This window comes from Nicotiana tabacum, chromosome 14, assembly GCF_000715075.1.
Source record: "Nicotiana tabacum cultivar K326 chromosome 14, ASM71507v2, whole genome shotgun sequence".
In the NCBI taxonomy this organism is placed as follows: domain Eukaryota; kingdom Viridiplantae; phylum Streptophyta; class Magnoliopsida; order Solanales; family Solanaceae; genus Nicotiana; species Nicotiana tabacum.
In genome coordinates this window covers 2,208,068-2,280,156 of record NC_134093.1, presented here as the reverse complement: position 1 = coordinate 2,280,156, position 72,089 = coordinate 2,208,068, and the positions used below count along the sequence as shown (strand labels likewise).

General features: G+C 41.7%; 1 long non-coding RNA gene across 2 annotated transcripts; it reads left to right on the top strand.

Moving 5' to 3' along the window:
- Positions 1-14,706: 14,706 nt before the first annotated feature.
- Positions 14,707-44,522, top strand: LOC107761697 (uncharacterized). Of its 2 annotated transcripts, XR_012698492.1 has the most exons (6): positions 14,707-14,893; positions 22,814-22,948; positions 23,043-23,118; positions 43,970-44,079; positions 44,160-44,245; positions 44,328-44,522. It is a non-coding gene; the product is annotated as an uncharacterized LOC107761697 (long non-coding RNA). The 2 variants fall into 2 exon arrangements; XR_012698491.1 differs by lacking the exon at positions 23,043-23,118.
- The last annotated feature ends 27,567 nt before the right edge of the window (positions 44,523-72,089 follow it).

The window sequence follows — 72,089 nt, the reverse complement described above, 5'->3', positions numbered from 1 at the left end:
CTGGTTTCCTCTTACGCATTCGCGAGAGGAGCCTCCCGTTCGCGAAGAGTATTTGTGAGCTGAGGAGAATTTATTTTTTGCGTTCGCGAAGAAGAGGACGCGAACGCGAAGGTGTGATCTGTGTGTGCATTGCAGACGCGGGGGTAGGGTCGCGTTCACGAAGAGGAGTGAGGTAGCTGAGGACCCCAATCCTTTTGTTCTACGCGTTCGCGAGGTGTTGGTCGCGTTCGTGAAGGTCAGAGTTGGTACAGCATCGCATTCGCGAGGAAAGGAACGCGTTCGCGATGAGTTAAGCTGGGAGGCAGTCAAGTTGGTCTACGCGAACGCGAGAGGGCGTTCGCGTTCACGAAGAAGGAAATATGGGCAAACAGTATTAATTTCAAAAATGAGGGTTTGAGCCCATTTTCATATTTTGAGCCAGAGAACATGGAATTGGTCGATTTTTTAAGGGATTTTCATGGAGTTGATCGGGGTAAGTGATTTCTACTTGGTTTTGGTTAAATTTCATGATTACATCTTTGATTTTATTATCTAAATTGTGAATTGGGGGGTGAGAAATTGGGGAAAAAGAGGAAGAACTCTTGAGTTAGAAATTTGAGGTTTTGAATGGGATTTTGTTATCGAATTGGAATAAATTTGGTATGGTTAGATTCGTAAGTGAATGATCTTTCGGGTTTTGTGACTTTTGTCGGATTTCGAGACATAGGTCCGGAGAGGCGGGTTGAGCTGATTTCAGGTTTTTGGCTATAATTTGGTATTTTTCTTATGGAATTTATTCCTTTAGCCCATATTGATCGTATTGTATTGTTTGTGGCTAGATTCGGGGTATTCAGAGGCCGGTTCGAGAGGAAAGGGCATTCCAGAGTAGGATTTCTACGCGGTTGAGGTAAGTAACAGTTTTAAATCTGGTCTTGAGGGTATGAAACCCAGAGTTTGGTATAATGTGATTGTTTAGAGGTGACACCCATGCTAAGTGACGGGCGTGTGAGTGTACACCGTGAGGGATTGTGACTCGCTCCGTCCCATGAAACTTAAAGTCTAATAGCCTTTTAATGCTTATATGTATTACTTGTCTACTAGAAATTTGACTGTCCTTCATGTTAGAAATCATGCTTAGGCTATGTACCTGCTTATAGTTGTTATACTCAGCCATAGTAATTCTTGCATATGTTTACCTCAGTCTCTGTTATTTCCCTGCTGATACACTATAGCATTCTGATTTGGGTTGTTTCCCTTTCTTTACTGAGGGTTGTGAGACTAGAGAGGTTCATGACTGAGTGAGGTTGAGGGTCTATTTGTGAGGTATTGTACCTTAGCACGTGAGTTGTCCGTACGGCACGTGAGTTATCCGTACGGATTCTGATATGATATTATAGCATGTGAGTTTTTCGTGCAGCACGTGAGTTGTCCGTGCAGATTATAGCGCTTGGGCTGTAGGAGCCCCTCCAGAGTCTGAACACCCCCAGTGAAGGCATGTACCTATTGAGCGTGTGTATTGAGGGGTGAGAGCCGAGTGTTGAGTTATTGAGACTTTGAGTGACAATACCCTGTGAGGTTGCATCTATTACCTTTGTTGCTGCATTTAGCTGATATTTGGTTTTACTTGAACTTGGTAAATATGCAACTGATTCGACTCATGTTACTAGCATTACTCATGTTTACTCTTAGACTTTGAAAATTATCAAATGAATTGTTCAGTATAGCTCGTCACTGCTTCTCAGTTCTTTATTTATTTCTGTTACTTGTTGAGTCGGTTGTACTCATACTACACCCTGCATTTCATGTGCAGATCCAGGTGTGTTTGAGCACGGAGACCGTTGAGTTCAGGCGTGATCGAGTTTCGGAGACTACGAGGTAGCTGCCAGCGTCCGCAGAGCCTTGTCTCTCCTTCTATATTTCTTTCTGCATTGTATTGATACTTAGACACTGGTTGTAGTAGTTTTGATATTTTGACGCTCATGACTTGGTGACACCCCGATGTTTGGGGCTAGTTTTTCGCACTTCGATTCAGTTTTGAGTTTAACTTTGGGTTTTATGAAAATTCATGATATGGAAAAGTTTTAAATTACTTTTATATTTGATTTCTGAAGTATTTTGGGTAAATCGACTTGCCTAGTACCATCGATATGCGTTATCACGACATGTTAGGTTTTGGATCGTGACATCTTCTTGCCCCCAATCTTTTTTTCCCCTCCATACTACTGTAAACAATGGATGAGCCTTCAAAGGCTTATTTTGGTTATTGTTGCTGTGTTTCGCTATTTGAATCTTTATTCGGATTTTGGAGAGGAGATTCAAAGGCTTGTTTGTTGAGAATTTTTGAAATTCCATTGCTGGTCTTGCGAAGAACGAATCTAGTGATTTGAAACCTAGTATTAAAACTCAGCTGGGTATTGAAATTTAGACTTGAAAATGCGATAAACATTTGTGTTTGAGGATCAAAACTAGAGGGAGAAGCAGATACGCCGTTAAAGCTCGCTTGAAGCTTCTGGGTATGTGTGGTTCGAAGATTTCAATTTTAAGGCTCTCTATGTTTCGGATTCCCCCTCTTTCGTCCATCTCTATAAGGCATCTCGTCGCCCTTATGGGATTGTGTCTAAAGCCCAATGCAGCTTAGTTGTGGATTGTAGATTTTCATTTACTCATGCCTTACCCGTGTTTCAGAATTTCACAATGAATTAGGGAGTGAAAAGGCTTGATCTTGGTGGGAAAGCTTTGAGCAATTTCATGAAGGAGTTAGTGAGTTACTGGAGCGTTAATTTGATGGACGAGAATTTCGTTATGGATGATGTAAAAGAGAAACTCTACTTTGTGTTGCCAGGGACTTGCAGATTGCTAGGGTTTTCTAGAAGATTCTATTTTTAAATAGTTTATTTTCCTATGTGACACTGGTAATGACGTGGCGTCCTGCGTGTAAGAGATTATATTACACGCACCGGTAACCTCATATCATAAGTGTTTATTATATACGATTTGAACTAGTGTAAGTGTTCAATTGACAAAATGATAAGTTTGAGGACTGACATGACAAAGTGGCACAAGTATAAGTGTCATTTAAGCTATTCTGCCTAATAAATATACAAGGTATTGTTTTAGGTATTTTTTTAACATATTTAATTGTCTCTAATTTCTATGTAATGTATTTTAAAAATCACTACTTTGCCGTTGGGCCCACTTAGCTCACTTAGCCGCGGGCCCGACCCGTTCAGTCCTGAACCATGAGTTCGTGGGCCCGGTCCCAAGTCGGCTCCTACAAAAAGATCGTTTAGTCCGGGACCGTTTAGCCCGTTTAAGGATCGGGACCGCCCTGGAATCGCGCCCACAAGACCGGCCCACTATGCTCGTGTAAGGTCCGGCCGGACCCACTTGCTACCCCTAATACCCTCTAGACGATCTTATCTCCAGGAAGTGACGTACATGTCCGTACTATGTGGATTTTTCTGTTGAAGTGGCATATTTTAAGGATATAATATTTTTTTACTTTTAAAATTAATTAATTTTTAAATTATCTTTTCGAATCAAATTTGTGAAACTTGTAAAACTCCAATATTTAGGTTAATTTTTTTTTATTTGGCTAAAGATAATTCTAATGTTTGCAGCAATGAGATTTGTGCACCTCAACATGTAGGTACTTTTGTCATTTGATCCACATGCGGAAGTAACATGCAACTCTCAGAATCATAAAGGAATAGTAATAAAAACATGTAAAACAAAATATTCGAATATACATAGGACGAAATGTTTTTCATTAGCTGATCATTGCAAAAGCTACTCGCGAGCTCTATCAGTACATCAAATAATGCAACCATTGTATTTAGAAGGCCATTGGGAATGTATAACAATTCCAATTAGCTGTATCTAGTGTAGTAAGGCGTCATTTGTTTGCACTTTAAGAATGTGTCGATCTTAATTATTCAGATCGCAAATATTCAGTGTGTTTATTTTTAAAATATGAATTTCATTCATTTAGATCTTTATCATTAAGTGTATTTGTTTATTTTAACTTCGCAACTAATTAATGAGTCTGAATAGGTCTATATGATTAAGATCTTTAACAAAGACTAATTAATTTTATTAAGATGCTATTATCCATATTAATTATTATCTGCTATTATCGCTTACCATTATCAACTACCACTACCATCATCGTACTCAACCACCATCATCATCCCTATCCTTAACTATAGCCGCCATCACTATCACCACCTGTCATCTCCGGCACCATCATCCTCAACCACAACTACACATTTCGTTAAATTTTAGTAACGATTAAGTTTTTGCTATTTAAATTTTAGAGTACTTTCACCCTTCAAAATGAACGGCTCTTCATTATGTATTAACTATTAACCCATATAAAATACTAGTATGTTTTCGCTGAGTTGGACAACTAGGTGAAAAAAAAAATAATCCCACCCCACCCTTCTTCCCTTCCCTACTCTATTTTTTTTTTCTTCTCCACCCCGTGGTTCCCTTGTCACTCTACTCCACAAATATCAGCCGGTAGTTTTTAAGGCAATTGTGATCCAATATTTAGACAATAAAGATTTAATTGGTGATAAAATTTAACAGAGCATAAAAGTGATCTATTTTGTATAGTTTAAAAGTACTAAATTTTGTCCTTTTCCGATTTAATATTTCAATAGATCTCGACAATCTGTTTTTCATTAATTATTAGGGAAGGCAAACCAGCTAACACTCTGCCTCATACGACATACAAAGTCTAATCACAATTTTATAAAAGTTACATTTGATTCATAGTGGCACTCTCTTGTCACACTGGACTCTTGATGCTAACTTTCATTTTATCCACCCCACCTCTATATGGTGTGTAAACGTCCTCATCAATCTCTTTGTCCCCATGGATAATCGACCGCATATACTTAAAACTACTTCTCTTGGAGATGACCCGTGCTCCAAGCCTCACGTCCATGCCCGCTTCCCCCGACTCGGCGCTGAACTTGCATTCCAGATATTCTTTCTTAGTCTTGCTCAACTTGAAACTCTTAGACTCAAGGGTGTGTCTCCAAACCTCCAGCCTGTCATTAACACGCGTATCATCAATCAGAACTATATTGTCCGCGAATAACATACACCATGGCACCTCCCGTTGAATATGGTGTGTCAGTGCGTCTATCACCATGTCAAATAAGAACGGACTGAGCGCAGATCCTTGATGTAACCCCATAGCAATCAGGAATTGCTCCGAATCGCCTCCCACTGTCCTGATCTAAGTCTTAGCTCCATCATACATGTCCAATTCTAGAATTATAACTCCGAAATAATTTAGTGCGCGTATCAAACGACCCCAATAAAGTGTTCTCCATTTGTTAATCATTGAAAAACGCAAACCATGAGCGGTAACAATAACAGTACTAGCGCGTTAAAAGAGTGCAACCATTGACTTTGAAGTCCAATGAGAATGGATACTGACCGAAATAATTTAACATCTTCGGTCTATTTGGAAAGCCACCGGGTAACTAAAATTGGTGTAATTACTAGGGTAGTAATTATACAGCCTAATAATTATATAGTTATGTAATTACGTCGACCTATTTATTTGTCATAGTGTAATTACAAATTTACTGTTTGGTTGCACAAGTGTAATTTCACAGTTAGATTAGATTTTAAAGGAAGTAATTATCAAAACTTAAAAGTTAATATAATTAATATATGCCTATAAATTTTTATAAATATAAATGATATTGTATTTGGTATTTAAGATGTATATTTTTCGTGAATATACATTAACTAGCAATCATATATTTATAACTAATAATTGTAAAAATAATTTTTATATATTTTTTAAATTAATAATATTTAGTTTAGATACTTACAAAGTTCAGATACTTATAAAAACTAAAAATATATGTTTTGTAAGAACATCATGGAATTTATGTTTGATAAAATAAATTAATATATATAAATATAATGTCATAACATTATTCAAATGTTTGACAAAATTAATCTATCAATTCTAACTAAAAAATGAATAACATGCAATGTGAGCCAATTCTACTAAAACAAGTAAATTGGAACCATGAATATAACACAACTAGTTAATCAATTCGCGCGAAGCGCGGTAAAACATCTCTTTTTATAAATTTAGGTACAAAAAAGAGTTCATAAAATGAAATAAATTACATATATAAGTCATATAACAATTATATCAGATTCAAGCAAGTCGAAGAAAGATACAAACAAAAACTACAAATCAAATGCCGAAGGAAAAAGTAAACAGCAGAGAGAATCTAATACAAAAAGCACTACATATGTTTTTGTAGTTTTATAAGACAAAGTTCTTTATCACTACAAAGTTGTGACCTTCACTTGGAAAAAAAAAACATGTTACACAAACTCTTGCATTTTCTTCCTAGTTAAATGTTGTTCATAAATCACATTAATTATTGTAAATAATAATACTTATCACTATAGTAATTAGATGTAAATGTTGATCATAATTAATCTTTTAATATTATAATTTGAATATTGCATTATTACTCCTATGTATTTATTAGTAACAGTAAGTAAACAAAAAAAAAGAGCAAAAAAAGATAAGAAAATAAATACAATAGATAAGTGTCATGCCACGTTTTATTCCATCATACTTTTTCCCTCTTGAGTTTTCTTAGTGATTATATTCTTAATTAGGTATTTCATTAGTCATTTCTTTTGGTTAACTGAATAGAACATCAATACAGAGATTTGATCGGTTGCAGAAAACTTCACGATACCCTTTGGCACCACGTTGGCGGAAAGTAATCACACAAAAAGTCGATTATTTTGCTACGTCAGCCTTCTAAAACATATCAAGAAGTCCATACAGCTTTTCATTAGTTAACACATAAGATTTATTTAATTTCCTACAAAATCTTATCTTACGTTGTTTTTTATTCTCAAGTGCTTTTCAGACACAACACTTAATTTAGTTTTTTTCTTAAGCGAAGAATTACCACATTTAGGCTTCTAATTCAACCTCCACTAACGACCATAGCTTTTTTTCACGACCCAAATTCTCCCTCCGTGAATTATCGTGACGGCACCTAGTCTCTACGACTAGGTAAGTGTAACGACCCGATCTGTCGTTTTGAGCATTTGCACTTCGCTCGGTAGTTTACGGGCATGAGTAGTTCCGTATGAGGTCTTTTGACTTCTGTGAATCGTCGTTTTTGGTTTTCAGGTTATTTGGAATAATTTTGGAAGAATGAATTTCATTGTTGAAGCTTTTAGTAGAAAGAGTTGACTAAGTTTGTTTTTTTGTGAATTTGACCCTAGAACAGAGTTTTGATGGTTCCGTTAGGTCCGGATGGTGATTTTGGACTTGGGCGTATGCCCAGATTTGCATTTGGATGTTTCTAGAAGGTTTCGGCTCAGGTTGGCAAAAAAATTGGAAATTTGAAGGTTTGGAAAGTTCATAAGTTTGACCGGAAGTTGACTTTGAGGATATCAGATTCGGGTTGTGGTTCCGAAAATTTGAATAGCTTCGTCATGTCATTTGGGACTTGTGTGCAAAATTTGGATTTATTTCGGGATGATTTGATATGTTTCGGCACGAGTTTTGGAAATTAAAAGTTCAAAGTTCATAGATTTCAATTTGAGGTGTGATTCGTCATTTCGATGTTGTTATGTGGGTTATGAGGCCTCGAGTAGGTCCGTGTTATGTTATGGGACTTGTCGATATATTTGGACGGGGTCCCGAGTGGCTCGGGTGAGTTTCGGACGAGGTTCAGATCATTTTCGTTTCATGTTACATTGCTGAAGGCTGCTGGTTCTGGTATTTCCGCATCTGCGGAAGAATGGACATAGATGCGAGTCCGCAGATACAGACAGTTAGTCGCAGGAGCGAGAAGAGGCTGGGTGAGGAAGACCGCATAAGCGAATTTTTGTAGTGCACCTGTGTGCGCGCAGATGCAAGATTTGGGAGCGCATGTGCGATATTCTTCGCAGAAGCGGGATTTGATATCCGCAGGTGCGGGGGTTGCTGAGCATGGTTATTTTTGCAGAAGCAAAACATTTACCGCAGAAGCGGTGGTCGAAGATGCGACGAATTGTCTGTAAATGCGGAAGTGCTGGGAAGAATGTTAAATACAAGGGTTCGCGATTTTGGCTTCATTTTACATTTCCAAACGCAGATTGAGGCGATTTTGGGATAATTTTCATCACAAGGATTGGGGCAAGTGTTCTACACTTGGTTTTGATTTTTCTCCATGAATCTATCTTCATTTTGGCAATTAAATTGTGGATTTAAAGAGTAAATTTGAAGTTTTGGCCTAAAGTTTCATAATATGAATTTTTGAGTTTTGAACATCGATTTGGAGTCGGAATTGAGTGAAATTAGTATGGTTGGACTCATAATCGAATTGGTTATTGGATTTTATGAGTTTTATCGGGTTCCGATGCATGGGCCCGGGTGTGATTTTTGGTCAGATTTGGGTTTTGATTAAGGATTCGATCTTTATCATTTGGAATTGTTTCCTTGGACTGTATTTGATGTATTTGAGTTGCTTTTGGCTAGTTTTGAGCCATTCATAGGTCGCTACGTGCGTGAGGGAATCTTTAGAGCATTGCTTGGCTTGCTCGGCACTGGTATTGGCTTGTTCGAGGTAAGTAACTCTTCTAAACTTAGTGGTGAGGGTATGAAACCCTGCAATACGTGTTATGTGATCGGTATTGAGGTGACGCACATGCTAGGTGACAAGTGTGTGGGCGTGCACCATGTGAATTGGGACTCTGTTGCTTCCATGGCACTGTATAGTGGCCCTAGTTTATTGATATTTGTGTTTTCACCATGCGATAAAGTAATTGAGCTGTCAATCATGCTAAAAATCACGTTTAGGCTTCATGTTGATGTTGTTAGGACCCATAGTGGTCGTTTCATGCTGTCATCTCACTGATTTCATTGATATTTCATACTCATTCATATTCATGCATTCATATCATATCTCAGTCTCAGTTGTTGTTATTGATACATCATATCATTGTTGTCGGGCTAGTTTTCATGATATTATGAGCCCGTGAGTGAGAATGGAGAGATGGATGACTGAGTGAGGCCGAGGGCCTGAGTGAGAGTGATATTTGGGATCGGGCTGCACGCCATAACATATTATATTATATCTTATGGGATCGCGCTGCACGCCGTAACAATATATTGATTATATTTTATGGGATCAGGTTGCACGCGCGCAATGATATATTGATAACATTTTATGGTATCGGGATGCACGCCGCAACAATATAGCGCTTGGGCTGAAAGAGCCCCTCCAGAATCTACACACCCCCAGTGAGCGCAGTCGACTATATATATATGTGGATCAGGTTACACGCCGTAACGATTATTGTACAGTGCTGAGTGATTGAGTGTGCTGAGCAGTGAGCATAGTGAGAGAGGATGCGAGACACTAAGATTGAGTACTCTGAGAGTGTGAGTACATAATTCATCTCTAAGATACATGGTATTTGCATGCACACATGCCATACATGCATAGAGATGTATTTTTCCTCATGCTATATAGTATCACCTCATTCATGACTTTTTACACACATTGATATGTGGGCATAGAGAAGTATTTTTCACTTGTTATTTGGAAAGAAAATGAAATATCTTATTTACTGTGGAAAGAATATTTGAAAAAATTACAGTTTTCAAACTTACTCGTATTTTTGGTATTTTTGGTAAAAGATTTGGGTTTTCACCGAGATACTTGAAAAGCATGCCCATTTTCTAGAACTGTGAACAAGCTGAGCATCTTACTTCTGAGATACCTCTTTATTACATGTATTATGCTGTTATGAACTATTGTGAAATATTGGTATTGTACCCGACCTTGTGTTAGCTCGTCACTACTTTCAACCTAAGGTTAGGTTTGTTACTTACTGAGTACATGGGGTCGGTTGTACTCATACTACACTTCTGCACCTTGCGTGCAGATGTTGGCTGCTGATGTTGCTGCGTTCGATGGTAGCTGGATTGAAGATGTACCTGCGTTCTGGTTGAAGCTGCCCCTTGTTCGTGATAGCTTTAGATCTATAAAACCCTGTTTATGTACTTTTCAAACAGACGATGTATTATTTCGTTTCAGCTTTGTAAATTTTATTCTTAGAAGCTCATGATTTGTACTACCAGTCCTCGGAAAATGTATAAAATTCAGAAAATTTACTATTGTTTATTTGTCTTGTTAATATCATTGGAATTGGATAGTTACGAGTGGGCTTACCTAGCGGGTTGGGTTAGGTACCATCACGACTAGTGGATTTGGGGTCATGACAGTAATCCTAACACTTTGCGGAATAAAATGAAAAACATAAAAATTAACAACTAACAGTGGCAGATATTTTTAAATAAGCAATTGAGATGCCCCTTGGCATATACAATAATCAACTCTCTAAATATATATTACACTCCCAAGATCCGAAACACCGTAAGTCACAAGCTTCTACGAAGTTCTAACTGCTCTATACATCAGTGTCTATAGAAATAAGAGAAGAATTAACATAGAGGGATAGAGGGGGACTCCGAGGATCTGCGGGCGCAGGCAGATATACCTTGAAGTCTCCGGAATAGCAGTAACTGCAACTAAGAACTAGGCTGGTAGAAGGAACATGAATCTGCACACGAAAAACATGTGCAGGAAAGGGCATGAGTACACCACAACGGTACCCAATAAGTTCCAAGCCTAACCTCGGTCGAGTAGTGACAAGGTCAGGTCAGGGCCCTACTGGTATATATATAATAAAAATAAGGCAGAGTGAAATATCGCAATAAAATAAAGACCAAAATTTAACAAGAATGAAATCATAGAAAGGTAACAGCTCAGTACACAGAAATCACAACAGGGGATCTCCCGAGATACCGTCTCGTAGTCCCAAACGTAAATGTGCAGGGGGATCTCCCGGAATACCGTTTCGTAGTCCCAAAGTAAATATGCAAGACAGGGGGATCTCCCGGAATACCGTTCCGTAGTCCCAAAGTAAATATGCAGGGCGATCTCCCGGAATACCGTTCCGTAGTCCCAAAAGTAAATACACAGCTCAAACAATAGAATTTAACAGCTACAACATGAAATCCTACAATTTAGACTAAGTACAAGTCAAAGAAAGAGCAGGAAATTCACTAAACATATTGCACGGAGTTCAAATAAACAATTAAGGCAAGTAGACATGCTATTCTAATCTAACAGGATACTACACATGCTGATATGACTCAAATGAGAAGGAAACAGGTTATTACTTAGCAGAAATCAGGTTTTTACAATAATTAGCCCGTGTACGTACTCGTCACCTCACGTACACGGCGCTCACAAATCAAAACAATACCAAAATCCTAAGGGGAGTTTCCCCCACACAAGGTTAGACAAGCCACTTACCTCGAACCGAGCTTAATCAATTCGTAACAATGCTCTTTTCATGAATATCCAACTCCGAATGGCCCAAATCTAGCCAAAATTAATTACATATCATAAATATAACTATAAGGAACTAATCTAGCTAATGAAATCAAAGCTAAAGCAAGAAATTGAAAAATCATATCAAAAAGCCTCCCGGGCCCACGTCTCGGAATCAGGTAAAAGTCATAAATTACAAACACCCATTCACTCACGAGTCTAACCATATAAGAATTACTCGAATTCGACTTCAAATCGCCTTCCAAAACTCGAAATTATAGCCTATGAAGTTTCTACCATTTCCCCTCAAATTTTCAACTCAAATCCCTAATTAGAAGTAAAAAATAACGATAGATTCATGAAATATAGCCCAATTCGAGTTAGAACCACTTACCCTAACAATTTTCTTGAAGAAGCCTCGAAATATCGTCTCCCACCGAACTCTCAAACTCCCAAAATCGAAATCGAAATTCCCATTTTCTGCCCAGTAAACCCGCTTTTGCGAGCCTTCAACCGCACCTGCGAAAAATCCATCGCAGGTGCGAAAACAACTTAAATTGGCTGGGACCGCATCTGGGAGTATTGGGCCGCACCTACGAGCCCGCTCCTACGGTTCGAGTTTCGCATCTGCGTCCCCTGCCCAGGCCGCCCATACCGCTCCTGCGACCATCATTCCGCATGTGCGAGTCCGCACCTGTGGTCTCCCTACCGCATGTGCGAAACACCAGAAACCAACAAACTTCAAAAATTGCATAAGTCCAATATTCCATCCGTTAAGCATCCGAAACACATCCGAGGCCCCCGGGACCTCAACCAAACATACCAATCAATCCTAAAACACCATACAAACTTAGTCGAGCCCTCGAATCTCACCAAGCAACGCTAAAAATACAATTCACCCTCCGATTCAAACTTAAAGAAGTTGAAACTTCAAATTTTCACAACCGATGCCCAAACCTATCAAACCACGTCCGATTGACCCCAAATTTTACACACAAGTCATATTCAACCTTATGGACCTACTCCAACTTCTGAAATCGGAATCCGACCCTAATATCAAAAAATTCACTACCGGTCAAAATCTCCAAAACTTCGACTTTCGCCATTTCAAGCCTAAATGAGCTTAAGACGTCCAAAACACAATCCGGATACGCCCCTAAGTCCAAAATCACCTAACGGAGCTAACAGAACTGACGGAACTCTATTCTAGAGTTGTCTTCATACAGTTTTAACTACGGTCCAAATCCTAAGGCTTAAACCTCCGTTTAGGGACTAAGTATCCCAAAACACTACAAAAACCAAAACGAAAACTTCGGGCAAGTCACAATAGCAGAAATAGATACGGAAGAAGCAGTTAATAGGGGATCAGAGCTATAACTCTCAAAACAAATGGTCGGGTCATTAAACTTTTCAAGTAAACAAACACGCATACACATATAGTGTTGCTGCATACTTAAACACCTATAGTGGGTAGTTACAGCCAGTGGGTGCTGAGTATTATTGGCCATCGGAACTATTTAAAATGGTGTGTAACAAGGAGTATATACTTCAACGACAAGTGTAAAAAAGAACGCGTATACGAAACCAAATGGATGTTGGTGATACCGTTTATGCACGTAAATGTGGCATATGCTCGCAAAAGGATACGACCGTCGTAAATATCCTTCAGCTGGTTAGGGTGGTGGTGGTAATTCAGATTCTGGTGGAAGTTCATCCAATGTGCCCAATTATCAAGGATACACGTAGTGTTTTGTTTCAATAATTTGTTGTAATAAGTGTATGTACTTGTTCATCTTGCAGAATGTATGAAATAAAATTATGTTTCCATTGCTGTTAAGTATTATTGATATTTAGCATTAATACTTCAGTACAACAAATTAGCATAAATCTATTAAAAAAAAACAATTGTCATTCACCATTATCATCTTTGTCTGGCACAATTTCAATGTCACTGTCTTCATCTTCTTCGTCAACATTGTGTACACACCCTTTGGGACAGAGGGCATCGTAATCCAGGCCCTAATTCACACACATTTCTCGTATATCATCGTTATCATAAATAAGACCACTTTCTTGATTTCTACAATAATATGGGACTCTAACGTCCAACGTCTGTGGTAGAAACTTAGGTAGTCCCTCTCACTCGATAACTATTGGGAAAATAGGATAATCATCGTCTCTATGCAATTTATCATTTTCTAACAAATCTCAGTACTGATTCTCCGTTCCTCTCAGGAAGTTAAGATCATCCATTACATGATGAACAACTAGTGCCTTTTCCATCTCTAGAATCTCCTTCATCAAATGTCGAATCTGTTTCGGTTCATCTTTGTGTGTGTTTGTTTGGAAGGTTGCAGACAGTGCTTGTGGCACAACAAGCCCATGCCAGCGACATAGTACTTTATAATCACACCATTTTGAGTAAAGGGTAACCCATTGTAGTTTTTTGCCCCAAATTCGCATACCTTCCGGCTTTGTAGAATGCACGCCGCTCTCAATAATGTGCCCTGCAACTTTGAGATCAGTATGTATATTGATAGGCTTATTTTCCAAGGGACGCAGAACACCAAACCACTTGTCATCAACCAAGTCAGTGTAGCAACCTAGCATATTTATTGTCAAGGTAGGGATCGATAGTGTTAAGACGTATTCCATGGGGATCTGTTGAACTACCTTCACCCTTTTGCCTCTTTTTGAACCACTGGTTAAATGTTAGTGGCATTTTTTTAAATGGATGTTCTAATGTTTATTCAAATGGTATTTGAAATACGGATGACTTAGTTCAGTTTAAGTAGATGTCTTATACCCAAAAGAATCATTTTCACACGAAGCATAGTGCGGTGAAATATCACGTTATATGTGTTGTCTTGTCGACTTGAAAAAGCTGTTGTTCTGCAAAAGCTATCTTATAAAAAAGTTGCATTGTACCCAAAAAAATCTTTAATACGCGAAGCATAGCGCGGCTACACTATCAGGATCATCCTCATCACTACAAGAAATTTAATTTTTAACGACCATTTCTTAACGAAGGGACATAAATCCGGTCGTTATAAGTGTATTTGTAGCAACCAAATTTTTTTTCAGTCGTTAAAACTAATTTTTAGCGCAATATTAACGAAGGGATAATATTAGGACGTTAAAATATAACACAGCCCGTCGTTAAATATTTATTAATTAATGAAAAAGTGGTGCTAACTTTTCCATCTTTTTTTCCCAACCCACATCTCCGTCAAATCTCCCACCCCCAACCTCCCCCCCCCCCCCCCAAAGGAAAAAGCCCTAAGACGTCGAGTTAAACAGTTTACAGTTGTATAAATTTAAAAAGACCGAAGACGTCGACTTCTCTAACAGTTCGATCGTAAACCTCTAATGAACGAATTAGCAGAGAACTGCTACGACAAAATCAAATAATTAGGAAAACTGCTCCATTCGTAAAATTCAGCGAATTAGCGAACGAAGCTGCTCGTCACCTCCATTGACAACATCTGCTCATCTTTGAGTTTCTTCTCATCAAGGTAAGGTTTAAAATTTTACCCTTTTCTATGTGAATTGAGTAATAATTTCGCTAGAAAAGGCATCTGAACTAGGAGCAGGGATGAGAGAGGCCAAAGCATAGATTGTGATTTGACTCCCCATCTGTTAAGCGATATCTGTTTTGAACGAGCAACTGCTATATCTCCTATCACGATTAAATCATCTTCTCTAATAGTTTATTCTGAATGTCAATTTCGTACTATCAGTTTCACTGAGTGTCAAGTATAACTATCGAAATATCGGTCCTCCTAAAATTAAAGTTGATAATTTTTAGCTGTTGTATAACTATAGGGTTGTGATCACACTTGTATGTATATGGATGTTAGTGTTCACTTTGGTTAAAGAATGACACAAAATACAAAAATTGTTTCTATCTATATATTGACTGATTCTACGGTCAGTTCTGCTGGTTAATTGCTTATTTCAATGTGATCTATTATTGATTTTCAATCTTGGCCTCTCATCCCTTTTATATACGATGTCCTGCTTGAATGTAATTTTTTTGTGAAACTTGTTTCTTGTTTTAAACTATACAAATTTGATCAGAGGTATGGGGTATGAGAATTGGCTAAGTTATTTGGTAGTATGTCTCTGTTTTCAATCTCAATTGTAGTGCAAAAGATCAGTATGAAAGAATGAGCAAGGGTATGTTAGATATGTTGCACTTACTGGAGAGGTGGCTTGTCCAGTTTTTGAACTTGTATCACAAAGTACTTGCTGCACATTCTTTACCTCCTCATTCATCACATGATCATGCTCATTGAGCAATGCTTCAAACGAGTTAGAAAACTTGATATTCTTTGATGTTATGACCTGGTCTTTCAGACCTGGAGATCTCCTATTTTTAGGTGATCGATGCGTCACTGCTTGCTACTGATTAGCAGGTGATCGAGCAACAACTGTCTAGTCCTCTCCAGCTATATTTTTTACTGTTCCATCTCCCATACCTATCTTCTTTGGCCCATATTAGAATTAGAGCTATTCCTCAAGCTAACTGTTGCAATTTGCTCCTGCCCGGATGGTACAAAAGAGTGTGCATTTGGGCTTAAACCTTTCTTGCTTGACGCACTATTAGTTGAGTTGGAAACCTGCTCGTTATTCACCTTTGCTGCCTCTTCATTGGATCTAGGACTCGATGGAAACTGATCTGCCTCATCATCACTATCATCTTGAAGACTATCTGCATAATCATCTTCATCCTCCTCTATTTGATCAGCCCAGGGCTTACGAGTAAAGACTTCACTTGTAACAGCCTGTTGTTCCTTAGGAAAGCCATCTTATTTGTAGAATTTGCTTGAGAGATGGAGGCCATACCTTTTTCTACTTGATGGTTATTTCCAGTTGACATCAACTGCTGCCCAGAGTCACCCTCTTGCTCGCCAAACGATTCCAGAATCTGTGAAGGAACCTCCCGTGCCGATGTGCTTAGCGTAACCATGAAAGGCTTGGTCGTTGGATTGGGATTCAACATCATGGCCTGCTGTGTTTCCTTTATGATTTTAGTTACCTTCGGGTTGGAAATATGAAGAATTGGTGTGCCTACAGTAGGTTCTTGAATTCCTTCTACATTGCACTCATCAACAGTAACAATTGCCTGTAGACGAGCACCAATGTTCTTGGAGGTTTGCTGCTGCTTTTCACCACTTGGAGTGCTGTTTTGTCCAGCTTTTGAGAATGCATCACGATCCACCTGTTGCAAAATCTTCCCATCTTCTTTCCTGACTTATTCATGATCATTGATTAATGCATTAAAAAAATTAGAAACATCAGTGTTCTTTGATGCTATAATCTGATTTTTAAGACCTGGAGAATTTCTTTTGCTAGGGGATCGAGTTACAACTGTCCAAGCTCGACCTTTTGACTGATCAGCTAAACTCTTTTGAGACTGTTTAGCTTGTTCAAACACTGCCTTAACACCTGTAACAGCTGCACTATCCATAGCATCAACTCCTTCACGTTCCTTCCCCTCGTCTTGTGTAACAGTAGCTAAAAAACCTACTGGGTTTTCAACTACATCAACAAGTGCAGCAGTAGATTTAGGATCCCCAACAGTAGGTCGATCACCAGTTGCATTCAATGCAACATTAGCCTCCAACTTCGAACCTATAGTAGCTGCTTCAATTCTAGCTTTTTCGACTGCCACTGCTACATGATTCTTAGTATTGTTTCCTCGATCATGCCCTGTAACAGCTGCACTACTCAAAGCATCTACATCTTCAAGACCTTGCCCTTCATCATGCACTGCAGTAGGTTTAATAACTGCTGGTTTTTCAACCATCTCAAGTGCAGCAGTATTAGCTTGATCACCCATCTTATGCAAACTTGTATGGTTTTGTAAAGTTGATCCCACAGCCTAGTAAATCCTTGCTAACGCTGTAGCAGCAGGGAGATCCGGGAACTAGAGCTCCTCTCTCGTTCCTCGGATTGTCAAGAGCTTTTAAATTATCCATGTCATGAGTTACAAGAGCTTGGAGGATGTTTGTAGGAGTCAAATTATATTGTGCAGCCACTCCACTTGTAATAGCTACATGTCCAGTGGATTTTTGGATCAAATTAAGCTTAGAAACCGTACCTGATAGTTGCTGTCCAGTAGGAACAAAAGCAGCAGCATTAGGACTTAGCTTTGTCTTGCTTTGCACATTAGGAGATGGACTCGCAACCTTCTCAACCACGGCTACTACCCCTTCCTTTGCTTTACCACCTTGTCGTGTTGACGAACCAGTTTCTTGAGTGTTTAGCTCCTGGGAATCACCAACATAATTTTCTTCACCTTCATCATACTCTTCTACTTGGTCAGCCCATGTCTTATGCTTAGAGCTAACTGCCTCCTGTAGCTCGTTTAAATTCTGGATAGGTTCATCATTCAACTCATCTTCACTTATCATGTCATCATGTTCTTCTCTTGTGCGGTCAGCCCCTCCTTTTGGTTGTTTTGTTGCTGACGACATCATGCATAAAGTTTGCTGGATGTTTGAAACTTGTAATATGTTGCCAGATCGATCAAATAAATCATTGGAAGGGATATCATGTTGGGATGTATTCAAACCAACCCCAACTATGCCATTGTTTTCTTTCACCTCTTGAAGAAATAGTTCTTTCGTTGGATTATGCAAAAACCAAGGCAGAACTTGCAAAGGATTCATGCTCTCCAGAATTTTAGCTCCAATTGTAGTAAGATAAACATTAGCAGGTGCAATAGAGTTACTGGAAGCTACCACAAGCTGCCCATTCTTATCTGTTGAATCCTTCTCTATGTTGGCACTTGTTAGCTGATCCTCCACAATCAGAACATCATAAGCATTTGTACTACAAAAATGCTTGTCACCACTCACCAGCAGATCGATTTGGAGAAAGAATTCCAGCTGATGCCTTCTTTTTGCGTGTTACTGAACTCCAGCCTTCCTCTCTATTCACATCCACTCCTTCCGTGCTACTAGAGTTTGCATCCTGTTCCAGTATCTCATTAGGATTAGTAGATGCATCATTAGCACAATCCTCCTGTATAGTTAAATTTCCAGTAGGTCTAGGAGATAGCACGGTTTGCCCAGATTTCACGGAAGCCTTGTACTCCTGCTTAGCAGATTCTAGCGTCCCATTTCCTGCATAAGAGCCATTTTTACACCAGCAGTGGCATGATCAGCTATAGATTTTTGTTGTTGATTACCATATGTAATTACTGCTTTAAAACCTTTAGGTGCTGCACTATCCAAAGCAACAACACCTTCAACATCTTGACTCTCATCATGCACACAAGTAGCTTTTAAAACTGCTGGTTTTTCAACTATTTCAATTGCACCAGTAGGTTGATCACACAGCCCAGTTTTCTTCTCCTGCACAACAGTTTTTTGATGATCATTACTCTGCTCCTGCCTAGTATTAATTTGCCCATCAACTGTAGTAGCAACCTTAGCTTGAACACGATCAACACCAGGGCCCTTAGCAATTTACTTTTCCCCCTCCAAGTCATGAGAAACATTCTTCACAGCTGTAGCCTCAGAACCTGCTGGTTTACAGCACTTACAGCACTCACTACACCTCGATCATTAATCGTTTGAACCTCAGGAGCATTCAGTGCAATATTATGATTTTGTAGAGCATAACCAACAGCCTGGTAAATCCTCGCTAAAGCAGTAGCAGCTGGAATGTCACGAGGGAGTTTAGAAACAGGTTTCTGTTGATCCATACTCAGTTGCCCAATTTCTATAGCATCAACCTTACCACTCCTACCTCCTTGATCAACCAGAGTAACCTCTTATTGTTCATTACCATATGTATCTCGAATCAAACCAGTACCATGACCAACAACATCAGCTGGGACAGTCTGCACAACAACAGCAGTCCCCGTCACACTAGGATTAGGATTGTCCTTCTCCATTGTTGAGCCTACCACAAAAACGCGTGAAGCCCTTCCTTGTTCAGCATCAACCAAGTTCCCTGTAAATTTAGCAAGCTCCAAATTTTGTTGTTTCTAACCATTCAAAAAGTCCCTAGCATCACCTTGCATTCAAATTTTGTTGTTTCTTTGCATTCAAAAAGTCCTTGGCATCACCTTGTTTCAGCATCAAGTCTGAAGCAGCCTTAAATTATGTTTTTTCTGACCAGACAACAACAACCCAATAAAATTACACCAGTAGGGTCTAGAGAAGGTAGAGTGTATGGAGACCTTATCTCTACCCAGAGGGGTAGAGAGGTTGTTTACGAATATGGCAAGTTTTCTTCTTTGGTTGATAAATCAAGTTCATTACTTTAATAATACCCCAAGATGGCGTCATAAGTATTTACAAAGTGAATGAGTCGCTAAACAACATTTATCAATAAGTTTTTACAATCATCTAGGCATGAAGGTGATCATAGCAGACTTGAAGTGCCAACATGTTGGTAAAGCATGACTTATTTAGTAATTAAGTTGTTCGATTTGACTATTCCATGTTTGATTTGTTGAATGAATATAAAACATGACTAGACATGACCCCTTTTTTTTAGTCATTTTTTTCTGCCCTGAAGTTTTCAATTTCTCTACCTGAATTTTTAGTTGTTCACTTAAAATTCTTTCACATTCTTTTCCTTGATTGGTTATTTTGTTTCCTGAAATAACATTATTTTCTTAATCAACAATCACACTATAAGAACATCAATACATAGAAGTTCTTTTTAGTTTCCCTGATTTGTAGCTTATTTATAAAATCATTACAAAAAAATATTCTCAATTTTCAAAAGTACTAAAAATTTAACATATTTATTCATCCTTTAATGTAAAAATTAAGGTTGATTATTCAAACGGATTATAAAAATAATCTTCGAAAGTAGATTGATTAATATTCCTTAGTAAAGGTGACTAATATGTTTTTATTCGCTTATGTTCATTTCTTGTTCATTACTATACTAATATTTTTTGGTTGACTATATATGTATATCAATTTTGTGTATGCACCAGATTGTGGCACCTGATAAGCAATGGATGAAACTTATTTATGATCGACTTGATAACGCTTACATACTTGGGGTGGAGAACTTTCTGGATTATGCTTTTAAAAGATTGGGAAAAACACGCGAAATACGTTGTCCATGCGTCAAATGTTGTAATGTAATTTCAGAAACACGTGAGATGGTTAGGTCACATTTAATAGTATACGGAATGATCCAAAATTATACCCTTTGGTATCACCATGGGGAGAGATTAGGTGAGTCTTCTTCAGATTATGAATTTGTAGATGATAAGATCAATGAAGAGGGTGATGGTGAGGATGAAATACATGAAATTTTAAGAGATTTATATCCCACTTTTGAAGGAGACAATATGAACAATGACGGTGATGTGCAGTTTGAGGAGGAACAAAATATTGAAGCAAAAAGATTCTATAGGATCTTAAAAGATTTTGAGCAACCATTGTACCAAGATTCAAAAGTTTCTAAACTTTCTACTTTGGTAAAGTTGATTGATATCAAAAGTATTGGCAATTAGAGCAACACGTCATTTACAATGTTGTTGAAGCTTTTGAAGGAAGATTTATTGCCGGATGGATCAAACTTGACAGATTCATATTACGAAGCAAAGAAGGTAATTCGGCACCTAGGGCTTTCTTACAAGAAGATTGATGCATGTAAAAGTGATTGTATGTTATACTGGAAGGATGATAAGTCTTTTGAGTCTTGCAAAGTTTGTGGTGCATCTAGATGGAAGGAGGATAAACTTAGCGGGAAAATTAAATTTAAAAGTGGGAAAAAGATACCTTACAAGATTTTACGTTATTTCATCTAAATCCAAGACTTCAAAGATTATTTATGTCCTCAAAAATATCTTCTTTGATGAGATGACACCATGACAAAAGAGTTGATGATGGAATAATGAGGCACCCAGCTGATTCAATAGCGTGTAAAACGTTTGATGAACTTTATCAATCCTTTGCATTCGAGCCTCGTAATGTTTGACTTGGACTTGCTAGCGATGGTTTTCAACCATTTAAAAATTCCAAAACTCCGTATAGCATTTGGCCTGTGGTATTTATTCCTTATAATTTACCACCTTGGCTATGCATGAAGAAAGAAAATTTTATTTTGTCGATGATTATTCCTGATCCTGAGAGTCCTGGAGATGCTATTGATGTTTATCTCCAGCCTTTGATACAGGAATTAAAGGAATTGTGGGAATCTGGAGTGGAGACCTTTGATGCGTCAACTAAACAAAACTTTATGTTACATGCATCTTTATTATGGACCATTAATGACTTTCCCGCCTATGCAAATTTATTTGTATGAAGTACAAAGGGAAAACTAGCGTGCCCATACTACAATAAAGAAACTCACTCAATTAGGTTACAAAATTATAAAAAAACAGTGCTATATGGGCCATAGATACTTTTTTCCTCTTAATCACAAATGGAAGAATGATAAAGCATCATTTGATGGAACTAAGGAGCGAAGATTACCACCAAAACAGTTGTCTGGTGAAGATATACTTGATCAAGTGACTGATATAGATGGGTTACAACTAACAAAGGATCCAAAGAAGAAGATTAAAATATCACATGAGAGTAGGGGTAATAATTAGAATAAGAAGAGTATTTTCTTTGATCTCCCATATTAAAAAAATCTTTTACTGTGGCATAACTTAGATGTAATGCACATTGAGAAAAATATATGTGATAATATTTTGGGGACAATCTTAAATATCAAAGAAAAAACCAAAGACACCATAAACACTCGGTTGGATTTGCAAGCAATGAACATTAGGAAAGAATTGCATCCAATAAAAATTGGGGATAAATATGACTTACCAACGACATGTTACACATTATCTCCTGAAGAGAAGCACAGGTTTTTCAGTTTCTTGAAGAACTTAAAGGTCCCAGATGGATTTTCATCAAATATTTCCCAGTGTGTCAACCTTAAAGATCGCAAAATATCAGGTTTAAAAAGTCATGATTGCCATGTTCTTCTACAAAATTTACTCTCACTTTCTCTACGGGGCATGCTATGCAAATCTGTATGTGAACCGCTTATTGAGTTGTCTTTGTTTTTCAACGTGCTTGGATCGAAATGTTTAGGTGTGGATGAATTAGAGCAGATAGATGCCCAAATCCCAATAACTGAGTGCAAGCTAGAAAAAGTCTTCCCTCCTACATTTTTTGATGTCATGGAGCACTTGCCAATTCATTTAGCTAATGAAGCTAAGATTGCTGGACCTTCTCAATATCGATGGATGTATCCAATGGAGCGATATATATAATTTATGAAACCATTTATGAAACCATTTATTCATAATAGGGCTTGCGCAGAAGGTTCTATTGCAGAGGGATATTTAGCAACTGAATGTATGACCTTATGTTCAAGATATATACATACAATGGAAATAGAGTTTAATCGCCTTGAACGAAATTATGATGGTGGTATTATAAAATCAGATGGAGGTTTAACAATTTTTGTCAATCCGAAAGAGCTTTAAGAGGTGGCAAACCACACAAACTTGATTCAAATGAACTGGAGCAGGCACATATTTATATTTTGAAGAATTATGATGAAATTCAACCATTTCTCGAGTAAGTAATGACTTGTTTCAATAATTTACTTTTATGTACCTTCTCTATTTTTTTTAATTAAAATGACATGTTATTATGCTTTAATTATTTGTAGAGAGGTTTCACTAACTCCAGTTGATACCTCTCAAGAAAATTCTGATAGGCAATCCATTGGTTGGTTAAAAGAAAAGGTGAGTACTATTTAACATTAATATTTTTCAAATCAAGTATATAAATATTATTTGCTCTCATTCTCACGTGGTCCCATGACATACGTGACAAGTCATCGCGGTTACCTTATTAATGGATATAGGTTTCATGTGAAAGATTATGATAAAGGTTATAGAACTCAGAGCTGCGGTGTCACGACCCAAAAATCTACCCGGTCGTGATAGCGCCTATCGTGAAACTAGGCAAGCCTAAATCCAACATTTTTCTTTCATTTCAGTAAAACACCTTTTAAATTTAACAGCGGAAAGGTTTAACATAAATAAAAGCCCATTTAAACACAAAGTTACCCAAAATACGACACAACTGTCCCAATAATCGGGGCGTCACCGAGTACATGAGCATCTAATAGCCGGACATAGTCTACAAAATGTCTATGGAATTAAACATCAAAGTACAATAAGCTAAGGAAGAGAATATTGAGGTCTGCGAACGTCGTGCAGCTACCTCAATAGTTGTCAGGACCCAAACTAACCCTGTCGTAATGGCGCCTATCGTGGTACTAGGCAAGGCGACACATTACCAAAACGAATCAATATTTTTCATTTCAAAGATAGTTTCAAAGCTATTTAATATAAAACTTTCATAAGGAGTTCAAATCAAAACAAATGTGCGAAAAAGAAAAGCCCGACATCGGGTGTCACTAGTCATGAGCGTCTACTACAATTTTGTCTGATAATATCGAGACTAACATAGTATGGGCAATAATTAAATACAACTAAAGGAAGATAAGAGGGAGAAGAGCATGGCTGTGATCGCCAAGTAGCTACCTTGCTATCTCCGAGAAAATCTGTAACTGGAATAGTCAACAGCTGCTACCGTGTCCAGATACGCCTGGATCTGCATACAAGATGTAGGGAGTAACATGAGTACGCCAACTTAGTAAGTAACAACAGTAAATAAAGACTAAGAAGTAGTGACGAGCAATAATGCAAGTAAAGTTCGTATCACAAACATTCAGAAAAATACGTCATGCTTTTAAAACCAGAGTTTGAATCAAATCAGCCCATTTAAATCCAGTTCCAGTAAAATCATTTAAAGACATCTTTCAACAGTTTTCAAACAAAGGCTCAATGCAAAGGTGAGCAAAAATAATGAAATCATAATTAGCCCCTCGGGCAAACATCACTCATATACAGCCCCTCGGGCAAACCTCACAATCACTCGTATACAGCCCTTCGGACAAACCTCACCATCACTCATGCCTCCCAGTCACTCAGCACTCGACACTCACACTCAGTAGGTACATGCGCTCACTAGGAGTGTGTACAGACTCCGGAGGGGCTCCTTCAGCCCAAGCGCTATATCAAGCCAAATCATGGCATGAATCAATGAGGCCCTCGTCCTGTATCAAATATGCTGCGGCGTGCAGCCCGATCCCATAAATATCCTCACAAATCAGGCCCTCGGCCTCACTCAGTCATAAACCTCTCCAGCCTCTCGGGCTCTCAAAAAATCAAGGTTTTCAGCCCAAACAACATTTATATGATGCATCAAAAATAGAGTAATAGAGACTGAGCTATGCAATAAATATGTAAAAACGTGACTGAGTATAGGTTTTCAATCAAAACAATGCGAGGATAGCAAGAAAAGACCTCTGAGGGTCCAAACAATACTGACATAAGGCCTAAACATGACATCCAGCCTGATTTATAGAAATTCTTTCTAAAACACATAAGAATCATATAGTTTCAACAAAATATTCAACTTTACAGTTCATACGGGATGAACCAAGTCACAATCCCCAACGGTGAACACCCACACGCCCGTCACCTAGCATGTGCGTCACCTCAAAATAGTCAAACCCGCCCCCGGGCCCACGTCTCGGAATCCAACAAAAATTACAAAACTTGAAAGCCCATTCACTCACGAGTCTAACCATACCAAATTTACTCCAATCCGATTACAAAATCCCATTCTAAACCCCCAAAATCCAACTCAAGAATTCTTCCTCATTTTCCCAAATTTTCCACACGAGGGCACAAGTTAAAGGATGAAATTAAAGGCATAATCGTGGAATTTGACCAAAATTAGATAGAATTCACTTACCCCAAACACCCACGCAAGAATCTCTCCAAAAATCGCCTTCTACCGAGATCCCATTTCAATTTTATCATATGAACTCGAAACCCTCTTTTTGAATCTTTTAAATCTGCCCAGATATACCTTTATCGTGATTGCGGAAATAGCCTCGCGATCGCGAATCACAAACAGGCTGCCCCACATATTTACTCTATACGAACGCGAAAATCACGACGCGTTCGCGAACCTCTGCCACACAAACCTACACGATAGCAACCTGCCTCACGCCATCGCGTAGAGTAATCACCTCAGCTCCTCATCAGCTCTATTACTCCAACGCAAACGCGACACTGGCCACGCGTTCGCGAAGCACTACCTCACACACACACGCACGCGATCGCGACCCTAACTTTGCGATCGCGTAGAACAACTTCACCTCTACCCAAATAAGCTTACGCGATCGCGAACATACTCCTGCGATCGCGTATAAGGAAACCAGAAGAAAACACCAGCAGCTATCGACCATCCTCCAAAAGCCAAAAATGATTTATTAATCACTCGAGGCCCTCTGGACCTCAACCAAATATACCAACATATCCAATAACATCATACAAACTTAGTCGAGCCTTCGAATCACTCAAGACAACATCAAAATACCAAATTACCCTTGGATTCAAGCCTAAGAACTTCTAAACTTCCAAATTTCGCAAACGATGCTAAAACCTACCAAATTATGTCCGAATGGCCTGAAATTTTACACACACGTCACAAATGAAACTAGGAACCTACTCCAACTTCCAAAATTCCATTCCGACCCCGATATCAAATTTTCCACTGCCGACTAAAATCACCAAATTTCCAAATCACATTCCAGGCGCGCTCCTAAGTCCGAAATCACCTAACGGAGCTAATCGAATCATAAAAATCCAAATCCAAGATCGTTTACTCATAAGTCAATATCTGGTTGACTTTTTTCCAACTTAAACTTCTAAATAGGAGACTAAGTGTCTCATTCTACTCCAAAATCAATTCGGACCTGAACCAACCAACATGATACGATAAAATATATCTGAAGAATACAAAAGGAAGAAGAAATGGGGGAAAACATGGCTATAACTCTCGAAACGATCGGCCGGGTAGTTACATCCTCCCCCTCTTAAACAAACGTTCGTCCTCGAACGAGTTCTAGAAGCATACCTGGAGTCTCAAATAGGTATGGATATCTGCTCCGAATCTCCCGCTCGGTCTCCCAGGTGGCCTCCTCCCTAGGCTGACCCCTCCACTGCACCTTCACTGTATTTATGTCTTTTGACCTCAACTTTCGAACATGTCGATCCAAAATAGCCACCTGCTCCACATCATAAGTCATATCACCCTCCAATTGAACTATGCTGAAGTCCAAAACATGGGACAGATCGCCAACATACTTCCGGAGCATGGAAACATGAAATACCGGATGCACACTCGACAAGATGGGTGGCAAAGCAAGCTTGTAAGCCACCTCCCCTATACTCTGAAGCACCTCAAAAGGCCCAATGAATCGGGGGCTCAACTTTCCCCTCTTCCCAAACCTCATAACACCCTTCATGGGTGATACCTTCTACAAAACCTTCTCCCCAACCATAAAAGACACATCACGGACCTTCCTGTACGCATAGCTCTTCTGCCTAGACTGCGCCGTATGAAGCCGCTCTTGAATCAATTTCACCTTATCTAATGCATCCTGAACCAAGTCTGTACCCAAGAGCATAGCCTCACCCGGCTCAAACCATCCTACCGGAGATCTACACCTCCTCCCATATAAAGCCTCATACGGAGCCATATGAATACTCGACTGATAACTGTTGTTATATACAAACTCCGCAAGCGGCAGAAACTGGTCCCATGAACCACCAAAGTCAATGACACAAGCGCGCAACATGTCCTCCAATATCTGAATAGTGCGCTCGGACTGCCCATCCGTCTGAGGGTGAAAAGATGTGCTCAACTCAACTTGAGTACCCAACTCTCGCTGCATGGCCCTCCAAAACTGCGATGTGAACTGAGTACCTATATCTGAAATGATAGAAACTGGGACGCCATGCAGGCGAACAATCTCTCGAATGTAAATCTCATCCAACTGCTCTGAAGTGTAAGTAGTACCAACTGGAATGAAGTGCGGACTTGGTTAGCCGATCCACAATAACCGAAATAGAATCGAACTTCCTCGAAGTCCGTGGGAGCCCAACTATAAAGTACATGGTGATCCGCTCCCACTTCCACTCCAGGATATCTAATCTCTGAAGCAATCCACCCGGTCTCTGGTGCTCATACATAACCTGCTGACAGTTGAGACACCGAGTTACAAACCCAACTATAGCTTTCTTCATCCGCCTCCACCAATAGTGCTGTCTCAAATCCTAGTACATCTTCGTGGCACCCGGATGGAATACTGCGAGCTGTGGGCCTCCTCAAGAATTAACTCCCGAATTCCATCTACATTAGGCACACATATCTGACTCTGCATCCTCAACACGCCGTCATTACCAATAGTCACATCCCTAGCATCACCTCGCCGGACCCTGTCCTGAAGAATAAGCAAGTGGGGGTCATCATACTGACGCTCCCTGATATGGTCATAATGAGAAGACCTGGAGACCACGCAAGCCAATACCCGTCTCGGCTACGAAATATTCAATCTCACAAGTTGACATGCCAAGGCCAGAACATCCAATGCAAAGGGTCTCTCTGCTGCTGGAAGATTTGCTAAGCTCCCCAAACTCTCTGCCCGGCGACTCAAAGTGTCGGCCACCACATTGGCCTTCCCTAGACGGTATAAAATAGTGATATTATAGTCCTTAAGAATCTCCAACCATCTCCGCTGACGCAAATTAAGATCCTTCTGCTTAAACAGATGTTGCAGACTCCGGTGACCAGTATAGATCTCACAATGAACCCTATACAAATAATGATGCCAAATCTTCAAGGCATGAACAATGGCTGATAACTCAAGATCATGGACATGATAGTTCTTCTCATGGGTCTTCAACTGGCGCGAGGCATAGGCAATCACCCTACCCTCCTACATCAAAACACATCCAATGCCTATCCTCGAGGCATCACAATACACGGTATAAGAACCTGAAGATGATGGCAGAACTAACACTGGAGTTGTGGTCAAAGCAATCTTGAGCTTCTGAAAGCTCTCCTCACACTTGTACAACCACCTGAATGGAGCACCCTTTTGGGTCAAAATTGTCAAGGGCAATGCAATAGATTAAAATCCCTCCACAAAACGACGGTAGTAACCTGCCAAACCAAGAAAGCTCATAATCTCCGTGGCTGAGGACGATCTAGGCCAACTCTGCACCGCCTCTATCTTCTTTGGATCCACCTGAATACCCTCACTGGACACCACATGCCCTAAGAATGCCACTGAACCGAGCCAAAACTCACACTTGGAGAACTTTACATAAAGCCTCTCCTCCCTCAATCTCTATAATACAATCCTCAAATGCTGAGCATGCTCCTCCTGGCTACGAGAGTACACCAGGATGTCATCAATGAATACAATAACGAAGGAGTCCAAATAGGGCAGGAATACATTGTTCATCAAATGCATGAACGCTGCTGGGGCATTGGCCAGCCCAAAAGACATCACCAAGAACTCATAGTGGCCATAACGGGTCCTGAAAGTTGTCTTAAGAATATCTGAATCCTGAATCTTCAGTTGGTGATACCCGGACCTTAAATCAATCTTGGAGAACACCCTCGCTCCCTGAAGCTGGCCAAACAAATCATCAATACGAGGCAAAGGATACTTGTTTTTGACTGTGACCTTGTTCAACTGCGTATAATTAATGCACATCCTAATGGAACCATCCTTCTTCTACACAAAAAGAACCGGTGCACCCCACGGTGACACACTAGGCCGAATAAACCCCTTATCAAGTAGTTCCTAAAGATGTTCTTTCAATTCTTTCATCTCTGCCGATGCCATACGATATGGTGGAATAGAAGTGGGCTGAGTGCCCGGCACCAAATCAATACAAAGTCAATATCCCTGTCAGGCGGCATGCCCGACAGGTCTGCAGGAAACACATCCAGAAAATCACGTACTACCGAAACAGAATCAATAGTAGGAGTCCCCGCACTAGCATCTCTCACAAAAGCCAAATAGGATAGGCAACCCTTCTCAACCATATGCTAAGCCTTTAAGTATGAAATGACCCTACTTGGTACATAATCTATAGAACCGCTCCACTCAACCATCGGAAATCCCGGCATCGCCAATGTCACGGTCTTAGCGTGACAATCTAGAATAGCATGACATGGAGATAACCAATCCATAACCAATATCACATGAAAGTCGACCATACTGAGCAGCAAAATGTCTACTCGGGTCTCCAGACCCCCAATAGTCACCACACATGACCGATATACATAGTCCACAATAATAGTATCGCCCATAAGAGTTGATACATGAATAGATGAAACTAAATACTCACGGGGTATATCTAGAAAATGTGCAAAATATGAGGAAACATATGAATTTGTGGAACCAGGGTCAAATAATACGAAGGTATCTCTGTGATAAACTGAGACAATACCTGTAATCACGGCATCTGAAGCAATAGCATATGGTATGGCTAGGAGTGCATAGAAACCGGCCTGACCACCACCCGATTGACCTCCCCCTCTAGGGTGACCTCTAGCTGACTGACCTCCACCCCTAGCTGACTGGGTGGGTGGTGAAGTAACTAGTGCTGAAGTTGATGGATGACTCCTCTGCTGAGGCAGACCTCCATGATGACGAGGACACTGCCTCCATATATGCCCAAACTCCCCACACTGAAAACAACCCCCTGATGCTGGTGAAGGGGGCTGAAGGGAATCCCTAGCACTGGGATAACTAGTAGAAGAACCTGGCATGGAGGAGCCCTGAACTGATGGAGCACGGGACGAACTCTGGGCTGGGAGGGCTCTAAGTGATGAGTGACCCTGATGAGAACTGTGAGAACCATGGCCCGATGATGCACCACGGTGAACTAGGCGAGCTGACTGAGCATGCCTGAATGGATGGACTCTGCCGTACTGGAACTGACCCCTTGAGGAGCACCGCTGAATCCACCCTCACCACGAGGCCTCTTGGCCTCCCTATCAAACCTCTCTTGACCACGAACTATCTCAATTCGCCGAGCAATATCTACGACCTCATTAAAAGTAGCACTAGACACTCTCTCTCTGGTCATAAGCAATCGAAGCTGAAAAACCGAGGCCATATATAAACCTCCTGATCCTCTCGCGGTCTATGGGAACCAACCGGATCGTATAATGGGCCAACTCGTAGAACCGCATCTCATACTGTGTCATAGACATATCACCCTGTCGAAGATGCTCAAACTGCATGCGCAACTCCTCTCTGCGGGACTGAGGTACAAACTTCTCTAGAAAGAGAACAGAGAACTGCTGCCAAGTAAGGGGTGCTACGCCAGCCGGCCAACGCCTCTCGTAAGCCTCACACCAACTAAATACAGCCCTAGAGAATTGGAAAATAGTGAATAAGACCCCACTGGTCTCCAGAATACCTGTTGTCCGAAGCATCCTCTAACACTTATCCAAGAAACCCAGTGCATCCTCACCCTCTGCACCACTGAAAGATGGAGGCTGGAGTCTCCCAAACCTTTCCAATCTATGCTGCTCATCCTAATGCATAACAAGAACTACATAGTCCTGAGCAGCTGCAACCGGCTGGGCTGGTGGTGCCCCCGATGTCTAAAGCCCCTAAACAACCTGCTCTGGTGTGCGGGCGGTGGGAGTCTGAGTGCCTCCCCCTACCTGAGAAGTAGTTGCAGCCGTAGAAACATAGACCTCCTGAGCAAGGCCAGTACATACTGATAAAATCTGAGCTAGGGCCTCCTGAAGGCCAGGAATCATAATAGGCACAGGTGGTTCCTAAGTTGGTCCCGCTGGAGCATCTGCGGTTGGGACGTGGTCTGGAGCAACTGGAGGGTCTACATGTACCGCCCCGGCTGTCGTGCGGGATGCACCTCTACCCCTACCACGGCCTCGACCGTGACCTCGGCCTCTCTCGGCCCTAGCTGGTGGTACTGGTGGTTGATTACCCTGTACGGTAGTGCGAGTCCTCACCATATGAGAGAGAATGAAACAATAGAAGTTTAGTTACCAGAATCAACAGATTCGCACGATAAGAATTCAAGAATGTGAGATTTTCCTAAAGGTTCTGCAGCCTCTCGAAGATAAGTACGGACGTCTCCGCACCGATCTGAAAGACTCTACTAAACCTGCTCATGACTCGTGAGACCTATGTAACCTGGCTTTGATACCAACTTGTCACGACCCAAACTAACCCTGTCGTGATGCCGCCTATCGTGGTACTAGGCAAGCCGACACATTACCAAAACGAATCGATATTTTTCAGTTCAAAGATAGTTTCAAAGCTATTTAATATAAAACCTTCATAAGGAGTTCAAATCAAAACAAAAGTGCGGAAAAGAAAAGCCCGATATCAGGTGTCTCTAGCCATCAGCATCTACTACAATTTTGTCTGACAATATCGAGACTAACATAGTGTGGGAAATAATTAAATATAATTAAATGATGATAAGAGGGAGAAGAGCAGGGCTGCGATCGCCAGGTAGCTACCTTGCTATCTCCGAGAAAATCTGCAACTGGAATAGTCAACAGCCTCTACCGTGTCCAGATACGCTCGGATCTGCACACAAGGTGCATGGAGTAATGTGAGTACGCCAACTCAGTAAGTAACAACAGTAAATAAAGACTAAGAAGTAGTGACGAACAATAATGCAAGTAAAGTTCATATCACAAAAACTCAGTAAAATATGCCATGCTTTTAAACCAAAGTTTGAATCAAATCAGCCCATTTAAATCCAGTTACAGTAAAATCATTTAAAGACATCTTTCAACAGTTTTCAAACAAAGGCTCAATGCAAAGGTGAAGAAAAATGATGAAATCATAATTAGCTCCTCGGGCAAACATCACTCGTATACAGCCCTTCGGGCAAACCTCACAATCACTCGTATATAGCCACTCGGGCAAACCTCACCATCACTCATGCCTTCTAGTCACTCAGCACTCGGCACTCGCACTCAGTAAGTAACTGCGCTCACTGGGAGTGTGTACAGACTCCGGAGGGGCTCCTTCAGCCCAAGCACTATATCAAGCCAAATCATGGCATAAAGTAATGAGGCCTTCGGTCTATATCAAACATGATGCGGCGTGCAGCTCGATCCCATAAATATGCTCACAAATCAGGCCCTAGGCCTTACTCAGTCATAAACCTCTCCAGCCTCTCTGGCTCTCAGAAAAACAAGGTTTTCAGCCCAAATAACATTTATATGATGCATCAAAAATAGAGTACTAGAGACTGAGCTATGTAGTAAATATGTATAAATATGACTGAGTATAGTTTTTCAATCAAAACAATGCGAGGATAGCCAGAAAAGACCTCTAAGGGTCCAAACAATACTGGCATAAGGCCTAAACATGGCATCCAACTTGATTTACAGAATCCTTTCTAAAACACATAAGAATCATATAGTTTCAATAGAATATTCAACTTTACATTTCATACGGGACGGACCAAGTCACAATCCCCAATGGTGCACGCCCACACGCCCGTCACTAGCATGTGCGTCACCTCAAAATAGTCACATGATACAAAATTCGGGGTTTCATACCCTCATGACTACATTTACAATCGTTACTTACCTCAACCCGATTAAATCTCTACTTTGTGATGCTTTTGTCCCTCGATTCAGGCTCCAAATGCTCTGAATCTATTCACAACCAGTACAATACCATCAATTTATGCTAAAAGAATGATTCCACAAGAAAAACTATCAAATTAGACCCCAAACACGAAATTGGCTCAAACCCGGCCCTCGGGCCCACGTCTCGGAATCCGACAAAAATTACAAAACATCAAAAGCCCATTCACTCACGAGTCTAACCATACCAAATTTACTCCAATCCGATAACAAAATCCCATTCAAAACCCCCAAAATCCAACTCAAGAATTCTTCCTCATTTTCCCCAATTTTTCACCCCAAATCACAAATTAAAGGATGAAATTAAAGGCATAATCGTGGAATTTGACCAAAATTAGATAGAAATCACTTACCCCAAACACCCACGCAAGAATCTCTCCAAATATTGCCTTCGACCGAGCTCCCACTTCAATTTTATGATATGAACACGAAACCCTCGTTTTGAATCTTTTAAATTTGCCCAGATAAACCTTCATCGCGATCGCGGAAATAGCCTCGCAACCGCGAAGCACAAACAAGATGCCCCATATATTTACTCTATGCGAACACGGAAATCACCACACGTTCTCGAACCTCTGCCACACAAACCTACGCAATCGCAACCTGCCTCACGCGATCACGTAGAGCAATCACCTCAGCTCCTCATTAGCTCTATTACTCCTACGCGAACGCGACACTGGCCACGCGTTCGCGAAGCACTACCTCACACACGTACGCGATCGCGACCCTAACTCTGTGATCGTGTAGAACAACTTCACCTCTGCCCTAAATAAGCTTACGCGATCGTGAACATACTCCTGCGATCGCGTATAAGGAAACTAGAAGAAAACACCAGCAGCTATCAGCCATCCTCCAAAAGCCAAAAATGATATGTTAACCACCTGAAACTCACCCGAGGCCCTCGGGACCTCAACCAAACATACCAACACATCCAATAACATCATATAAACTTAGTCGAGCCTTTGAATCACTCAAGATAATATCAAAATACCAAATTATACGATATGATACGATATGAACCAACCAACATGTTATGATAAAATATAGCTGAAGAACACAAAAGGAAGCAGAAATGGGGAAAATGAGCTATAACTCTCGAAGCGACCGGCCAGGTCGTTACAATAGTCCCTGACTTCAATGCGGAAAATCAGCTGCCGCCGCCGTGCCCAGAAATGCCTGGATCTGCAGATAAGGTGTAGGGAGTTACGTGAGTACACCAACTCAATTAGTAATATGTCCAAACTATGGACTGAAGATAGTGACGAACTCAATCTCAACATATATAATGGAAACAAATGCGCAGAATCGTAGGCATGATTTCAAGTAAAATATACAGTGTAAGACAGTAAAGTAAATGCAGATCTGAACCGTGCATGGTATACAACTCAGTATCCTCTACATGCTAATGCACAAACTGTATGAAATGCACCATATGCTCCCACTCTCAAGTGCTTAACCACTTGGTTCTGTATATGGCCATCCGGCCCAGGGAAATCCATCCCGGAATATATATACAATACTGACTGAAAGTCACCCAGTACCGAGGATGAAAAGGGCAATCCAACCCGGTAGAGAAATCCATCTCCAGGTATCAAGTACTTCGGACAAATCCATTTCCAAGTAAATCCATCCCTCAATAATATCATCTGCGCTCACTGGGGGTGTGTTACAGACTCCAGAGGGGCTCCTACAGCCCAAACGCTATCATAATCTTCAATATAACCGCTGCAGCGTACAGCCCGATCCCATAAATGTCACCCATAAATAGGCTCTCAGCCTCTCTGAGTCATCACTCTCTCCAGTCTCACTCACGAGCTCACAATGTCATGAAAACAACCCGGAACAATGATATGATGAATCAATAAATAACTGAGACTGATATATGATATAAAGATGCATGATCATGACTGAGTATGAAATATTAAATGAAACTGATGAGGTAACAATAAAAAATGACCGCTAAGGGTCCCAACAATACAGGCACAAAGCCTAAACATGATATCTAGCATGGTTTACAGCTCAACTACTTCATCACATGATGGAGACATGGATATTAATAGGATAGAGTCACTAAACGGTGCCATGGAATCATCCAGGCCAGAATTCTCACGGTGCACGCCCACACGCTCATCACTTGGCATGTGCGTCACCTCAATACTAATCACATAACACATAGTTCGAGGTTTCGAACCCTTAGAACCAAGTTTGAAAGCGTTACTTACCTCAAACCAAGCCAAAATCCTACTCCGGGATGCCCTTGCCTCTCGATTCAGCCTCTTAACTCCTCGAATCTAGACACAAATAATACAGCACAATCAATTTAGGCAAAGGGATCAAATCCAAATGAAAAGTATCAAATTATAGGCCAAATCCCAAAATTCACTCAAACCCGGGCCCCACGTCTCGAAATCCTCCAAAAGTCACAAAATCTGAAAGTTCATTCACTCATGAGTCTAACCATACGAAATTTATCAAAATCCAACATCATTTGGTCCCTCAAATCCCCAAATTACACTCTCCAAAATCCCAAGCCCTAACCCCTCTATTTTCACCCCTAAATCCCACTAATTAGATGATAAAACAACGGGAAAACACCATAGCTAGGAGTATTAGAGCTCAAGAAACTTACCTCACTGAAAAACCCTTGAATCCCCTTCAAAAATCACCCAAAAAGCTCCAAGGTCCGACTTGAAAAGGGTAGAAATGAGTAAATATTCGCGAAGTCTTCTATTTATAGGTTCTGCCCAGGCTTTTCGCACATGCGGCTTAGAATGCGCACATGCGGTGCCGCTTTTGCGTAACAATCTCTGCATCTGCGGAAAATCACTTAAATCCCCAACTCCGCACATGCGTCCCCTATCCGCATCTGCGACCTCGCAGGTGCGGAACTGACCTCGCACCTGCGGCCACTGCCAGTCCTTTTCACTTCCGCTTCTGCGGACAACTACCCGCTTCTGCGGGCTCGCAGATGCGCACACCCACTCGCACCTACTGTCTTCCCCAATCCAACACACTTCTGCACCTGCGTCAATCCCACCGCACTTGCGGCGTCGCACCTGTGGCAATACCCTCGCAGGTGCAATTGCACCAGCAACAGGCCAACTTCAACCATTCTCCCAACTTCAAACTTGATCCTTAACCACCCGAAACACGCCCGAGACCCTCAGGACCTCAACCAAACATGCCAACAAGTCATACATCAACATAGGAACTTAGTCGAGCCTTCGAATCACTCAAAATAACATCAAAACACCAAATTACCCTCGGATTCAAGCCTAAGAACTTCTAAACTTCCAAATTCCGCAAACGATATTGAAACCTACCAAACCACATCCGAATGACCTCAAGTTTTACACACATGTCAAAAATGACACCACAAACCTATCCAACTTCTAGAAATCCATTCTGACCTCGTATACAATTTTCCACCGCTGACCAAAATTGCCAAATTTCCAACTTTCGCCAATTAAAGTCTAATTCCACTACGGACCTCCAAATCACATTCTGGATGAGCTCCTAAGTCCAAAATCACCTAATGGAGCTAACGGAATCATCAAAATTCAAATCCGAGATTGTTTACACATAAGTCAACATTCAGTTGACTTTTCTAACTTAAGCTTATCTCAAAGAGACTAAGTGTCTCAATTCACTTCGAAACCACTTCGGACCCTAACCAACTAACCCGGTATAACACAATATATTTGAATAACAAAAAGAGAAGCAGAAATGGGGAAAACTGGGCTATTACTCTCGAAACGACCGGCCGGGTCGTTACATGCTCCCCCTCTTAAACAAACGTTCGTCCTCGAACGAGTTCTAGAAACATACCTGGAGTCTCAAATAGGTGTGGATATCTGCTCCACATCTCCCGCTCGGTCTCCCGGGTGGCCTCCTCCATAGGCTGACCTCTCCACTGCACCTTTACTGAAGCCATGTCCTTTGACCTCAACTTTCGAACCTGCCGATCCATAATGGCCACCGACTCCACATCATAAATGATATCACCCTCCAACTGAATCATGCTAAAGTCCAAAACATGGGACAGATCTCCAACATATTTTTGTAGCATGGAAACATGAAATACCGGATGCACACTCGATAAGATGGGTGTTAAGGAAAGCTTATAAGCCACCTCCCCTATCCTCTGAAGCACCTCAAAAGGCCCAATGAACTAGGGGCTCAACTTGCCCCTCTTCAGTAAAACCTTCTCCCCAACCATAAAAGACACATCACAGACCTTCCTACCCACATAGCTCCTCTGCCTAGACTGCATCGTGTGAAGCCGCTCGTGAATCAATTTCACCTTATCTAATGCATCCTGGACCAAGTCTGTACCCAAGAGCCTAGCCTCCCCTGGCTGAAACCATCCTACCGGAGATCTACACCTCATCCCATATAAAGCCTCGTATGAAGCCTTCTGAATACTCGACTGATAATTGTTGTTATATGCAAACTCCGCGAGTGGCAGAAACTGGTCCCATGAACCCCCAAAGTCTATGACACAAGCGGGCAACATGTCCTCCAATATCTGAATAGTGCACTCGGACTTCCTGTTCGTCTGAGGGTGAAAGGTTGTGCTCAACTCAACGTGAGTATCCAACTCTCGCTGCACGGCCCTCCAAAACTATGATGTAAATTGAGTACCCCTATCTGAAATAATGTAAACTAGGACACCATGCAGGCGAACAATCTCTCATATATAAATCTCAGCCAACCGCTCTAAAGTGTAAGTAGTACCAACTGGAATGAAGTGCGCGGAATTGGTCAGCCGATCCATAATAACCCAAATAGCATCAAACTTCCTCGAAGTCCGTGGGAGCCCAACTACGTAATCCATGGTGATCTGCTCCCACTTCCACTCCGGGATCTCTAATCTCTGAAGCAAGCCACCCGGTCTCTGATGCTCATACTTAACCTGCTGACAGTTGAGACACCGAGCCACAAATCCAACTATATCCTTCTTCATCCTCCTCCACCTATAGTGGTGCCTCAAATATTAGTACATCTTCGCGGCACCCGAATGGATAGAATACCACGAGCTGTGGGCCTCCTCAAGAGTCAACTCTCGAAGCCCATCTACATTAGGCATACATATCTGGCCTTGTCCTGAAGAATGAGTAGGTGGGGGTCATCATCTTGACGCTCCCTAATACGGTCATAAAAAGAAGACCCGGAGACCACGCAAGCCAATACCCGACTCGGCTCCGAAATATCCATCTCACAAGATGGCCCGCTAAGGCCTGAACATCCAATGCCAAGGGTCTCTCTACTGCCAGAAGATATGCTAAACTCCCCAAACTCTCCACCCGACGACACAAAGCATCGACCACCATATTGGCCTTCCCCGGATGGTACAAAATAGTGATATCATAGTCCTTAAGAAGCTCCAACCATCTCCGCTGAAGCAAGTCAAGGTCCTTCTGCTTAAACAGATGTTGCAGACTCCGGTGATCAGTATAGATCTCACAATGAACCCCATACAAATAATGACACCAAATCTTCAAGGCGTGAACAATGGCTGCTAACTCAAGATCATGGACAGAATAGTTCTTCTCATGGGTCTTCAGTTGGCGCGAGGCATAGGCAATCACCCTATCCTCTTGCATCAAAACACCTCCAATACCTATCCTCGAGGCATCACAATACACGGTGTAAGAACCTGAAGCTGATGGCAGAACTAACATTGGAGCTGTGGTCAAAGTAGTCTTGAGTTTCTGAAAGCTCTCCTCACACTCATCCGACCACCTGAATGGAGCACCCTTTTGGGTCAATTTGGTCAAGGGCGATGACATAGATGCAAATCCCTCCAAAAAGCGATGGTAATAACCAGCCAAACCAAGAAAGCTCCTAATCTCCGTGGATGAGGACTGTTTAGGCCAACTATGCACCGCCTCTATCTTCTTCGGATCCACCTGAATACCCTCACTGGACACCATGTGCCCCAAGAATTCTACTGAACCGAGCCAAAACTCACACTTGGAGAACTTTGCATAAAGCTTCTCCTCCCTTAATCTCTGTAGTACAACCCTCAAATGCTGAGCATGCTCCTCCTGGCTACGAGAGTACACCAGGATTTCATCAATGAATATAATAACGAACGAGTCCAAATAGGGCTTGAATACACTATTCATCAAATGCATGAATGTTGCTAGGGCATTGGTCATCCCAAAAGACATCACTAAGAACTCATAATGGCTATAACGAGTCCTGAAAGGTGTCTTAAGAATAGGTGATAACCGGACCTCAAATCAATCTTGGAGAACGCCCTCACTCCTTGAAGCTGGTCAAATAAATCATCAATACGAGGCAAAGGATACTTGTTATTGACCGTGACCTTGTTCAAATGCCTGTAATCAATGCACATCCTCATGGAACCATCCTTCTTCTTAATAAATAAAACCGGTGCACCCCAAGGTGACACACTAGGCCGAATAAACCACTTATTAAGGAGTTCCTGAAGCTGTTCTTTCAACTCCTTCAACTCGCCGGTGCCATATAATACGGTGGAATAGAAATGGGTTAAGTGCCCGACACCAAATCAATACCAAAGTCAATATCCCTGTCAGGCGGCATTCCCGGCAGGTCTGCAGGAAACACATCCGGAAAATCACGTACCACCGGAATATAATCGATGCTAGGAGTCTTTGCACTAACATCCCTCACAAAAGCCAGATAGGATAGACAACCCTTATCAACCATACACTGAGCCTTCAAATATGAAATCACCCTACAAGGTACATAGTCTACATAACTGCTCCACTCAACCCTCGGGAATCCTAGCATCGCTAACGTCATGGTCTTAGCATGACAATCTAGAACAACATGGCATGGAGATAACCAATCCAAACCTAATATCATATCGAAGTCAACTATACTAGGCAGCAAAAGGTCCACTCGGATCTCCAGACCCCCAATAGTCACCACACATGACCGATACACAGATTCTACAATAATAGTATCACCCACAAGAGTAGATACATGAACAGATGAAACTAAACACTCACGGGGCATATCCAAAAAATGAGCGAAATATGAGGAAACATATGAATATATGGAACCAGGGTCAATTAATATAGAGGCATCTATGTGACAAACTGAGACAATACCTATAATCACAGCATCTAAATCAATAGTATCTGGTCTGGCGGGAAGGGCATAGAAACGGGCTTGGCTGCCCCCTGATCGGCCCCCCCCCCCCGGACGGTCCCTAGTTGACTGAACTCCACCCCTAGCTGGTTGGGCGGGTGGTGGAAGAACTGGTGCTGAAGTCGAAGGCTGACTCATCTGCTGAGATGAACCTCCCATCATGCGGGGACAAAACCTCTTGATATGACCCAAATCCCCACACTCAAAGCAACTTCTACCGGCCACTGGGGACTGAAGGGAACCCCGAGCACTGGAATAACTGCTAGATGGTCCTGACAAAGATGAGCCTTGAGCTGATGGTGCATGAGACAAACTTTGAGCTGGTAGTGCACCAAATGATGTCTAACCCTGCTGATAACCATGAGGTCTATGACCAGATGATGCACCCCAGTCTCCAGAAAGCCTGTAGTACGGAGCATCCTCTGACACTTATCCAAGAAACCCTGTGCATCCGCATCCTCTGCACCACTGAACGATGGAGGCTGGAGTCTCCTAAACCTCTCCAATCTACGCTGCTCATCCTCAGGGATAACAGGAACCACATAGTCCTGAGCGGCTGCAATCGGCTGAGCTGGTGGTGCCCATGGTGTCTGCAGTCCCTGAACAACCTGCTCAGGTGTGCTGGCGGCGGGAGTTTAAGTACCTCCCCCATCCTGAGAAGTGGTTGCGGCCGTGGAAATAGAGATCGCCTGAGCAAGGCTAGTACTTAGTGACAGGATCTGAGCTATAAACTCCTGAAGGCCAGGAATCACAATAGGCACATATGGTGTCTGAGCTGGTCCCGTTAGGACATCTGCGATTGGGACCTGGTCTGGAGCAACTGGAGGGTCTGCAGGTACTACCCCGGTTGCTACGCGGGCTGTCCCGTTACCCCTACCACGGCCTTGACCGCGGCTACGACCGCGATCTCGGCCTCTCTCGGCCCTGGCTGGTGGTACTGGTGGCTGATCACCTTGTCCGGTAGTGCGAGTCCTCACCATATGAGAGAGAATGAAACAACAGAAGTTTAGTTATCAGAATCAACATATTCACACGATAAGAATTCAAGAATGTGAGATTTTCCTAAAGGTTCTGCAGCCTCTCGAAGATAAGTACAGACGTCTCCGTACCGATCCGCAAAACTCTACTAAACCCGCTCATGAATCGTGAGACCTATGTAATCTTCAATATAACCTACCCGATCGTGATGGCGCCTATCATGAAACTAGGCAAGCCTAAATCCAACATTTTTCTTTTATTTCAGTAAAACACCTTTTAAATTTAACAGCGGAAAGGTTTAACATAAATAAAAGCCCATTTAACCACAAAGTTACCCAAAATACGATACAACTATCCCAATAATCAGGGCGTCATTGAGTACATAAGCGTCTAATAGCCGGACATAGTCCACAAAATGTCTATGGAATTAAACGTCAAAGTACAATAAGCTAAGGAAGAGAAGATCGAGGTCCGCGAACGTCGTGCAGCTACCTCAATAGTCCCTGACTCCAATGCAGAAAATCAACAGCCGCCACCATGCCCAGAAATACCTGGATCTATACACAAGGTGCAAGGAGTAACGTGAGTACACCAACTCAGTAAGTAATAGGTCCAAACTATGGACTGAAGATAGTGACAAACTCAACCTCAACAGATATAATGGAACTAAATGCGCAGAATTGTAGGCATGCCTTCAAGTCAAATGTACAGTGTAAGACAGTAAAGTAAATGCAGATATGAACCGTGCATGGTATAAAACTCAGTATCCTCTACATGCTAATGCACAGACTATATGAATGCACCATGTGCTCCCACTATCAAGTGTTCAACAACTCAGTACTGTATATGGCCATCCGGCCCAGGGAAATCCATCCCGGAATATATATACAACACTGATTGAAAGTCACCCAGTACCGAGGACAAAAAGGGAAATCCAGCCCGGTAGAGAAATCCATCTCCATGTATCAAGTACTTCAGACAAATCCATGTCTAGGGAAATCCATCCCTCAATAATATAATCCGCGCTCACCGGGGGTGTGTTACAGATTCCGGAGGGGCTCCTACAGCCCAAGCGCTATCATAATCTTCAATATAACCTTTGCGGCGTGCAGCCCGATCCCATAATTGTCAGCCATAAATAGCCTCTCTCAGTCATCACTCTCTCGAGTCTCACTCACGGGCTCACAATGTCATGAAAATAACCTGGAACAATGATATGATGAATCAATAAATAACTGAGACTGAGATATGATATAAAAATGCATGATCATGACTGGGTATGGAATATTAAATAAAACTAATGAGGTAACAGCAATAAACGACTGCTAAGGGTCCCAACAATACCGGAACAAAGCCTAACCATTATATCTAACATGGTTTACAGCTCAACTACTTCATCACATGATGGAAACTTAGATATTAACAGGATAGGGTCACTAAACGGTGCCATAGAATCATATAGGCCACAATTCTCATGGTTCACGCCTGCACGCCCGTCACTTGGTATGTGCGTCACCTCAATACTAATCACATAGCATATAGTTCAGGGTTTCGAACCCTCAGAACCAAGTTGGGAAGCGTTACTTACCTCAAACCAAGCCAAAATCCTACTCCGGGATGCCCTTGCCTCTCGATTTGGCCTCCGAATGCCTCGAATCTAGCCAAAAGTAATACAACAGAATCAATTTAGGCTAAGGGATCAAATCCAGAAGCAAAGTATCAATTTATAGGCCAAATCCCGAAATTCACTCAAACCCGGCCTCCGGGCCCATGCCTCGAAATTAGGCAAAAGTCACAAAATTCGAAAGTCCATTCACTCACGAGTCTACCCATATGAAATTTATCAAAATCCGACATCATTTGGTCCCTCAAATCCCAAAATTACACTTTCCTAAATCCTAAGCCCTAACCCCCTATTTTCACTCCTAAATCCCACTAATTAGATGAGAAAACAATGGGAAAACACCATAGCTAGGAGTATTAAAGCTCAAGCAACTTACCTCACTGAAAAACCCTTGAATCCCCTTCAAAAATCACCCAAAAAGCTCCAAGGTCCGACTTGAAAAGGGTGGAAATGAGTAAAAATTCGCAAAGTCTTCTATTTATAGGTTTTGCCTAGGCTTTTCACACATGCGGCTCAGAATGCGCACCTGCGGTGCTGGTTTTGTGAAAAAATCTCCGCATATGCGGAAAATCATTTAAATCCCCAACTCCGCACCTGCGCCCCATATCCGCATCTGCGACCTCGTAGGTGCGGAACAGACCTCGCACTTGCGGCCACTGCCAGTCCTTCTCTTTATGGATGACAAGATGCGTGAAGCGAGGATTAGGTAGTTCGGGCACGTGCGGAGGAGGAGCCCAGATGCTCCGATTGGCAGGTGCGAGAAGAGGTAGAGGGAGGGCGGCCTAAGAAGTATTGGGGCAAGGTGATCAGGCAGGACATGGCGCATCTTCAAATTTCCGAGGACATGGCCTTTGATAGGAAGGTATGTAGGACGAGAATTAGGGTTGTAGGTTAGAGGGTACTCGAGCGTTTCTCCTCACTGCACCAGCTAGTCTGATAGTGTTTTATCTAGGACTGCTAGCGAATTTTGTTGTGTTTCATAATTTTATTTTATTTTTTTTGTTGTTGTTGTCTTTCACATTTTGGCCCTTCCATTTATTTGTTGTATTTTACGATGCAAATACTATTTTTCTGGTTTCTGTTGTGGTTACGGATCTATTGTCTCTGAGACGAGGGTCTACCGGAAACATCCTCTCTATCCCTTCGGGGTAGAGGTAAGGTCTGCGTACATTCTACCCTCCCCAAACCCTACTAGTGGGATTCTATTGGGTGGTTGTTGTTGTTATATTAAGTGGCTAACCAGAATTTTGCAGGTATATTGTTAATTTAGGAGACAAGTACAAGAAACTCGATCAATAGGTCTAAGTTGAGTATGCATCATCGTACGGGTAGTAAACCAATTAGGGAGATCATTTATGAATTGGTGAGTAAATCTTATAATTCTATTAAGGAACCTCATATTTGTTAGAAAGATTTCTTTGACTTGTTTATTGTAATGTGAAGGAAATCCACCAGATGTGGCAACTATTATTTTTGAGACTCGTAAGAAGAAGAACAAGCTTGTCGAACCTGAAACCAATGAGAAATATGTATGTTTATTGATAAATTTAAATTTATATTATTTATTTATTGTGTTGTAGTATTTTAATTAAATAATTTTTTATTTTACAGGATAAAATCAAATAATTGGTGCAATCTAAATCGTCTCTTACAAACATTGAGGTTGTAGAAAGGTGCTTCAGACCTCAACGAAAGAGTCATGTAGTTGGATTTGGTGGTGGGATAACTGTTAAGGAGTTGAAAGGTGGTAACTCCTCTAAAGTTGCATTGTTGGAAAATCTGAATGCTATTGTAAAAGAAAACGAATCACTAAAAGGACATTTGGAAGGGCTACAGAGTAAATATGATGAGCTAGGGAGTAAATACGCATAGTTTGCAAAGATAGTGTTTGATCAGCCTTCATCACCATCTTCAAGCGGTCAATAGATTAAATCATGTAACGAGTTAGTACGTTAAAAATCCTATTTTACTCTATAAAGCGTACCTTTATAGTAACCTAATTTTAGTCCTTTTGATTTCTTTCGCATGCCCTAAGTTAAATTATCGATTTGTGCTTTTGTATTTTCCTGTTTCTTCATGTATCTTTTTAAGTTGTGATGTATCACCATTAGACGTTGTTAGAAGGGTATTTATTTAGATTTTTCTATGTGAAAAAAGAAGATCCAGTAATTAGTAATTTTTCTTTCTTCAGTGAATAGCTTCACATATGATGTCACGACCCAAGATCCGCTAGTCGTGATGGCACTTAACCCAACCCGCTAGGCAAGCTAACTAATAACTACACAATTCCAATAATAGTAATAAGACAATCAAACAAAGAAATTATTTGAATCTTAAACCTTTCCCAAGGACTGGTAGTACAAATCATGAGCTTCTAAGAATAGAATTTACAAAGCTGATATGAAGCAAATACATCTTCTGTTTGAAAAGTACATAAACAGAGTTTTTATAAATCTAAGGCTACCATGAACAAGAGGCAGCTACAACAGAAACGCAGGTACATCGTCAAGTCCGGCAACCATCGAGCATAGCAACAACAACAGCCAACATCTGCACGCAATGTGCAGAAGTGTAGTATCAGTACAACTGACCTCATGTACTAAGTAAGTAACAAACCTAACTTTAGGTTGAAAGCAGTGACGAGCTGGAACATAGGTCGGATCCAACACTAATAACTAATAGCAATTCATAACAACGTATAGCATATATATAGGAAAGTAACTCAGAGATAAAAATGCTCAGCTTTTTTACAGGTTTTCAAAAATAGTTCCATTTTTCAAGAATGTCAGTGAAAACTCAAATCCTTTACCGAAATCATCGTAAAATATGAGATAGTTTGAAAATTGTATATTTTTTTCAAAATTTCTTTCCACAATAAATTAGATGTTTCGTTTTCTTTCCAAATAGCTAGTGTGAAATACCTCTCTATGCCCACATATCAATGTATGTAAAAAGTCATGAATGATGTGATATAGTACAACATGAGGAAAATGCATCTCTATGCCTGTATGTCATGTGTGCATATCAATGCCATATATCTCGGAGATGAATCATGTACTCACACTCTCAGAGTACTCAATCTCACAGTCTCACACTTTCCACTCATCATGCTCAACCACTCGGTACTGTATATGGCCCATACGGCCCAGGGAAATTCATCCCGGAACATATACAACCCTGACTATAAGTCACCCAGTACCGAGGAAAAAGGGCAATCCAACCCTGTAGAGAAATCCATCTCCAGGTATCAAGTACTTCAGACAAATCCATGCTCAGGGTAATCCATCCCTCAATAATATCATCCGCGCTCACTGGGGTGTGTACAGATTCCGGAGGATCTCCTACATCCCAAGCGCCATCATAATCATCAATATAACCGCTGCGGCGTGTAGCTCGATCCCATAATTGTCACTTATAATCAGGCTCTCGGCCTCACTCAGTCATCACACTCTCCAGTCTCACCCACGGGCTCAAAATGTCATGAAAACAATCCCGGAACAATGATATGGTGTATCAATAAATAACAACTGAGACTGAGATATGATATGAATGCATGAATATGACTGAGTACAAAATATCAATAAAATCAGTGAGATGACAACAAGCAACGACCACTATGGGTCCTAGCATTATCAGCATAAAACCTAAACATGATATCTAGCATGATTGACAACTCAGTTACTTTATCACATGGTGAAAACACAGATATCAACAAAATAGGGTGACTAAACAGTGCCATTAAACAACGGAGTCACAAATTCACAGGGTGCACGCCCACACGCTCGTCACCTAGCATGTGCGTCACCTCAACATCAATCACATAGCACGAAATTCAGGGTTTCATTCCCTCAGCACTAAGTGTAGAAGAGTTACTTAACTCGAACAAGCCAAATTCTAATACCGAGCAAGCCAAGCGATACTCCAAGAATGACCTCACGAACGTAGCGACCTCTGAATGGCTCAAAACTATCCAAAAACAATTCAAATACATCAAACAATGCTAAAGGAACCAATCCCGATCGTAAAAGATCAATTCTTGAAATAAAACCAGAAATCGGCAAAAAAAGGTCCAACCCGAGCCCGCACCTCGGAACCCGATAAAACTCACAAAATCCGACAACCCATTCAACTACGAGTTCAACCATACTAGTTTCACTCGATTCCAACTCTAATTCAATGTTCAAAACCCAAAATTTCATATTATGAAACTTTAGGCCAAAACCCCCAATTTCTCTTTAAACTTCAACAACTAATTGCCAAAAATGAAGATAGATTCATGGAATGTAATCAAAACTGGGTAGAGAACACTTACCCGACTCTTTGTGATGAAATTTGCTTCCAAAATCGCCTCAATCCAAGTCCCACATCTCAAAATATGATGAAAGAACCAAAACCCTCGATTTTATAACTCTACCCAGCACTTCCGCTTCTGCTGACACATAACCACATCTGCGGTGTCGCAGAAGCAACCAAAATTCCGCTTCTGCGGTACAACACTAAAGTTGGGCCTCTGCTTCTGCGGTCCTTTCCCCGCATCTGTGCAACCACAGGTGCGGAACAGCCCATCGCACCTGCGCAATCATCCGCTCCTGCGCCTAACACCCCGCTTCTACGACTACTCATGTGCGGGGGAATCTTCGCACCTGCGACTACAGTTCACCAGCCGAAACCTCGCTTATTCGACCAATTGTCCGCATCTGCAGATACGCATCTGCGTCCATTCTTCCGCAGATACGAAAACACCAGAACCAACAGCCTTCAGCAATGCAACATGAACTAAAATGATCTGAACCTCGTTCGAAACTTATCCGAGCCACTTGGGACCCCGTCCAAATATACCAACAAGTCCCATAACACAATACAGACATACTCGAGGCCTCATAAGACATATAAAAACATCAAAACGACGAATCGAACTTCAAATCAAACCTAATGAACTTTGAACTCTTAATTTTCCAAAACTCGTGCCGAAACATATCAAATCATTCCGGAATGAACCCAAATTTTGCACACAAGTCCCAAATGATATGACGAAGTTATTCCAATTCCTGGAACCATAATCTGAATCTGATACTTTTAAAGTCAACTTCCGATCAAACTTATGAACTTTCCAAGCCTTCAAATTTCTAACTTTCGTCATTTTGCGCCGAAACCTTCTATAAACATCCAAATGCAAATACGGGCTTACGTCCGATTCCAAAATCACCAACCGGACCTAATGGAATCATCAAAACTCCATTCCGGAGTCAAATTCTCAAAAAGTCAAACTTGGTCAATGCTTTCAACTCAAAGCCTCAACCATAAAATTCATTCTTCCAAACCGATTCCGAATAACCTGAAAACCAAAACCGACGATTTACATAAGTCATAATACACCACACGGAGCTACTCACGCCCGCAAACTGCCGAGCGAAGTATAAATGCTCAAAACGACTGATCGGGTCGTTACATATGAACTCTGTGGAGAAACTAAAATCTCAACGCATTAGAACAACTGATGTTTTGTGCAGCAGCACTCTGATTTTTGTGACTTGGTGCATTCTTTTTGATATTCACTAAATATGGCTGGTAAATAGATATGTAACTAACATGTATATCATTATTTCTAAAATGTATAATAGGATGTCATGCAAACTGGATGATAATTCCTAGCTCTAATTCTAAAGGTCTAGGTCTAGATGCTTTCTAGCTATTGATGGAGTTAAACCTGCAGTGGCAGTTTATAGGGTCATACTTAAAGTTTGTAACCTGTAATAGTCATACCTCTTTTGTTTCTCTTTAGCTATATGCTTGAGTTTCAGGTAATTGTACATGAGGCACTCCAGATTTAGAATTAATAGTAAAAATTCATTTACAAAGTTGGAAAACATGCAACAGTTGAAGAAACTCCTCACTTGTACTATGCTTGTGCGACTATAATTATATTTTAGATTCAGTCTTTTAGACTGTAGTAGCATAAAAGTGACTCTAAATTACTTGCCACATTTTGCATAATGTATTGATTATATCTGTCTCACATTACTCCCTTCACCTTGTGTGCAGATTCAGGCATTTCTGGTCACGGCGACGGCTGCTGATTTCGGCATTGGAGTCGGGGACTATCGAGGTTGTTGCATGACGTTCGCGGACCTTGATTTCCCTTCCTTAGTTTATCTGCATTTTTGAGTTTATTTCTATAGATACTGTTGTGGACTATGTTCCGGTTATTAGACGCTCATGTACTCAGTAACGCCCCGATTTTTGGGATGGTTGTATCGTATTTTGGATAAATCTTGTTTTCAAAAGGCTTTTATTTAAATGTTAAATCTTTCCGCTGTTATTTTAAAAGGTGTTTTATTGTGTTGGAACAAATCTTAGATTTAGGCTTACCTAGTTCTACGATAGGAGCCATCACGACAAGTTAGGTTTTTGGGTCGTGATAAGTTGGTATCAAAGCCTAGGTTACATAGGTCTCACGAGGCATGAGCGGGTTTAGTAGAGTCTTGCGTATCGGTACGGAGACCTCCGTACTTATCTTCGAGAGGTTACATAACCTTTTGGAAAAATTCCACATGCTTGAATTCTTGTCGTGCAAATCTATTGATTCTGGTAACTAAATTTTTGTTGTTTCATTCTCTAACAGTTGGTGAGGACTCGTACTACCGGGAAGGAGGGCTAGCCACCAGTACCACCAGCCAGGGTTGTGAGAGGCCGAGGTCGCGATAGGGGCAGAGGTGTAGCCCACGCAGCAGCTGGGGCAGTACCCGCAGATCCACCAGTTGCCCCAGATCAGAACCAGATTCTAGCTGTGGATGCACCAGCGGGGCCATCCCAGGCACCACCTATATCCATCGTGATTCCTGGCCTTCAGGAGGCTTTAGCTCAGATTCTGATAGTGTGTACTGGCCTTGCTCAGGCGGTCTCTATTTTGACGACCGCAACCACTTCTCAGGCCGGGGGAGGCACTCAGACTCCCGCTGCCCGCATACCTGAGCAGGTTGTACATGGACTCCAGACACCATGGGCAACACCAGCCCAGCCGGTTGCAGCTGCACAATACTATGTGGTTCCTACTATGATCGAGGATGAGCAACGTAGATTGGAGAGGTTTGGGAGACTCCAGCCTCCATCTTTCAGTGGAGTAGAGAGCGAGGATGCACAAGATTTCTTAGATAAGTGTCAAAGGATATTCCATATAGCAGGTATTCTGGAGACTAGTGGGGTCTCATTCACTACTTTTCAATTCTTTGGGGCTGCATTCAGTTGGTGGGAGGCTTACGAGAGGCGTAGGACGGTCGGCGCAACACCCCTTACTTGGCAGCAGTTCTCCATTATCTTTCTGGAGAAGTTTGTGCCTCAGTCCCGTAGAGAGGAGTTGCGCAGACAGTATGAGCAGCTTCGTCAGGGTGATATGTCTATGATGCAGTATGAGATGCAATTCTCGGAGTTGGCCCGTCATGCTATTGGTTCCCACAGACATGGCGAGGATCAAGTGGTTTATATATGGCCTCACTTATCAGTTGCGATTTCTTATGACTAGAGATAGATTGTTTGGTGCTACCTTTGATGAGGTTGTCGACATTGCTCGGCGTATTGAGATGGTTCGCAGTCAGGAGCGGGTTGAGAGGGAGGCCAAAAGGCCTCGTGGATAGGGTAGATTTAATGGTGCTCCTTCTGGGGGGTCAGTTCTAGCACGGTAGAGGTCGTCCTTTCAGGAATGCTCAGACGGATCGCCCAGTGCACCGGGGTGCATCATTCGGCCATGGGCCTCATGGTTATCAACCGGGCCAGACATCATTCGGTGCACTACCAGCTCAGAGTTCATCTCATGCACCATCATCTCAGAGTTCATTTGTGTCAGGACCTTCTAACGGTTATTCTAGTACTCGGGATTCCCTTCAGTCCCCACCGCCATTTGCAGGGCGAGGTTGCTTTGAGTGTGGAGATTTGGGTCATATTAAGAGGTATTGTCCCCGCCTTTCAGGAGGTTCATCTCAGCAGAAGAGTCACCCTGCGACTTTAGCACCAGTTCCTCCACCACTCGCTCAGCCAGCTAGGGGTGGAGCTCAGTCAGCTAGGGGCCGCCTGAGAGGGGGAGGCCGGTCAGGGGGCGGCCAGGCCCATTTCTATGCCCTCCCTGCCAGACCAGATGCCATTGCTTCTGATGCTATGATTACAGGTATTGTCTTAGTTTGCCACCGAGATACCTAGGTATTGTTTGACCCTAGTTCCACTTATTCATATGTTTTCTCTTATTTTGCTCATTTTCTGGATATGCCCCATGAGTCTTTAGTCTCATATGTTCATGTATCTACTCTTGTGGGCAATACTATTGTTGTGGACCATGTCTATCGGTCAAGTGTGGTGACTATTGGGGGTTTGGAGACCCGAGTGGACATTTTGCTGCTCAGTATGGTTGATTTTGATGTGATATTGGGTATGGATTGGTTGTCTCCATATCATGCAATTCTAGATTGTCACGCTAAGACGGTGACGTTGGCGATGTTGGGGTTACCGAGGGTTGAGTGGAGCGGTTCTATAGAGTATGTACCTAGTAGGGTGATTTCATACTTGAAGGCTCAGCATATAGTTGAGAAAGGTTGTCTATCCTATTTGGCTTTTGTGAGGGATGTTAGTGCAGAGACTCTTGCCATTGATTCTATTCTAGTGGTACATGATTTTCCGGATGTGTTTCCTACAGACCTGTCAGGCATGCTGCCTGACAGGGATATTGATTTTGGTATTGATTTGGTGCCGGGCACTCAGCCCATTTCTATTCCACTGTATCGTATGACACCGGCGGAGTTGAAGAGTTGAAAGAACAACTTCAGGAACTCCTTGATAAGGGGTTTATTCGGCCTAGTGTGTCACCTTCGGGTGCACCGGTTCTATTTGTGAAGAAGAAGGATGGTTCCATGAGGATGTTCATTGATTACAGGCAGTTGAACAAGGTCATAGTCAAGAACAAGTATCATTTGCCTTGTATTGATGATCTATTTGACTAGCTTCACGGAGCAAGGGTGTTCTCCAAGATTGATTTGAGGTCACGGTATCACCAGCTGAAGATTCGGGATTCGAATATTCTTAAGCCAGCTTTCAGGTCCCGATATGGCCATTATGAGTTCCTGGTGATGTCTTTTGGGCTGACCAATGCCCCAGCAACGTTCATGCATTTGATGAACAGTGTATTTCATCCCTATTTGGACTCATTCATTATTGTATTCATTGATGACATCCTGGTGTACTCTTGTAGCAAAGAGGAGCATGTTCATCATCTGAGGATTATGTTGCAGAGATTGATGGAGGAGAAGCTTTATGCAAAATTCTCCAAGTATGAGTTTTGGTTCACTTTAGTGGCGTTCTTTGGGCATGTAGTGTCCAGTGAGGGTATTCAGGTGGATCCGAAGAAGATAGAGGCGGTGCAGAGTTGGCCTAGACCGTCCACAACCACGAAGATTATGAGCTTTCTTGGTTTGGCGGGCTATTACCGTCGTTTTGTGGAGGTTCTTTTATCTATTGCATCGCCCTTGACCAAATTGACCAAAAAGGGTGCTCCATTCAGGTGGTCGGATGAGTGCGAGGAGAGCTTTCAGAAGCTCAAGACTTCTTTGACCACGATTCCATTTCTAGTTCTGCCGTCAGCTTCAGGTTCTTACACCGTGTATTGTGATGCCTCGCGGATAGGTATTGGATGTAATCTGATGCAGGAGGGTAGGGTGATTGATTATGTTTCGCGCCAGTTGAAACCTCATGAGAAGAACTATCATGTCCATATCTTGAGTTAGCAGCTATTGTTCACGCCTTAAAGATTTGGCGGCACTATTTGTACGAGGTTCATTGTGAAATCTATGCTGATCACCGGAGTTTGCAGCATCTGTTCAAGCAGAAGGATCTTAATTTGCATCAGCGGAGATGGTTGGAGCTTCTTAAGGACTATGATATCACTATTTTGTACCATCCTGGGAAGGCCAATGTGGTGGCCAATGCCTTGAGTCACCGGGCAGAGAGTTTGGGGAGTTTAGTGTATCTTCTAGCAGTAGAGAGACCCTTTGCATTGGATGTTCAGGCCTTAGCTAACCAGCTTGTCAGATTGGATATTTCGGAGCCGATTCGGGTATTGGCTTGCGTGGCCTCCATGTCTTCTCTTTATGAATGTATCAGGGAGCGTCAGTATGATGACCCCCACTTGCTCATCCTTTAGGACAGGGTTTAGCAAAATGATACTAGAGATGTGACTATTGGTGATGTTGGCGTGTTGAGGATGCAGGGCCGGATATGCATGCCCAATGTGGATGGGTTCTGGGAGTTTATTCTTGAGGAGGCCCACAGCTCGCGGTATTCCATCCATCCTGGTACCGCGAAGATGTACCAGGATTTGAGACATCACTATTGGTGGAGGCAGATGAAGAAGAATATAGTTGGGTTTGTGGCTCGTTGTCTCAATTGCCAGCAGGTTAAGTACGAGCATCAGAGGCCGAGTGGCATGCTTTAGATCTTAGAGATCCCAGAGTGGAAGTGGGAGCGGATCACCATGGATTTCGTAGTTGGGCTCCCACAGACTTCGAGGAAGCTCCATGCTATCTGGGTGATTGTGGATCAACTAACCAAGTCCGTGCACTTGTAATGACCCGACCAATCATTTTGAACATTTGCACTTCGCTCGGTAGTTTGAGGGCATGAGTAGCTCTGTATGATGTACTTTGACTTGTGTGAATCATCAGTTTTGGGTTGCAGGTATTTCCTAATCGAATTGGAAGAAAGAATTTCATTGTTGAAGCTTTAAATTGGGAAAGTTGACCAAAATTTGACTCTTTAGCATTTGACCTCGGATTGGAATTCTAATGATTCCATTAGCTTCGTTAGGTGATTTTGGACTTAGAAGCACGATCGGAATGTAATTTGGAGGTCCGTGGTAGAATTAGGCTTGAATTGGGGAATTAGAAATTTGGCGATTTCGGTCGGAAGTGAAAAATTTAATATCGGGGTCGGAATGGAATTCTGAAAGTTGGAGTAGGTTCTTAGTGTCATTTGTGATGTGAGTGAAAAATTTGAGGTCATTTAGACGTGGTTTGGTTGATTTCGGCATCCGTTGCCGAATTTGAAAAATTTAGAAGTTCTTAGGCTTGAATCCGAGGCTAATTTGATGATTTGATATTCTTTTGAGTGATTCGAAGGTTTGCCTAAGTTGGTATGTTGATATATGACTTGTTAGTATATTTGGTTGAGGTCTCAGGGGCCTCGGGGTGATTCCGGGTGGTTAACGGATTTATCGAAGTTGGAAAATGCAGCTGAAGCTGCTGCTACTGCTATTTCCGCACCTGCAGAAGGAGGAGTCGTAGGTGCGAGGTCGCTGGTACGTTTGGGGAAGCCGCAGATGCGGAAATAGACGGCCAAGGCTGGGAATGCAGGTGCGAAGAATTGGCCGCATCTGCGAGCCCGCAGGTGCGAGGCCTTGAGCGCAGATGCGGAGAGGAGGCTTTTGGGCTGGCTTCGCAGATGCGAAGAGTAACACGCAGGTGCGCAAGCGCAGGCGCGCGCTTTGGGCCGCAGATGCGAAATATGGTCTCTTTAGTGAGTTCCGCACCTGCGATGGAAATTTCCGTAGGTGCGGCATCGCAAAAGCGGAAAAAGAGGCTGCAGGTGCGATTGTGCTAGGCAGAAAAGCCCCAGCTCGTGGTTTTGTCTTCATTTTCAATTTTTGGATTTGAGAAACTCAGGAGAGGCGATTTTTCGAAGGTTTACAAAGAGCAACATTTGGGTAAGTAATTCTAACCTATAATGGTATATATTTCGTGAATTTATGGCTTTGTTCATCATTAATTAGTAGGATTTTGGAGTGAAAGTAGGGGATTAGGGCTTGGAATTCGTAAGAGTTTAATTTAAGGATTTGAGGGACTAAACGATATCGGATTTTGATGAATTTGGTATGGTTAGACTCGTGAGTGAATGATCTTTCTAGTTTTGTAAATTTTGTCGGATTTCGAGACATAGGTCCGGGGGCCGGGTTTGAGCCAATTTCGGGTTTTGGTCTAATTTGAAAGTTTTTCTTGTGGAATTCATTCAATTAGTGTATATTGATGGTATTGTACTGATTGTAAATAGATTTGGAGCATTTGGAGGTCGAGTCCAGAGGCAAGAGCATTGCGGAGTATAGATTTGACCGGTTTGAGTTAAGTAACGATTTTAAATCTAATCCTAAGGGTATGAAACCCCGGATTTCGTATCATTATACTATTTTGAAGTGACGCACATGTTAGGTGACGGACATGTGGGAGTGCACTGTTGGGGATTGTGACTTGGTCCGTCCCGTAGCAACTGTAAAGTTGCATACTTTGTTGAAACTATATGATGCTAATATATTTTAGAAAGAGTTTTCTGTAAATTGGGTTGAATGCCATGTTTGGACCTTGCGCCAGTGCTGTTTGGACCCTTAGGGGATTTTTCTTACTATCCTCTCATTGTTTTCGATTGAAAATCTATACTCAGTCATGTTTATAATTGTCTACCGCATAACTCAGTTTTATGACTCTATTTTGATGCATATAAATGTTTTGGGCCGAATGCCCGGTTGTACTGAAATGCCCGAGTGGCTTGAGAGGTTTATGACTGAGTGAGGTCGAGGGCCTGATTTGTGAGGATGAGTGTGGATTGGGCCTACCTGCCTGCAGCATACTTTATTATTATAGCACGTGAGTTATCCGTGCAGATTATAGCGCCTGGGCTGAAGGAGCCCCTCCGGAGTCTGTACACACACCCGGTGAGCGCAGGTACCTATTGAGTGCGAGTGCCGAGTGCTGAGTGACTGGGAGGGAGAAGTGATTGTGAGGTATGCCCGAGTGGCAAGAGTGATTGTGAGGTATGCCCGAGTGGCACGAGTGACTGTGAGGTTTGCCCGAGGGGTTGTTTATGATTTCATCATTTTTTCTCACCTTTGCATCGACCCTTGTTTGAAAAACTGTTGAAAATTATCTTTAAATAATTTTTACTGGAACCGGTTTAACCGAGAGGATTTGATTCAAACACTGATTTTTAACGCATGTTGTACTTTACTGAATTTTTGTGATATGAACGTTATATGCTTTATTGCTCGTCACTACTGCTCAGTCTTTATTTATTATTGTTACTTACTGAGTTGGTGTACTCACGTTACTCCCTGCACCTTGTGTGCAGATCCAGGTGTAGCTGGACACGATAGCGGTTATTGATTATTCTGGTTGAAGATTTCTGTTTTCTCGGGGATAGCTAGGTAGCTGCTTGGCGACCGTAGCCCCTACTCTTCTCCCTCTTATCTTCCACTAGTTGTATTTAGCTATTTTTCAGACTGAGTTAGCCTTGACATTGTTAGACAGATTGTAGTAGATGCTCATGAATAGTGACACCCCGATGTCGGGCTTTTCTTTTCCGCACTTTTGTTTTCTTTGATTTGAACTCCCTAAATGAAGGTTTTATGTTAAATAACATTGAAATTATCTTTGAAATGAAAATATCGGTCTGTTTGCAAATGAGTCGGCTTGCCTAGTTCCACGATAGGCGCCATCATGACTGGGGTTAGTTTTGTGTCGTGACAGATTGGTATCAGAGCCTAGGTTACATAGGTCTCACGAGTCATAAGCGGGTTTAGTAGAGTCTTGCGGATCGGTACGGAGACGTCTGTACTTATCTTCGAGAGGCTGCAGAACTCTTAGGAAAATTTCACTTTCTTATATTCTATCGTGCGAAATTGATTCAGCCTGAGACATAACTCTTTGAATTCCTTCCACGCATCTCGTATGCGCACATGAGCGCTCGGTATCAGTGGTGCATCGTCGCCTTGTGATTCTATGAACAAGGTTGAGATGTGTATTCTGTGTTGTGGTGGTGGGCGAGTCTGGAGGACTTGAGGCCATGGTTAGACCGCAGCTTAGGCTCGGTAGCTTCAGTTGTAACCTATACATTTGGACTCATATGTCCGATAATGTCCCTACGAGTGGAATTGTGGTTCGATGAGCAGTAGAATGGCTTGTGGTGAGTATGACGTAACTGCGGGAAGTGTTAAGACTATATGAATATGATGGGAAGTGTTTTCTTGAAATGTAAAGGAAGGTCATTGGGTGCTTGATTTTCGTTTTGATGCGACGTACCGTCTCGAGTGTGAATGTTTTGAAGGATCTTTCACGTTGTTAAATTTTGGGGCAAATTAAATTCTCATGTCTGTCAATGAGTTTTAACTCAAGAAGAGTAAGTAGTTGTGTAGGAATGGTGGTTGCGAATGGGTATTTTGATGTTGATGGCTCGGGAAAGATAATCTTTGAAGAGACTTAGAGTCGGTAACCTTCTATTGGTTCTGGAACGATAGAGATGCATTTCGAGTTGATGTAGCAATTGGGCAGCAAAGTATGAGGGAAGACATGACGGGAAGCATTTCGCGGTGGTTGAAGTACTAGCGGGTCAAGTAGGAGAAGTATAGGTTGAGAAGTTTCTTAAAGGGGATGATTTAACCGAAGTAAGAGTGGCAGATTAGCATATGAATTCACTGGTAGGGTAGTCGTGCGCCTTGAGAAAGTGTATAATGGTTTGGAATCGTGTTAGTATGTGATTTGGCTTGCAGACTCTATTTGGAGTGATGGTTACTGTACAAAGGAAGATTTAATATGGCAGAAAGGAGTGTGTTTGAAATGAAGAGAGGCGTGAAGATCTGATTATCATGTCAGGTGCAATATGACTTGAGTTCGGAAGGTATTGTTGAACGTACAGTTGATGTCAATAGGGAAAGTGCAGACTTGTATAAATGATGGGCGAGCATGAACTCAGGAGAATTTACGGATTTCGTGGTCGTTGCACTCAGTGCAGTGTCATTGGGAGATGTCGGTAAGGAATTCCACAAGTGGGTTATCTCCTGTGTGCAGCTAGTGGTGGCGTGATGTTGATGAAGCTTTTGCGAGGGATATTACTAGCTACCCGGTAAGAGGTCGCGTGTGTGATTGTGGCTGGCAATTCAGAATGTTTATGAGAAGCTTAACAAAAGACTTCGAGAAGTCTGGCGGGTTAACGGTGCCAGATCTTGGTAATCAAGAAGGAGAAATCCTTGCGGGTTCTAATTTTATATAATTGCAGCTTGAGGCTAAGTGGGGGAGTCTGCTATCGACGAGTTGATTGAACAGTTATGTGTCGTATTAGTTTCGGTTTGGGGTATACTGGTGAATCGGTTATGACTTGCAGAGGTCGATATCGAGGATGACTCGGGTAAAGGAATTTCTGGACACAAGTTGTATTACACTCTATGGTTATAGGAGGACCATAAAATAATTGAGTAGTTATTCACGAAGAATGTAGTGTACATGGAGTGGTAATTTGCTCGGTTGCGTAGGAATGTGGGTTACTCTTTATTTCCCTTGGGTGTTGGTGTGTTTATGGGGCATAGGTCGTTTCAGTCCGTTTGGTCGGTTAATTTGAGATTTGAGTAGAGTGGATGACTCTCAAGAATGGTTCTAATGGATTCAAGATTTATATGTAGCGATTTGGAATTTTCATGATTTATATATATGGCTAGAAAACTAGGAGTTGCATTGAATGGTGTCGAGACTCGTGGCATTTCATATCATTGTGAATTATGCATTTCAGTATCAATAAGGTGAAGGAAACAATTTTAGGTTCACATAAGGTCTCATCGGAGTAAGCATTTTGGTTGTGGAACCTTTGGGATACATAAAAAGGGAATTCAGCGGCTTATAAGCCTTAGGGCGGTGTGATTCTATGCTAGAGTTCGTGGGGCAAGTTTTAGTTAAGGATAGTAATGTTCTAACAAGGAAATAAAATAGCAATTTGAAGGCAATTTGGAAAGGACTTGGAGAAATAGGACAATTTGGTAGTAGGTTGGGGTAGCACAGTAATGGGTATGATCAGTTATTTGTGTAATTATGACGTGGCTAGTATCTACAGGTGCTTCGTGGCAATGCTCCCGGATTTAGCAACCTGTGTAGCTTGGTGAAGTTAGAGGAATTTGGTTCACATAGCTTGGTTATGTGCAAATGGAATTCAAAGTGTTCATGATGTTTTCTACCATGGTTTGAACCGGATAATTTCTACCGGTGTACGGAACGTGTTGTGTGTTATGATTTTCTCCTGGAAAGAAGCAAGAAAGAGGTTTCTGACTAACAAGGTATGTAATTTGCTAGTGACTCAGAGTTGATAATAGAATTCTTATGCTTGTCACATGATGGCATAATAGATGTGGTGTTGTGCGGGAATAAGATTTATATGTACAAGGTCACAGTTCAGTTTTGAAGGGAAGGACATAAATTCTTAGGCAGTATGGACGGTTTCCGATGTCTAGGTAAATGATATTACTATTTGGTATGGCTTGATGGGAGTGTACATTTCAGAAGGGGCAGTGTGTTTTGATTTATGGGAACTTCGCTGGTATTGCGGCACTGTCCCGGTTGATCGACTGATGATATTCAAATTTTTGCCAGGTGGTACAGAAGAATTCTTTTTTAAAGTATTTCTCGTGGGATGATTGTGTATGAGAGAGGTGTTAGACATTCGGGCGGTGGAGGTGGAATCAAATATGGTGATTCATGTGTTCTATGTAATTGGAGATTGGGAGTTCTCAGGAGCAGATTGTTTCATGGTTGTGGACTGTGAAGTTATGACCGGAGCCAGCCAGATGATAGAATGTGTTATGATTCAGTCATTGTAGACTTTTGGAGGTTATTTATTGCGATTCGTTAGTTACATGCACATATGGTGCGATTCTATTATGGCCCTATAGCGGAATTTGAGCGAGAATAGTATTGGATATTGCTTGGTTGATGGCGTATTGGTCATGTTCTGTCGGGTTTTGTGTGGCATGGTGTCGTTTGCTTCTCCATGCTTATGGTAATTCACATTGGGTACTTGATGTCGAATTGCGCATGGTTATTGATTTTAGCAGGGTGGCTTGAGGTGTTTCATATGGACTAGTATTTGGATAGGGTCACGTATTGCAGCAGAGTTATGTGGGAATATGATCCTTTGTGTAAGATTTATGTGTTATGGGTCTGCGGTGTGTGATGGGTTCTTAGCATTGCGTCGGGGTGGTACCCGTCGAGCTTGCGGAACGGTTCTCCTGTTTGGGTCATTGTTACGATTGGGTACACTTGGAATGTTGCTATCTGGTGCACGGATTGCACGGGTTGTGGCTTTAGATTGTATTGATGTGTCATGTCACTAGAGTGGTCGTGTGGGATGAGACGAGGTCATTGGGCCTAGAATGGATGCTATCGGATTTGATTTTGGTATAATTGGGAGGATAATATCGGAAGTCGACTTTGAAATTGGCTATAGTTCTTGTAGAAGGAATGAGCACTCCATGACCGGTTGGTCTAATGAATGGTTATGAATTTGGTATGTTTCTTTCATCATCGGCAGTGTACGGAGGTTTTGAAATGAGGTTTTGTCTGATATAAGGTTATTACCAGCATTGGGTTGATTTGAGTCAATATTGTGATTAGAAATCATTGCTTTGAGCATTCGAGCTATGCGGTATTTGAATTTGAGTATTTGAGTTATGGTTACGGCTTTTGGTACAGATTGTTCAGACTTATACGGTATGTAGATGCAAACTTCTCATCTTATAGGAAATTTCGGATGTTGAAAATTTGATTCGAAGGCTTGTGGGCTAGGTTGAATTTAGAAATTTCAGTTATGCTGTGCTATCGGGCCTGTATGGGATAGGGTGACGTGGGATCACCCCCAAGTATGTGCATGTGAAAGCTACACAGCGATTTGATGGCTTTTGGAATAACTTTGGGCACGTTCGAGGACGAACGTGTGTGCACGTTCGAGGACGAATGTGTATTTAAGTGGGGGAGGATGTAACGACCCGACCGGTCGTTTTGAACATTTTTACTTCGCTCGGTTGTTTGAGGGCATGAGTAGCTCCGTATGATGTACTTTGACTTGTGTGAATCGTCAGTTTTGGGTTGCAGGTATTTCGGAATCGAATTGGAAGAACGAATTTCATTGTTGAAGCTTTAAATTTGGAGAGTTGACCAAAATTTGACTCTTTAGCATTTGACCTCGGATTGGAATTATGATGGTTCCATTAGCTTCGTTAGGTGATTTTGGACTTAGGATCGCGACCGGAATATAATTTGGAGGTCCGTGGTAGAATTAGGCTTGAATTGGCGAAATTAGAAATTTGGCGATTTCGGTCGGTAGTGGAAAATTTGATATCAGGGTCGGAATGGAATTCCGGAAGTTATAGTAGGTTCGTAGTGTCATTTGTGACGTGTGTACAAAATTTGAGGTCATTCGGACGTGGTTTGGTTGGTTTCGGCATCAGTTGCCGAATTTGGGAAATTTAAAAGTTCTTAGGCTTGAATCCGAGGGTAATTTGATGATTTGATGTTGCTTTGAGTGATTCGAAGGTTTGACTAAGTTGGTATATTGATATATGACTTGTTGGTATTTTTGGTTGAGGTCCCAAGGGCCTCGGGGTGATTCCGGGTGGTTAACGGATTTATCGAAGTTAGAAAATGCAGGTGAAGTTGTTGCTACTGCTATTTCTGCACCTGCGGAAGGAGGAGTCGCAGGTGCGAGGTCGCTGGTACGTTTTGGGAAGCCACAGATGCGGAAATGGAAGGCCAAGGCTGGGAATGCAGGTGCGAAGAATTGGCCGCATCTGCGAGCCCGCAGGTGCGAGGCCTTGAGCGCAGATGCGGGGAGGAGGATTTTGGGTTGGCTTCGCAGATGTGAAGAGTAACGCGCAAGTGTGCAAGCGCAGGCGTGCGCTTTGGGCCGCAGATGCGGAATATGGGCTCTTTAGTGAGTTCCGCACCTGCGATGGAAATTTTCGCAGGTGCGGCATCGCAGAAGCGGAAAAAGAGGCCGCAGGTGCGATTGTGCTGGGCAGAAAAGCCCCAGCTCGTGGTTTCGACTTCATTTTCAGTTTTTGGATTTGAGAAACTCGGGAGAGAGGCAATTTTTCGAAGGTTTTCAAGGAGCAACGTTGGGGTAAGTGATTCTAACCCATAATGGTATAAATTTCGTGAATTTATGGCTTTGTTCATCATTAATTAGTAGGATTTTAAAGTGAAAGTAGGGGGTTAGGGTTTGGAATTCGTAAGAGTTTAATTTAAGGATTTGAGGGACCAAACGATGTCGGATTTTGATGAATTTGGTATGGTTAGACTCGTGAGTGAATGAGCTTTTTAGTTTTGTAAATTTTGTCGGATTTCGAGACGTGGGCCCAGGGCCGGGTTTGAGCCAATTTCGGATTTTGGTCTAATTTGATAGTTTTTCTTGTGGAATTCATTCCATTAGCGTATATTGATGGTATTGTACTGATTATAAATAGATCTGGAGCATTTGGAGGCCGAGTCCAGAGGCAAGAGCATTGCGGGGTAGAGATTTGACCGGTTTGAGGTAAGTAACGATTGTAAATCTAGTCCTGAGGGTATGAAATCCCGGATTTCGTATCATTATACTATTTTGAAGTGACTTACATGCTAGGTGTGGGCGTGCACTGTTGGGAATTGTGACTTGCTCCGTCCCGTAGCAACTATAAAGTTGCATACTTTGTTGAAACTATATGATGCTTATATGTTTTAGAAAGAATTTTCTGTAAATTGGGCTGAATGCCATGTTTGGGCCTTGCGCCAGTGCTGTTTGGACCCTTAGGGGCTTTTTCTTTCTATCCTCTCATTGTTTTCGATTGAAAATCTATACTCAGTCATGTCTATACTTGTTTACCGCATAACTCAGTTTTATGACTCTATTTTGATGCATATAAATGTTTTGGGCCGAATGCCCTGTTTTACTGAAATACCCGAGTGGCTTGAGAGGTTTATGACTGAGTGAGGTCGAGGGCCTGATTTGTGAGGATGAGTGTGGATCAGGGCTGCCCGTCTGCAGCATACTTTATTATTATAGCACGTGAGTTGTCCGTGCAGATTATAGAGCTTGGGCTGAAGGAGCCCCTACGGAGTCTATACACACCCGCAGTGAGCGTAGGTACCTACTAATTGCCGAGTGCTGAGTGACTGGGAGGTATGAATGATTGTGAGGTATGCCCGAGTGGCAAGAGTGATTGTGAGGTATGCCCGAGTGGCACGAGTGACTGTGAGGTTTGCCCGAGGGGTTGTTTATGATATCATCATTTTTGCTCACCTTTGCATTGAGACTTGTTTGAAAACCTGTTGAAAAATATCTTTAAATAATTTTTACTGGAACCGGGTTTAAACGAGAGGATTTGATTCAAACACTGATTTTTAACGCATGTTGTACTTTACTGAATTTTTGTGATATGAACTTGATATGCTTTATTGCCCGTCACTACTGCTCAGTCTTTATTTATTGTTGTTATTTACTGAGTTGGCGTACTCACGTTACTCCCTGCACCTTATGTGCAGATCCAGGTGTAGCTGGACACGGTAGCGGTTGTTGATTATTCTGGTTGAAGATTTCTATTTTCTCGGGGATAGCAAGGTAGTTGCTTGGCGACCATAGCCCCAGCTCTTCTCCCTCTTATCTTTCTCTAGTTGTATTTAGCTATTTTTCAGACTGAGTTAGCCTTGACATTGTTATACAGATTGTAGTAGATGCTCATGACTAGTGACACCCCGATATCGGGCTTTTCTCTTCCGCGCTTTTGTTTTCTTTGATTTAAACTCCTTAAATGAAGGTTTTATGTTAAATAGCATTGAAATTATCTTTGAGATGAAAATATCGGTTTGTTTGGAAATGAGTCGGCTTGCCTAGTTCCACGATAGGCGCCATCACAACTTGGGTTAGTTTTGGGTCGTGACAGCACTTCATTCCAATTGGTACTACTTATTCTTCAGAGCAGTTGGCTGAGATTTACATCCAAGAGATTGTTCGCCTTCATGGTGTCCTAGTTTCCATCATTCCAGATAGAGGCACACAGTTTACATCGAAGTTTTGGAGGGTCGTGCAGCGAGAGTTAGGTACTCAGGTTGAGTTGAGCACAACCTTTCACCCTCAGACGGACAGACAGTCCGAGCGCACTATCCAGATATTGGAGGACATGTTACGCACTTATGTCATTGACTTTGGGGGTTCATGGGACCAGTTTCTGCCGCTCGCGGAGTTTGTATATAACAAAAGTTATCAGTCGAGCATTCAGATGGCTCCGTACGAGCCTTTATATGCGAGGCGGTGTAGATCTCTGTTAGGATGGTTTGAGTCAGGTGAGTCTAGGCTCTTGGGTACAGACTTGGTCTAGGATGCATTAGACAAGGTGAAATTGATTCAGGAGCAGCTTCGCACGACACAGCCTAGGCAGAAGAGCTATGCGGACAGGAAGGTCTGTGATGTGTCTTTCATGGTCGGGGAGAAGGTTTTGCTGAAGGTATCACCCATAAAGGGTGTTATGAGGTTTGGAAAGAGGGGCAAGTTGAGCCTCCGGTTCATTGGGCCTTTTGAGGTGCTTCAGAGGATAGAGGAGATGGCTTACAAGTTTGCCTTGCCACCCAGCTTGTCGAGTGTGCATCCAGTGTTTCATGTTTCTATGCTCTAGAAGTATATTGGCGATCCGTCCCATGTTTTAGACTTCAGCACGGTTCAGTTAGATAGTGATATGACTTATTATGTGGAGTCGGTGGCCAATTTAGAGCGGCAGGTTCGAAAGTTGAGGTCAAAGGATATAGCTTCAGTAAAGGCGCATTGGAGAGGTCAGCCTATGGAGGAGGCCACTTGGGAGACCGAACGGGAGATACGGAGCAGATATCCATACCTATTTGAGACTCCAGGTATGTTTCTAGACTCGTTCGAGCACGAAAGTTTGTTTAAGAGGGGGAGGATGTAATGACCCGGCCGATCGTTTTGAGAGTTATAGCCCCGTTTTCCCTATTTTTGCTTCTTCTATGCCTTACAACTGTATTATATTGTATCGTGTTGGTTGGTTCGGGGCCAGAGTGGTTTCGGAGAGAAATTGAGATACTTAGTCTCTTTATTAGAAGCTTAAGTTGGAAAGTCAAGCGGTTTGAGAGGCAAAGATGCGCAGATGGATCGCAGGTGCGGCTTGGGTCCCGCATCTGCGATGGCCGCAGATGCGGTCAAGTGATCGCTGGAGCGGAGTCGGGCTTTTAATGAACTTCCGTAGAAGCGGAGCCCGGTTCGCAGATGCGGTTCCGCGGGTGCGAAACTAGGACCGCATGTGCGATTTTTGCTGGGCAGAAAATAGCAGCTCAAGGATTTGTCTCTCATTTTCAATTTTGGACTTGAGGAGCTCCGGAGAGAGGCGATTGTTCGAGGGAGTTCAAGGAAAAATGTTGGGTTAAGTAATTCTAACCCGTATTGGTCTAATTTCCATGAATCTATGGCTTTATTCATCACTTATTTAGGGATTTGAGTGGGAAATTGGGAGTTTAGGGCTTGGGGATTTGGAGAGTGAACTTTGGGGTTTTGGAGGGGCAATTGAGGTCGAATTTTGGTAAATTTGGTATGACTAGACTCGTGAGTGAATGGGATTTTCTAGTTTTGTGATTTTTGTCGAATTTCGAGACGTGGGCCCGGGGGGTCGGGTTGAGCCGATTTCATGTTTTTGGCTATACTTCGGTATATTTCTTGTGGAATTGATTCCTTTAGCCTATATTGATCGTATTGTATTGCTTGTAGCTAGATTCGGGATGTTCGGAGGCCAATTTGAGAGGCAAAGGCATTTCGGAGTAGGATTTTGCTTGGTTTGAGGTAAGTAACGCTTTCAAACTTGATTTTGAGGGTTCGAAACCCCAAATTATGTGTTATGTGATTGGTATTGAGGTGACGCACATGCCAAGTGACGGGCGTGCACCGTGAGAATTGTGACCTAGTTGATTGCATGGCACCGTTTAGTGACTCTATCCTGTTGATATCCATGCTTTCTTCATGTGATAAAGTAATTGAGCTGTAAATTATGCTATATATCATGTTTAGGCTTTATGCTGGTATTGTTGGGACCCTTAGTGGTCGTTTCTTGCTGTCATCTCACTATTTTCATTTATATTCCGTACTCATTCATGTTCATGCATTTTTATATCATATCTCAGTCTCAGTTATTTATTGATTTATCATATCATTGTTCTGGGTTTGTTTTCATGACATTGTGAGCCTGTGGGTGAGACTGGAGAGATTGATGGCTGAGTGAGACCGAGAGCCTGAGTATGAGTGACAGTTATGGGATCGAGCTGCATGCCGCAACAGTTATATTGTTGATTATGATCGCGCTTGGGCTGTAGGAGCCCCTCCGGAGTCTGTAACACACCCCTAGTGAGCGCGGTTGATATGATTGAGGGATGGCTATTCCCTGGACATGGATCTTGTCCGAAGTACTTATTACCTGGAGATGGATCTTCTCCACAGGACTGGATTGCCCTTATTCCTCGGTATTGGGTGACCTTTGGTCAGCATTGTATATATATTCCGGGATGGATCTTCCTGGGCCGTATGAGCCATATACAGTACCGAGTGGTTGAGAATTTATATAGGGCACATGAGGCTGACACCATGGTGCATCATTTACAGTATATGTATTGGCATGTAGTGATAGTAGAGTTATTTTCATTACATTGTATGGAACTGCTAATTTTCGGTTATGAATTGCCTAAATTGTCTTAAGAGCATGTTTGCGTTTCTGCACATTTATTTCATGTTATTTGCACCGGTTGAGTTCGTCACTATCTTCAGCCCATAGTTTGGGCTTGTTACTTACTGAGTTGGTGTACTCACATTACTCCCTGCACATTGTGTGCTGATTCAGGCATTTTTGGTCACGACAACGGCTGCTGATTTCGGCATTGGAGTCGGGGACTATCGAGGTAGCTGCACGACGTTCGCGGACCTTGATTTCCCTTCCTTAGTTTATCTGCATTTTTGAGTTTATTTCTATAGATACTGTTGTGGACTATGTTCCGATTATTAGACGCTCATGTACTCAGTGACGCCTCGATTTTTGGGACAGTTGTATCGTATTTTGGATAAACCCTGTTTTCAAAAGGCTTTTATTTAAATGTTAAATCTTTCCGCTGTTATTTTAAAAGGTGTTTTATTGTATTGGAACAAATATTGGATTTAGGCTTGCCAAGTTCTATGATAGGCGCCATCACGACAGGTTAGATTTTTGGGTCGTGACAGAATGTCTACAATTATGGATTTGCCTTGGAGTTAAAGGGTGTACTAAATACTTCTCCACATTTGGCGCGCTGGCAGTCCTTTGGCCAGCCTCGTAAATCCACATTTGGGCATTAAAATGTTCTAACAAATTAAAGGAACTTACTCTTAATGAATTGGGTTTATTATGGATTAATTGCATGTGGGCTCAGATTGGAGCCCAGGATATTGTAACAAAATAGACTCAACAAAGCAGTCTGATAGACATCTTTTCCTGGCCCCATTAAATAGGCCTGAAGCCCTTAGTTGATAACGACTTTCCCAAACTGGGCCATTTCATTACCAGGCCCAGAACCAAAATAACATACATACAAACTTCAAACAACAGAATGAATTTCGAATTTAACCAATACTGGAAAACAAACATTATTACAAGCTTGATTTCAAATGAACTGTTATACAACTTGACATTCAAATGGTTAAACTATTACTCTTGCTTCTGATTTACATGTTCATGATTCTCATGCGGGCCTTGACTTCAAACATTAAACACACATTTCAGTAGTAAGCAGGTATTGAGCCAAATCCTCGAAATTGTTTGAACATTGTTGTTCGCATTGCTAGAGCATTTCACACTAACATATCAATTAGTCACAATTAGATAAGCTTCTACTTCTGAATTCAAATACAAGTATGTCACAATAGTAGACTCAATTTGTACAACAAGGCTCATTATAGACTTCACCAGAATCATTAGTAATAAGCGAAATCAGTTCAAAGTTCAGCTCAAAAAAAACAACGAAACCAATTATCGGCAAACAATACAAGTAGGAGCAAGTTTAACCATTAAGCATATTTGAATTCATGAGATTAACCACAAATATAGCCTGAACAATTCGAACTCCATTTAAACTAGGGCGAGAATATACCTATTGAAAGAAAGACTGGGGCGAGAATATACCTATTGAAAGAAAGTCGAAGCCATTAAAACCATTTCCGACGAAGCTTGACCGGTCAGTGGTGAGTTGGCCGGAATCCGATGACTTCGGAATGAACCAAAACTAACATGAATCGATTGCTTATGTCAAGAGCAATCTATTCACTTAAGTTTAAGCCATAACGAACCCGAAATTTCATAAGGGCCGGATTTAGGTTTTTTTGACCTTCTTAGATTTGAATTTTGCCGAGTTTGGTTGGGGATTTTGGGGAAATTAGAATGGGTTAAGGTTTAGGTGGATGTGGGGGATTATGTGGTACAAATCTGGGTGGAACTGGAGACGGGCCGTGTCGTGGAATTGGAGTCCAAATTTAAACTAATTAATTGATCCTAACATGTAAAATAAAACCAAGAAATATTATGTGTATTTTTGTAATTTTTTATATTTTAGCAATGCTTTTAACACATGATTAAATCCTAACGTGCAATTAAAATTCTAAGCTAAACTAGATGAATTATAAAAAATATTTTTGGTGATTTTTTAAGATTATAAAATATGCACAAAAAATGCAGCTAAATGCAAACAAACAATTTTTTTTAAAAAAAGAAATTCCTAGAAATTCTATCAAAAACAATTAGAAAAATTTATTTTTTTATGGATTTTGTAGGACTATTTTCGTATGGCAAAAATTACGTGCTCACAGCTGCCCCTATTTGCTCAGAAACATGAAGAGTTTTCGGAGGAAGATAAAGTGAGCAATTACGAGCAATATTTGCCCGCTTGACACTCCACGGGAAGCAATTTTGAAAAAGTTTGACCGAACCTTGTTTCGGCGGTTGCCTACATATCCTTGGCTATTAAGGAATCAGGTCAGTTTAATTCTGAAAATTTTGGTAGCTGAGACTATCAGAAAAGCTGTGATTTCACTGTTGTTGCTGCTATTGCTGCTTGCTGAGCTCCTTATTACACCAATATCAAAATGAAAAGAAACTAAACAAGCCTATTGGCTATGAGTTACAAGATTCCTATCTATAAGTCTTCTGAAATTTGATCTTGAGTCTTGGCTGGTTCTTCACTCAGACTCTGACCTAAATCTTGAGGTTTGCTAGCTGCAGGTGCTAGTTCATTCTTCTACGGCTTATCTGATCAAAACGGAACATGCAATGCTCGTGACTTCTGTCATGTCTTGAGCAGTCCACATCTTTTCATCTGCTTCTGAATTTTGGATTCACTTCTTTTCTTTTCTTTATTTAGGGTCGAGACTTCTTCTCTTGATTATCTCGAACCTGTGCCTCGAGGTAAAATCTGCTCAGACACCAAAGCAGAACAAACGAATGAAATTTTTCTGTCCCGGTTTTGACTAGGAAAACTTCATGAGTTATTCGTAACAAAACTTTATACTACTTCAATATTGAAAGCAATAAAAGGTCGGGATTGGTGTACCCCAAGAAAACTGAGACTAGGGATTGGAGACCCTATATCTAGTATAAAATCAAATAGGGAGTGGAGACCCTATGTTGGAAAATCGACTAGGTAGTGTAGACCCTATGTATAAATACATCAACTAGGGAGTAGAGACCCTATGTTGGAAACACAGACTATGGAGTGGAGACCCTATGTCTAAAAACATCAACTAGGGAATGGAGACCCTATGTTGGAAAAGCGACTAGGGAGTGGAGACCCTATGTCTAAAAACATCAACTAGGGAGTGGAGACCCTATGTTGGAAAAACGACTAGGGAGTGGAGACCCCATGTCTAAAAATATCAACTAGGGAGTGAAGGCCCTATGTTGGAAAAGCAGACTAAGGAGTAGAGACCCTATGTCTAAAAACATCAACTAGAGAGTGGAGACCCTGTGTTGGAAAAGCAACTAGGGAGTGGATACCCTATGTCTAAAAATATTAACTAGGGAATGGGGACCCTTTGTTGGAAAAGCGACTAGGGAGTGGAGACCCTATGTCTAAAAACATCAACTAGGGAGTGGAGACCCTATGTTGGAAAAGCAGACTAGGGAGTGGAGACCCTATGTTGGAAAAGCAGACTAGGGAGTGGAGACCCTATGTCTAAAAATATCAACTAGGGAGTGGAGACCCTATGTTGGAAAAGCAGACTAGGGAGTGGAGACCCTATGTTGGAAAACATCAACTAGGGAGTAGAGACCTTATGTTGGAAAAGTAGACTAGGGGGTGGAGACCCTATGTCTAAAATAACTTCAACTAGGGAGTGGAGACCCTATGTTGGAAAAGAGACTAGGGAGTGGAGACCCTATGTCTAAAATAATTTCAACTAGGAAGTAGAGACCCTATGTTGGAAAAGAGATTAGGGAGCGGAGACCCTATGTCTAAAATAACTTCAACTAGGGAGTGGAGACCCTATATAGGAAAATGCAGCTAGGGATTGGAGACCCTATAGTAGCATGATTTCAAACTTTCTTTCTTTTCTTTCTTTTCATTTTTTTAAGAGAATGAGTAAAATGAGGGAAAGAATTTGGAGAAAACTTCCCTTTTTTGAAGTGTTTGTTGATGCAGAGCTATTTTAGTCTCTGCGCGGTTTCTTTTGGTTGCACCTGCTTTTGCGAGGTTGCATTTGGATTACACATGTTTCTCGTTTTTTCAAACAAAGAACAATTTGTTAGTTTGAAATGGTGGTTGGTTTTGCGGCTTTGATTGTTTCAGTCACTTGATCTTGGTCTGTCTTCTTTGATGATACTTTCAACTTCAATTGGTTGTTTCCTGAAGACCGATTTCATTTCTGGCCCCGCATAACCCTTGGCTTTTCCAAAACTTTACCATGACGGTTAATCGCGTGAGACTTAACCTTTTCAACTTTATTTTGCCTTCGTGGGCATTTCAATCTGATATCCTTCTTTCACTTTTTAACTTCAGAGCATTGGGGAACTTTTGGCTCTTCAGACTTTTCCAAGACACTTAGCCGTTGGGGACATAACCTTTTCAACCTCATTTCGCCCTTATAGGCACTTCAATTTGGTTTTCTACTTTTGAGAGTTTTTAATTTCGAAGCATCGGTCACCATGGCCAGTCGGAGCCGACTTGATGCCCCTGTCGAGGCTGGGTGCCTTTTTGCATATTAGCTCCAATCAAACGAGAACCTTGTAAATCAGTCTTGCCATCCGTTCTTTGTCTTAGTTTCGGAATGAAGTTAGACCAAAATGGATTCAAAGGAAAACAAACAATGGAATGGACAGTGGATTTAGACAAGAGATGTCCCCTTTAGGGAAAGGAAATTTTGACTTATCTGGAGTGCATGCGGACTTCAATGATCAGGACATGCCTTTTGGACTGGATGCCTGATTCGTGTAAACCGTCCGACTCTCAAAACTTTATCACAACTTTTGCCTTGAAACCGAGAAACTTTACCAAGACTCTGTTGACGCCGATGGCTATGAGAATCCTCTTTTCGATCAGTGGCACCTTTTGCGGGCTTTCACCAGCTGACCTCTCTCATTTCTCTTCTCACTATCACCTTATAGTGCTCTTTGTGAGTTTTCACTAACAAGACTCTCATTTTCAATTTCTCTACTTACCGTCGCCTTACGGTGCCCGTGAGGGTTTTCACCAATAAGACTCTCTTATTTTGGTTGCATCAAAACAAAGTGACTGTATCCTCCAATTGTGAACATTCTCTTTGATTGATCGGAGGGACTTGAAAAGGATGTGGGTAAAACAAAAATTGGATTGCATTATAACTTTGGGACCTTTCAGACGAAAACATCACCAAACCATTATATCACCTGCCCCAGTTTCACTTTTTAGGGGAATTTGTATTTTTATTTTGGTGTGACTGAACCCTAGTGAGAGGGTGCCTACGTATCCTTTTAGAATCAATTCGAATAATCCCAATTATAGCATGTTAAAGTTGTGAAAAGTCAAACGTAATACCTCTTGACCGCATCTGCATTAACAGCTGTGTCAGGGTCATTTCCTTCAATGTCTCCTAAATATAGCGCTCCCTTTGGCAACACTATTCTTATAATGTACGGACCTTTCCAGTTTGGAGCAAATTTTCCTTTTGCTTCCTCATGATGCGGGAGAATACGTCTCAGGACGAGTTGACCCATTTCGAATTTCTTGGGCCGCACTTTCTTGTTGTAGGCACGGGCCATTCATTGTCGGTACAACTGCCCGTGGCAAACTGCGGTCATCCGCTTTTCATCAAGCATAGTCAACTATTCCAACCGGGTTTTGATCCATTCCTCGTTCTCGATCTCGGCTTCAATAATGATCAGAAGTCAGGGAATCTCAACTTCTGCGAGTATTACAACTTCAGTGCCATAGATCAATAAGTAGGAGTAGCCCCAACTGATGTTCGCACGGTTGTGCGATATCCCAATAATGCAAAAGGCAGCTTTTTATGCCATTGTCTGGA